The 68,997-nt window shown below is 35.3% G+C and overlaps 10 protein-coding genes and 1 long non-coding RNA gene across 15 annotated transcripts; 6 read left to right on the top strand and 5 right to left on the bottom strand.

The window, feature by feature from the left end:
* Nucleotides 1-955: 955 nt before the first annotated feature.
* On the top strand, nucleotides 956-6,413 carry LOC105176636 (chaperone protein dnaJ A7A, chloroplastic). The gene is made up of 8 exons (XM_011099507.3): nucleotides 956-1,107; nucleotides 1,985-2,094; nucleotides 2,778-2,922; nucleotides 3,136-3,193; nucleotides 4,176-4,218; nucleotides 4,848-4,896; nucleotides 5,009-5,089; nucleotides 5,213-6,413. The coding sequence occupies exons 2-8, from the start codon at nucleotides 1,988-1,990 to the stop codon at nucleotides 6,065-6,067; spliced, it is 1,338 nt and encodes a 445-aa protein (XP_011097809.1). The 5' UTR covers nucleotides 956-1,107; nucleotides 1,985-1,987; the 3' UTR covers nucleotides 6,068-6,413.
* Nucleotides 6,414-9,341: 2,928 nt separating this feature from the next.
* On the top strand, nucleotides 9,342-12,863 carry LOC105176641 (auxin transporter-like protein 3). The gene is made up of 8 exons (XM_011099511.3): nucleotides 9,342-9,602; nucleotides 9,720-9,905; nucleotides 10,007-10,119; nucleotides 10,217-10,400; nucleotides 10,522-10,619; nucleotides 11,114-11,321; nucleotides 11,429-11,686; nucleotides 12,397-12,863. Exons 1-8 carry the CDS (start codon nucleotides 9,432-9,434, stop codon nucleotides 12,589-12,591), a joined length of 1,413 nt encoding a protein of 470 aa, XP_011097813.2. The 5' UTR covers nucleotides 9,342-9,431; the 3' UTR covers nucleotides 12,592-12,863.
* Nucleotides 12,864-15,906: 3,043 nt separating this feature from the next.
* On the top strand, nucleotides 15,907-17,981 carry LOC105177740 (F-box/LRR-repeat protein At3g26922-like). Its single transcript, XM_011100987.3, has 3 exons — nucleotides 15,907-17,412; nucleotides 17,525-17,708; nucleotides 17,829-17,981. The coding sequence occupies exons 1-3, from the start codon at nucleotides 16,360-16,362 to the stop codon at nucleotides 17,873-17,875; spliced, it is 1,284 nt and encodes a 427-aa protein (XP_011099289.2). The 5' UTR covers nucleotides 15,907-16,359; the 3' UTR covers nucleotides 17,876-17,981.
* Nucleotides 17,982-18,049: 68 nt separating this feature from the next.
* LOC105176650 (uncharacterized) lies at nucleotides 18,050-19,190 on the bottom strand. Its single transcript, XM_011099522.3, has 4 exons — nucleotides 18,910-19,190; nucleotides 18,741-18,812; nucleotides 18,541-18,623; nucleotides 18,050-18,449 (listed from the first exon to the last, which is right to left on the bottom strand). Exons 1-4 carry the CDS (start codon nucleotides 19,089-19,091, stop codon nucleotides 18,148-18,150), a joined length of 639 nt encoding a protein of 212 aa, XP_011097824.1. The 5' UTR covers nucleotides 19,092-19,190; the 3' UTR covers nucleotides 18,050-18,147.
* Nucleotides 19,191-21,978: 2,788 nt separating this feature from the next.
* Nucleotides 21,979-23,836, bottom strand: LOC105176659 (uncharacterized). The gene is made up of 5 exons (XM_011099534.3): nucleotides 23,433-23,836; nucleotides 23,244-23,321; nucleotides 23,058-23,137; nucleotides 22,716-22,915; nucleotides 21,979-22,216 (listed from the first exon to the last, which is right to left on the bottom strand). The coding sequence occupies exons 1-5, from the start codon at nucleotides 23,633-23,635 to the stop codon at nucleotides 22,139-22,141; spliced, it is 639 nt and encodes a 212-aa protein (XP_011097836.1). The 5' UTR covers nucleotides 23,636-23,836; the 3' UTR covers nucleotides 21,979-22,138.
* Nucleotides 23,837-24,888: 1,052 nt separating this feature from the next.
* On the top strand, nucleotides 24,889-29,891 carry LOC105176669 (fluoride export protein 1). Of its 2 annotated transcripts, none has more exons than XM_011099546.3 (7): nucleotides 24,889-25,086; nucleotides 27,136-27,530; nucleotides 27,663-27,737; nucleotides 27,918-28,016; nucleotides 28,107-28,299; nucleotides 28,465-28,889; nucleotides 28,970-29,891. In XM_011099546.3, exons 2-7 carry the CDS (start codon nucleotides 27,168-27,170, stop codon nucleotides 29,186-29,188), a joined length of 1,374 nt encoding a protein of 457 aa, XP_011097848.1. In that variant the 5' UTR covers nucleotides 24,889-25,086; nucleotides 27,136-27,167; the 3' UTR covers nucleotides 29,189-29,891. The 2 variants fall into 2 exon arrangements, with proteins under 2 accessions (XP_011097848.1, XP_020547468.1); XM_020691809.2 differs by lacking the exon at nucleotides 24,889-25,086 and adding an exon at nucleotides 25,221-26,639.
* Nucleotides 29,892-30,746: 855 nt separating this feature from the next.
* FLS1 (flavonol synthase 1) lies at nucleotides 30,747-32,137 on the bottom strand. Its single transcript, XM_011099566.3, has 3 exons — nucleotides 31,627-32,137; nucleotides 31,219-31,546; nucleotides 30,747-31,125 (listed from the first exon to the last, which is right to left on the bottom strand). Exons 1-3 carry the CDS (start codon nucleotides 32,097-32,099, stop codon nucleotides 30,913-30,915), a joined length of 1,014 nt encoding a protein of 337 aa, XP_011097868.1. The 5' UTR covers nucleotides 32,100-32,137; the 3' UTR covers nucleotides 30,747-30,912.
* A 3,659-nt stretch (nucleotides 32,138-35,796) lies between these two features.
* Nucleotides 35,797-38,031, top strand: LOC105176688 (chaperone protein dnaJ A7A, chloroplastic). Of its 2 annotated transcripts, none has more exons than XM_011099579.3 (4): nucleotides 35,797-36,147; nucleotides 36,461-36,511; nucleotides 36,624-36,704; nucleotides 36,828-38,031. In XM_011099579.3, exons 1-4 carry the CDS (start codon nucleotides 36,127-36,129, stop codon nucleotides 37,680-37,682), a joined length of 1,008 nt encoding a protein of 335 aa, XP_011097881.2. In that variant the 5' UTR covers nucleotides 35,797-36,126; the 3' UTR covers nucleotides 37,683-38,031. The 2 variants fall into 2 exon arrangements, with proteins under 2 accessions (XP_011097881.2, XP_088733959.1); XM_088877833.1 differs by having other exon boundaries at nucleotides 35,797-36,093; nucleotides 36,463-36,511.
* Nucleotides 38,032-52,043: 14,012 nt separating this feature from the next.
* LOC148788917 (uncharacterized) lies at nucleotides 52,044-52,871 on the top strand. The gene has a single exon (XM_088877508.1). The coding sequence runs from the start codon at nucleotides 52,044-52,046 to the stop codon at nucleotides 52,869-52,871; it is 828 nt and encodes a 275-aa protein (XP_088733634.1).
* Nucleotides 52,872-59,071: 6,200 nt separating this feature from the next.
* On the bottom strand, nucleotides 59,072-59,567 carry LOC148788918 (uncharacterized). Its single transcript, XR_016062948.1, has 2 exons — nucleotides 59,306-59,567; nucleotides 59,072-59,225 (listed from the first exon to the last, which is right to left on the bottom strand). It is a non-coding gene; the product is annotated as an uncharacterized LOC148788918 (long non-coding RNA).
* Nucleotides 59,568-60,126: 559 nt separating this feature from the next.
* LOC105176696 (transcription factor TGA1) lies at nucleotides 60,127-63,824 on the bottom strand. 3 transcript variants are annotated; one of them, XM_088877851.1, is made up of 10 exons: nucleotides 63,625-63,822; nucleotides 63,284-63,444; nucleotides 62,477-62,654; nucleotides 62,327-62,398; nucleotides 62,121-62,180; nucleotides 61,949-62,026; nucleotides 61,780-61,840; nucleotides 61,225-61,496; nucleotides 60,860-61,087; nucleotides 60,127-60,475 (listed from the first exon to the last, which is right to left on the bottom strand). In XM_088877851.1, the coding sequence occupies exons 2-10, from the start codon at nucleotides 63,289-63,291 to the stop codon at nucleotides 60,290-60,292; spliced, it is 1,143 nt and encodes a 380-aa protein (XP_088733977.1). In that variant the 5' UTR covers nucleotides 63,292-63,444; nucleotides 63,625-63,822; the 3' UTR covers nucleotides 60,127-60,289. The 3 variants fall into 3 exon arrangements, with proteins under 3 accessions (XP_088733977.1, XP_011097907.1, XP_011097899.1); XM_011099605.3 differs by having other exon boundaries at nucleotides 62,477-62,644; nucleotides 63,284-63,824; XM_011099597.3 differs by having other exon boundaries at nucleotides 61,780-61,837; nucleotides 63,284-63,823.
* Between the last annotated feature and the right edge of the window lie 5,173 nt (nucleotides 63,825-68,997).

Raw genomic sequence — 68,997 nt, forward strand, 5'->3', positions numbered from 1 at the left:
AGTCCCCTAACTTCAGGCCATGCCTTCACCACATCATCTTTTTCAGCTAATCACAATGCAAACCCCAATTTAAAAAGTCACATGTCTGACATGTGATTTTTTCCGACGAGTGACTCAACTTTCCAATCAAATTTGTACCAAAATTGAGATTTTTTTAGTTTTATTGGACTAAAATGGAATCCTAATAACTTAGGGGACTAAAACGAGAATGACCTGAAATTAGGAGACGAAAGTTGCCTTTAAACCTTAAATTTTTATAGCGTGTTGATGATAATTATAAATAATGCATTAAAACATTAAAAACTATTTATTATATAAATATCGTATTGTGATAGTTAAGCAACTCATTGTTCATGTTTAGGAACCCAAATTATGTAATTGAATAAAGCATTTTCTATTTATGACGGGTTAATTTAAATACTTTAAAGGGCTTATTTTAAAACATAATTCATATACCATTAATGTGGTAATCAGTGATTAATTTTAAATTTTGACTTAAATATCATGAGTGTAATTACAACATTTTTATTGAATGGCAATAATGGACACATAATAATTAATTTAATGTTTTGCTAATAAGTTACAAAATCTTCTTAATCGATTTTCTTAATTATTATTTAAATATATTATGTTGGTTGAATTGAAAAACTATTTCATCATATAACAAATATCTGTATATGCTTTGTATTAAGAAGTACATGAAACAAAATTACTTTGGTACTGTTTTATTATTATTTTTAATTATTTCTATCTTTCCAATAAAAATTGTGATTTATTTTAATGTAAAAATAATTATAAAAATAAAATAAATTAATTCAATTGAACATCATTTTTATTTTCCATAATAATTGTTCATATTTACTTAGAACTTTCAAGTTTCTTGGGCAAAATGGGTTGGATTGGTCCATGACCCAATAACCTGAAAAATGATGACCTGTCAAACCAAGTAAACCCGACCCGACCCGACCCAAGTGTGAAAGCCCTATATATGTTGAAGCGCCTTAGCCTCTCTCTCTCTCGCTCTTCAAGCTTTCTCTCCAACCTCTTGTTAGTTCGAGACTCCAGGTTCACCTCCGGCCACCAATTTCGGGAGGGCGACCTTTAAAGGTAACAATTGACGATTATTCATCGTTAGCGTCTCCTTTCAAGAATTACACGGTCGCACACACTGTTCCGTACACTGGCCACAGAGCCAGTAGCGCAATTTTCAGAGTAAGAAGGTGAGGAGGCAAACATCTTGAAGTGGGTTTCTAGGATATAGCAGACACGAACCAGTCTGTTGGTGAACTCGTGTTAATTTTATTGACTTAAAAAAGTGTGTGTATGTTCCATGGAAAGTTGAAACAAAAGATACCCTCTAAATTTTGAAGTTTTTATTTCCGAAAAGTTATGGAGAATACTTTCGGTGATTTGTCAGCATCTTTTGTTCGTATAATTTGGCTTTACGCTGCTTTTTTGTTATCCTAATAGGTGCAGGTGACGGCTGCGGGCTGCCTAAGGTTTAACAAATTACGTTATCTACTTAGCTGCGTAGGTTATGCTGTGGCTTCTATGACTGAACGTAGAGATGTTGCTCAAATGTTCTACAACATCAACAATTCAAGCTAATTGATAAAACAGAGAATTAGAGTAAACATAATTCCTGAACATAAGCTGAAAATTGATAACAAGCAATTACCAAGCCGTTCCACAAAACGGCAATTGAAGCTAACAAAATTCCATGACAAAGTAAAACAGAAGCATTTAAACAATGTGTTGGCGGCTGAATAAATTCCGCTATCATTTCTCTCATGTAACTGCTGACGTCCAAATTTAAATTAATCATCTTGTTGCCACTTGTCGAGGTTGATTTTCCGCACAAATCCATATTTTTAAAGTGGTAATTTTACTGCGATGTCCCTGTTTCCTGACTTGGCTTAGTTAGTTAATTCTAAATTGTGGGCGCAACATCCACATTCGGCATCTTACTGCCCTGAATGTGCAGGGGATGGCAATCATACCTTTTGGAAGCACATGGGTGACCCGGTGGGGAGTTCAGCCTCAGTCTGTAATAAGGCCCTCTATCTCAAATAAAGTGTCAACCTTGCTGCATTGGTAAGCATTAAGTTTGTCATGGCTTTCATCTTTTTCTATTCTTATCTGGGTGCTTTCCTTATTTTGGTGGATGTGTAGCTACTGGCTACTGGCTACTGGCTCTTTCCTTTTCTTTTCTGTATTTTTTGGGTATAAGGCTCGTGACACTAGTATAAATCTGGTGAGCTGTTTTTTCTCCAGTGAAATGTAAAGATTTGTTTGAGAATTTTAGAAATAGGATAAGATGAATTATTTTCCATTATCGTTTTCTGTTGAGAGTAACTAAGATTTCATCTATATCATGAGATCCAGGTATGGATCAACGTGATCATTAACTACTATAAACTATGCAAATAAGTACTAAATTGATGACTTTGGAAGAAGCATATTCTTGGCTGGTATGTGTATGGAAGTATTACTTGAGGTAAACACAATCAAGCAACTTAGGTCCATTCGAGAATAACATAGTGTAAAATCTTCCAACTCATTCATTTCTGAAATAGGATCAGACTGATGGGTATCGGAACTAGTTGCCACTAAGCTACATTGTGACAAGAGATAGCAAGGCTTCTTCTTCTTTTGGTTCTCTTTCATTTTTCCCACTAATGTTTGGACCATGTTTTTATACTATGTCGCACGATTTCTTTTATCATTGTTGCTCAAAGGAAGAGTCTGCCATTCATGCAATTGGTTCTTCTGTGTAGTGCATCAAGCAGTAGGATCAGATCACTGGCATCACCAAGTTCAACCTTGTTTTCTCAAGAATCCTTGAATGCACTTTTCAGTTCAGGGTCATACAACAATCCGTGTCAGAGAAGAGGAGCACGGCTTGTTGTTAGGGCTGACAGAGTAAGATGCTTTTGGACTCTGTTTTGGTATCTCATATAACCCATTGCCCTCGACCCCCAACACACACACCCAACAAAAGATGCATGCATGCACATGGCTATCCATACAGTTAATATATATTTGTTGAGAAAACAAGTCTATAACACTTTTTCAGCCCTTTGTTGTTACCTTCCATATAGAAAAATATACTTTAACTACCTTTCACACCCACAGGATTACTATTCCGTGCTTGGTGTGTCAAAAAATGCGAGCAAGTCAGAGATCAAAAGTGGTGAGTAAATTACATTGATTCTTATTTAGCATGCGTATGACTTTATTGAAAATCTTATCTTGATTACATGGCTGAAAATCTTCAATGCTATAGCATTTCACCTCAACCAACAATGCCATTGACTATGTATTCCATCTAAATTAGAAAAATAAATAAATAATTAAAATACTATGGGTTCCTCATTCCTGATTTGGCCATCTTTTAGTCTGGTGTTCCCCATCGAGTTGCGAATCTGCAGATTTCTTTTCCTTGACCCTTTAGTCAACGTTTAACTATTGCATCAAAATATCTTTTTACATGCATTAAAGGCCTACCGCGGATTATTTCAGTCGTATATGTTTGAAGAAAGGTAGTTCCTGGTGCGTTTTCTTGGCAATAAATGTGATTTTCCACTTATGGCATCCGGTGTTTATAACTGAAGCTATTCAATGGAATCTTGCATGCTTTAGCCTCTGCCGTAATATTTCCTTTATGTGATTCTCAAATTTCCCTTTGAGAATCACCTGTGTATCTTTTGCATGCAGGATCATTTTTTTTCTTTGCTATTTTCTATTATATATTCCCATTTTTTAATGGTAATGCTCTATATTTTCTTTTACGATTTGATTGCATGCTGAATTATTTTTTATGAAAGCTGGAATTTTAGAATCTGCATATATAGTTCTGCACTTGGAAGTTATTGGTCGTTAAGTTTGAGCCCTGTTAGTGATTACATATGTGGATTTCTTTACGGGGCGTTTTCCTTTGGCCCTTGAAAAATTGGGGCTCTCTTTGCATTCTCCAAATTTATTGAGGTTCGTCTATTTGCACCTACGGGGCACCACTGGATGGAATCGTACTTTGAAATCCTTTTATAATATTCCTCCCGGCACTGTTTTGAAACTACTAACTTTATTCTTTTCGGTAACTGCAATTCCTGATGGATTAATGTGATTCAAAGGATTTGAATTTGGCTTCTCTTATGTGTTTTCTTCTTCTGCAGCATATCGGAAGCTGGCCAGAAGCTACCATCCAGATGTGAACAAGTAAGTCATACTCTTGTTTGCGTTTCAACAGCAAGGTTTGATACCTTGTCTAACTCATGTTTGAAAGAAATATTCGATCACATAGAGGTTGATGTTTATTTTGTTTTTCCATATACATGGCTTGCATTTCCAGCCTTTTTAAAGGTAGAATATAAGCACCGAGAACTACGTTAACTAGTTGCTGCTTAGTAGAAGTGAAGTGGAATATTGGAATTGGCTTCTTACATACCGACTATGTTAACTAGTTGTTGCGTGGCACTTATGTGATGGAGAAGGCCTGACACTGACTGATCTTTCTCACTGAGACCATATCTGGAGGAAATTATCATAATTTCTCTAATCATTTTCCTGTTTTGCTATCTTATGCTAAAAAGAGAATAGGAAAAACCTTATAAACCAGGTTCTTGGGTACTAGGTGTTTTCAAAGTCGTGAAACATGGCATTAGTTTTGCTGGTAATACTGCATGTAACTGCCACTCTCTCTAAATCTAGCAAAGCACCATCAGGTCACAGAGGAGTTTCATCTCTGTCTTTAAGAACATGTGAATTTTACTTTGAGCAACATGCATATCATGTGAAAGAACCACCATTTAAAATGTAGTTTTGAAAATATTTCATCTCAACTGCAGAGAAGCTGGAGCGGAAGATAAATTCAAGGAGATTAGCAATGCTTATGAGGTAGAATAGTTTGACTGCTGAAAGATGTAAATGTTTTATTACTGTTTACTGACTACCGAGCATGCTCCTTGAAGCATAGAACAGGATAAATTAATTACAAACTGTGTAACAGGTTTTATCAGATGATGAGAAACGTTCCATTTATGACAAGTATGGGGAGGCTGGACTAAAAGGCGCTGGAATGGGCATGGGGGTAAGTCTTTCTGCTAATCGGAGACTGAAAATCATAGGATGATGTGAAAGTTAAAAAGTACTGGCTCCTGAGTACCGGTTTCTTCTGTGTTGAAACTTTCTAACATCAGCTCTCCAATTACAGGATTTCAGCAACCCATTTGATCTGTTTGAGTCATTATTTGAAGGCATGGGAGGCATGGGCGGAATGGGCGGCATGGGAGGAAGAGGGTCTCGCAACCGAGCCACAGAAGGTGAAGATCAGGTCTATAATCTGGTTCTAAATTTCAAAGAAGCTGTATTTGGTGTCGAGAAAGAGATTGAAATAGCCCGTCTGGAGAGCTGCAGCACATGTGATGGATCAGGGGCAAAACCAGGAACAAAGCCATCTAGATGTAGCACATGTGGTGGTCAAGGGCAAGTCGTCTCATCAGCAAGGACTCCTTTGGGTGTCTTCCAACAAGTGATGACATGTTCCACCTGTGGGGGAACTGGAGAAATCTCCACTCCTTGCAACACATGCAGCGGCGATGGCCGAGTAAGGAAGTCAAAGCGTATTAGCTTGAAAGTTCCAGCTGGGGTGGATTCTGGGAGTCGTTTGAGGGTCCGTTCCGAAGGTAATGCGGGACGGAGAGGTGGCCCCCCAGGAGATCTTTTTGTTATCATAGATGTTCTTCCTGATCCGGTTTTGAAACGTGACGATACAAACATCCTCTACACTTGCAAGGTTTCTTATATAGATGCCATCTTAGGAACAACAATGAAGGTGCCTACAGTAGATGGGATGGTAGACCTCAAAATTCCAGCGGGTACCCAACCCGGCACAACCCTCGTTATGGCCAAAAAAGGGGTACCCCTTCTGAACAAAAGTAATATGAGGGGCGACCAGCTGGTTAAGGTGCAAGTTGAGATTCCAAAACGACTAAGCGGTGAAGAGAGGAAGCTGATTGAAGAACTTGCCAACCTAAACAAGGCCAAGGCTCCTAACAGTAGAAGATAGCTGGAGCTTACAGGTTTTCTACCCTTATGATTTACTTTTTCTGTGCATCAGTGTCTGATGATTTATCCCAAAATTTTTAGCCCTTAGAATCTACATACATTGAGACCATGGCCAATGTGCTTGAGGCTGAATGCAGCATTTGAAATTTTGAGGATTGGTTGTGTCATGTTACAATATTTATACACAAAAGTGCGTATAGGGAGATGCCTTCGTAGTATTCTTATGGAAGTAAACAGCCCATACTTCAATATTTTTTACCATTATTTATTGTGGTATCGTGTAATAACAACTGTAAGTGGCACAAAATCTTTTCTGATTGATTAAATTTCTCATTTTCCTTGCTCCACTTTTATCCTGATGCATCTCTATTTCTTTCTACTGGTTTCCACAGATGTTAAGAAATGCAAAATTTTTCAGTTTTTCAGTCTCTCCATTTCATTCTATTTTCATTTACTGTGTGTTTACGGCAATGAAAAATGGTTCGGCCCAATGGTTGTTCTGGGCCACTCTGAAATTACAAACTTCTTATGGGCCTGTTAGCAGGCCTTGAAATTGCCCAAACTGACCTTGAAGAATGAGACTGTTAGACAGCTTGTCACAAGGGCTTCGGCAGCAGAAATAATATTGCCGCTTGCTGTGCGGCTTGATTCCTACACGCCAATCAGCCTTTAGTAACACTGACATCAATAAACGCAAAAATGCAGATTTTACAGCTAAAATGTGCAAGGACATAATGAACCCTTACTAACTCTACAAAAATGTGCAAGTCTTGGCCAATTAATATGACATACATTAGGTTTGCAATCTACATCTCCAATTGTTAGGAAAACTACCAAGAAGTCGTCTAGAATTGCCCTAGCTTTCTTGGAAATAACTCTACCATGTGATAGATAGTTGTCTTGAGTAAGATAACACCTATTGCCTGCAAAATGCCTCTTATATGCCTGCCTGAATCGTCTCTTATCTCAATTTGCTGGCAATCACCAATCCTTGGCCATGCTGATAGTCGGTTGGAACCTACTGATTATGCGCACGCTGCGTTGGGCAAATCCTGTCTGCACCATCTAATGTCATGTTGAGGAACTATGCGCACGCTGTGTTGGGCAAATCCTGTATGCACCATCTAATGTCATGTTGAGGAATCCCGCATATGAGAAGCTGCCTGCTCTCACCATCTATCATCTTGGTGAGAATCCCACACAGGTGCTACTCGCACAACACCAATTCAACCCACACAATAGCGTCCACCATTTCCATGTGTGCACACCATGCATATCCATCCATTGTTTTGCACAATGCCTTGCACACTTAATCCCAAGCTGCCAAGACAACAACCAATAATGCCTACATACAGAGAACCTACTAAAGATACTCCATCCATACACCTATGGCCTATACATTCACCAGTAATCTGATATTTCCTAATAAGCGGGCATTTATGAATCACTATGTCATGTACTGCTTGGCAGCCCGTGTCATTACATCAATATCTCGTCCCAACAAAATACCATCCTGTCCTAGCATCCATAGTCAAGTCCAAGGCACGAATCTACAGCACTAGACATAACAACATCTCAAGTAGCTAACACAAGGCCACTATAGTTGGGAAGAGTTGTCTAACATGAATCGATACTATGTTAACAATGTGAGTGAACCAGTGACATCATTTTTATAATAAAAAACTAACAAATATACATGACATCATGACCTTCATAATCGTATTAGAAACATTTGATTGATATTACTTCACAAACCCACAACAAAAAAAAGAAAAATAAAAGAAACCTCCAAAATCACAACAAATCTGTAAAGATTTTAGCCAAAAATCTTATTTCAAACACCAAAAAAACTCCACAATAGAAACATAATCCATAGAATTACTGGAACGATTATTAATGAAGATACGCTTCATCACTCTTTCCAATCTTTTGTTTTTCTTTATTATTATCATAACAACCCCCCATCCTGGAGATCATGATTAGTAGAACTTAATTTGGGGGACCAAAAGCAAAAACTGAGACATAAAAAAAGGACCAAAAAGGAATTATTAGTGGATTCATCCAGTTGGCACACGTGTGCCAGTGCCACTAATCATGTTTACCACTAAACCCCTATCCCCTACCCCTACCCACACGCCATCATTCTCTCCATCTTTCCTTAATTTCTTCTTAATTTTTCTCCTCTAAATAATTAATAATAATTACAAATAAAAATCTAACCAACTTTTTTTCTTTTTCTTTTTCTTTTTATGCCTTTATGCTTTCTGCAGCTGCGTATATTCATGAGAGCATTAAAATAATTTTGGGTTTGGAAAGTGCTGTTGTGGGCCACCCCGCTCGTGGGATCATGCGGCTCAGGCCCATTACCCTTAGGCCCACAAAAGAAATAAATGGAGTTTGATTGTTGAAATTAGTTGGGATGTAGTGGTCATTCATTTTTTTTGTGGTGTATTATAATTAATCAGTTAATAATTCATATTATACACATTTCAATGGTAAACTAAAAAAGAATTGTTTCTATTGCTAAAACATCTTTAGAGTATCAATTAAAATAGGGATATAAGTGAGAGACAATTATTAAATATAATTTTTTGCGTCATTTTTATCTGTGATTAGATAATTATGGGTTCAATTTATTATATTGATACGAGGAATATGTTAGTAAATAATTTATAAATACTCTTATAAGTAATCTATTATTTCCCGGCATATCTGATCAGAGCAGAAACTTTTCAAACTTTTTGTAAATTACAACAAAAAAATAGAAATAAATTGTTAATTTTATATTATGTAATTTCCACACAATTCCAATGGCCGAGACATGCCCATTTTCTGTCTCCCTCCATCCAATTGGAAAAAAAAAAAGGGTCCCCAAGAAAGAAAAATTAGTAGCTTATTGTTAATATTCTAATACTAATAATTAATTAATTAATTAATTTACATTGCAAGAAGATAATATACTGCCACTAGATGGTGAGGTGGTATTAAGCCCACCGAATTAAATTTTTTATTTTAAATTATATTCTATTTTTTTAATTAATATATATAATAAATTTAAAATAAAAATTCAATCCGAAAATTCAAAAGCTAATGTAACTAGGTCCCTTCATGGGTGACCCAATCATTGCTCAACAAACACTACACATTGGCTTGCAACAAAGTAAGCAAAGTTAAAAGAAAAAGAAGCACACATATCATATATGCACATTCACCCTAACCTACCCCCCCCCCCCAACCCACCAAAAAAGAAAAAAAAAAAAGACCCCCTTGATTGATCATGTAGTAGTGTTATATATATATGCAGAGCAACTCCCTACAACTCTTGACAGCTTTAGTGGTAAAAATCTGGAGCAGAGGTAGCAGCAATGGCTTCAGAGAAGGTGGAGACAGTAGTTGCGGGTAACTACGTAGAAATGGAGAGGGAAGAAGATGATGAGGGGAAGTCCACCACCTCTGCTGCTAAGACCACCTTGTCAAAGATTTTCTGGAATGGTGGTTCTGTTTATGATGCATGGTTCAGCTGTGCTTCCAATCAGGTACGTTCCTGATCTCTCTCTTCCCAATATCACAAGTCACAACCTTCTCTCTCTCTCTCTCTCTATATATATATATATATACATGTACGTGGTAATGATGATGATGATGATATGTAGGTCGCCCAAGTGCTGCTGACACTACCTTATTCGTTCTCACAACTTGGGATGGTGTCTGGGATTCTATTCCAATTGTTTTATGGACTGATGGGGAGTTGGACTGCTTACCTTATCAGTGTGCTTTATGTTGAGTACAGAACTAGAAAGGAGAGGGAGAAGGTTGATTTCAGAAACCATGTCATTCAGGTATAAGTTACGTTGAACTGATGAGATGGGCTTCTTCGATCCATCGCTTAATTTCAAAATGAAATCTTGTTAATTAATTAATAGTTGAAATTAATTTGCAGTGGTTTGAAGTTCTTGATGGGCTGTTGGGGAAACACTGGAGAAACATAGGCCTCTTTTTCAACTGCACATTTCTTCTATTTGGATCTGTGATTCAGCTCATTGCATGTGCAAGGTACGTACGTACTTCCATTTACTTTTTTGTAATAATTATTGCAACATTCATTAATTTTGAATGACTTTGTGTGTGGGGGTTTGGTCATATGGTGCAGCAACATATACTACATAAATGACAATCTTGATAAGAGAACATGGACCTACATATTTGGAGCATGCTGTGCAACAACTGTGTTTATCCCTTCATTCCACAACTACAGGATTTGGTCATTTTTAGGCCTTATTATGACATCCTACACAGCTTGGTACCTAACCATAGCTTCCCTCATCCACGGACAGGTACCCACCTACCCACCCACCTCTTTTCATATTATTACATGCATATTCTTAATTAATTAATTGTGGTACGTATGTATATATTAAAGTGGAAGTTTGGCCTGATTTGAGTGTATTAATTAAGGCTGAAGGAGTGAAGCACTCAGGGCCAGCAGGATTGGTTCTCTACTTCACTGGGGCTACCAACATTCTTTACACATTTGGTGGCCATGCTGTCACTGTGTCAGTCATCTCCTCACTCCATCATCTTCTTCTATATACATATATTTCTGATACACATGTAAAGATGAAACATGCTTCCTGGAATTAAGGGTGTAAAGTTCTTTTTAGTGAAAGTAAAACACAGGCTAAATATCTCATCCGTCTCTGATTTAAAATTTTATTACTAACTTAAGAAGAAATTACTTTTCTCTAAAATTCGTCGCTAATATGTAAGATTCAGAGACGAATTATTTTCTGTCTCTAATTAATTGTCATCATATATATACACGCTCTATTTTCTTGTAGTGTAGGCGAAAGAGAATTTATTAAAAGATGGGTATATGTCTACTTCTATATAGTATTGTTATTATTATTATTTTTGGTCTCGTTTGAACGTATTAGTTGATTTGAATCAATTTTTGAAATGAAACGTATTGAATGATGTAATGAATCATATATAATAAAAATAATTACAATTATGATACGATATGATTTATTTTCTTTATTTTGTGTAGGGAAATAATGCATGCAATGTGGAAGCCACAAAAGTTCAAGCTAATATACTTGATGGCGACAATTTATGTGCTAACACTAACACTTCCATCAGCTAGTGCTGTTTACTGGGCCTTTGGAGATCTGCTCCTCAACAGATCCAACGCTTTAGCTTTGCTCCCAAGAACTGGATTTAGAGACACTGCTGTCATCCTCATGCTCATTCATCAGGTGTATATCATCATCAATTATAGTACAACTCTATATATGATTATATTTCATAATTCCCTCTTAGGATTTATCTCATAATTGAATAAAATAAATGTTGTTGTACGTAGTTCATAACATTTGGGTTCGCGTGCACGCCTTTGTACTTCGTGTGGGAAAAATTCATCGGCGTACACAAAACTAAGAGTCTGTTCAAGCGCGCCCTAGCCAGACTACCTGTGGTGATTCCCATATGGTTCCTAGCTATTATTTTCCCCTTCTTCGGGCCAATCAACTCCACCGTCGGATCACTGCTTGTTAGCTTCACCGTCTACATTATTCCGGCCATGGCACATATGATCACTTTTGCTTCCGCATCAGCCAGAGAGGTATATATTATTGGATAAAGTAGATTAGAGGGATTCTTGAGCTACCACTTTCAACATGTTAGGCAGCTCATGAAATAGACAACACCTTCTCATGTGATCATCAGGGAAATAATTAATAATAAAGCTAAACAAGAAAATGAAGGAAAAAAGTTTAGGTTTGTGATATATTGTCAATGAATGCCTTTTCCACTTAAACCTACCTAATTCTCATCATGCTTCTCATTTCACATTTTTTTTTTTTTAAAAAAAAAACTTTTCCTATTAATGAAAATAAAACTTTCATTTTTATTAAAAGCTCGAAAGAAATTACAATTTAATCCGTAAGTATGCGGGGTGACAATTTAATTAGTCCTTCATGAATCCATTTAGACATTTTTGTCTTGTAATTTAAATTTTTCATAGATTGAGGACAAAAAGTAGCGTGCATGTCATGTGAATTTTTCCGGCCTCTGTAGCATATTTCAATCGTTTTTGTCCTTAATATATAATTTTTTTAAAATTACATGATAGAATTATCAAAATAAATTCGTATAAGACTAAAACTGCCATTAATTTCTCAATATTTGCATGACTAAAATCACATTTTTCTCTTTATTTGGAGGGTAATATTAGTGTGTTTTTATTCGATAAAAAATAGCAATCTCGTGTTAAATCTAAAATGTCATACTATATATATAAACTTATATTATTTTGTATTTAAATGTTGACAGAATGCAGTGGAGAGGGCTCCAAGAATTGTTGGAGGGTGGACTGGTTTGTACGTGATGAACATATTTGTGGTGGCATGGGTGTTTATAGTTGGCTTCGGATTTGGAGGGTGGGCTAGTATGGTCAATTTCGTCCACCAAATCAACACATTTGGCCTCTTCGCCAAGTGCTATCAGTGCCCTAAGCACAAAGTTTGATTACATTATTACCTATCTACCCTCCACAGTCTTGATAAAAATTAAGGTTTAATTAGCATATCAACCTTTATATATACATATATATATATGGAGTCAATTAAGTGTGTAAAAAATTAATTAAGACTTTGATTTCTTGTCTTTGGTTTGAAGGGTTTCTTCAACATGTGTGGCCATTGATGTTGTGTTAATTAAGAAATGTAACTCCCTTTGTTTTTTTGGGATTATTATATATTCTTTTCAATTTGATCCTTAATTAATATGATGTTGCTTAATTATTTTCTCTCCTTGCACTATAGCCAATGCCTTTTGTTTTCTTTTTCCTTGTAATAATGAACTTTTAGTGATGGAATACTTAATTGCAGTAATTAAAATTTCTTGTAATAGTCGTTTATCGCCATCGATAAAAGATTAGTCGGATCTAATTATAAATTTAATTATATCATGCGACATGCATATATGACATCAAATTTTAGAATTAAAATTAAATTTTTTCTAAAAAGAGTATATATATATATATATATCATCTCCTTTTTCAATTATTTTTAAACTTAATCTGAACATGTAAAATTAAACTTTTTTCAAAGGGCTTTTGAAATAATACTTACATCCTCTTCAAAAAAATTTCGTTTATACCTGATCGGCTTCTGTTAGGGTATGAAACTACACGATTTTGCATTTGACAAATTGGTGCAGATTACGTGAATTGAACTCAATTATTTTGATGGATGGAATCGTTTTCAATCAAATTTATGAATTGATCCCATAATTAACTTGATGTCACATAATTGGATTTCTGCCTAACTAATCTGACAAGACGTGCTACACTCTATTAATCAACCACCAATTGACTGTTTACAGAATCTTTAAAAATTTTAGAAAATAAAAATAAAAAAATTGAGACATCGTTGTCTTAATAATTTTTGTTGGTATAACTTAATTAAAAAAAATTAAAGAGGTGCATGTGCCTAATTTACATCGCATGTACAAGTTATGATCAACAAGACACAATCATGATTTAAAAAGCTATCCTAAAAGCACAATAGGAAGAGGAAAAAAAAAAAAGAAAAGAAAAATCAAGAAAGGTGGCATTTAAATTAAATGACTTAGTTCACATTGATATATGGTTCAACAACTAGTTTCAATTTTGATCCTAAATTAAAAATAAATAATCGTAATAAATATTAATTGATCCCAATATGCTGATTATAATTTTATCATCAAACTGAAACTTTCATAATGACAGGAATTTTCATATTTTTCCCATCCCAAGTTACATAATTACCATGCACCATATTATTAAAACACCTAAATACCAAAAGTAGGCGAATGAGGCATTAATTTCGTACGTGATAAGGTTGATACATTATAATTAAAAAATAATGAATTCGAGTCTTATAATTATAGGTACAATATAATATACTTTTTAATAGTAATTTTCGGTTATTTAATTAGTTTTTAAATTTGATAGTATTAAATCAAATCGTACAAAGCCTAAAAATAGCTACGACAACCTTTTTTCATCATTGGAATATTAACCTAACAAGAATTGAATCGCATGTTTTGATGAAAGAATATTAAGGATTGAATTGTCATAAACCAAACAAATTAAAACTAAAGTAGAAAAGATGGGATATTCTTAATTACAATTTTTCTTTTTCCTTTTTTCGTCTTTTTGAGTAGGCCCTTCATCATACACTATATCTTCAAAGTTGGAAACCCACAACTCATGTCTTGTCAATTTTATGTATATAATTTAGGGATTCATTCCGAACTTTCCAAATCTTTCTTCAATCTGATCATGAATATCATGGATTGGATCTGCTTTGACCACTCATGAAATAATACCATCCCAATTTTTATTAGGGTTTTCTCTTCGTACTAATGATTAGAAACATTAATTAATTAATGTTTTTATTTATTATGAAATTTCATATCATTTTTTTGAATAAATTGAGAAAAGTGGCCATATTTGTGTTTCTGCTACTTATATTTCTTCCAGCTTGACGACATGTATTTTAATTTCTTAACCAACTTTAATTGGATTGAACATGAGCGGAGTTTGAATAATTTAACTATTATTTTTGAATCGATCTCGAACCAAGCTTGAAAAATTTTCGAACAACAAATTTTGTTTGAATTTAATTTCTTAAGTTTCACAAATCCATTTCCAAGGAATATGTATGAAATAGTTTAATTTATTTTTCAACCCTACCTACAGATCACACACACGGGTCATGATTGTTGCATAACAACAACAGACGACCTAATCCATTGAATGAAGCCACAATCGATTGAACCAAACCAAACCCCCATACCCCACCCCATCCCACCCCCAACTCCCCAGAAAAAGAGAAGGAAAATTGAAGAAAAGAAAACTCCATTAGTGGTTGGAATTATTCACATTGTAAGCATATGAATTGAGGACCAAATCTTGATCAGGGCCGTGCAATCCCCATAACAGTGAAGATAAAGTCACACATGGGGTGGGGGATTTGGGCCCTTTTCGCCTGTTTTTTTCCACAAATTTACACGCATCAGAGTCAGAAATTTTTTCATGTGATGTGAGACCAACCATGCATTTTTACGTCAAGAATCAGTACAAGGACAACACAATGCGGACACAGATTTGTGTTTGGGGGAAGTTTGCATTTGTTTCCTAGTATTATTTTTTGATCCACTAATGGGGTTTAATGAAATTTATCTATATGATATTGTAAATGAGCAGATTATTTTTCTATAAAAAGAAATTGTAATTTACCCCTGTGTTTTTTTTAAAATGAAGCAATTTACCTCCATATCTATGGGGGTAAATTGCTTTATTTTTAAAAAATACAAGATGGTAAATTACTGCATTTTAAAAAATACGAGGTAAATTGCTAAGTTTTTTTTTCATAGGGGGATAATTTGCTCATTTACATATCACAGGGGGTTGCTTGCATTTTTTTCCTAATGGGGGCATGTATAAACTAATCAAATATTTCTTCTCTCCCACTCTTTTTCCACTCAAATTTGAGTTTATTGTCATTTATTTTATTATCTTTGAATATCAATATATCCGTTAATTTATCAAGATATTGATGCAATAACATAATTAATGTTTCGATAAATTGACGGTCACAATGGATTTATAACAACAAGATTCTAGATGGGCCCAAGTGGAAAGATCCGACCCATTTGAAGAAGAACTTAGTTATGCCAAATCCAGGTTGGGCCCGGAAAGATGATGGGTTGGAGTTGCATACCTGAAAAGTTTAAGGTACTATCAGTATCAAGAATGTGTAGACACACTATAACATTATCAATGGCTACTTTCTGTGTTTTTTGCTTCTTTATTGGCTGTGTTATTGACTTTGTACCTACTTCCCTTTTCGCATTTTCTCCTTTCAGCCTTTATATCAACTGCAGCATTTGCATGTGGGAATCGGCAGAGTCCAGAGTTGTTGATCATTATAGACATAAAGGTCACAGTGCTCTGCACCAGAAAGTGAACCAAACACGGCCTTAGCAGACTCTGAATTGTCTTTTTCAAGAAAACTCAGCCTGATAAGAACTGGGAGAAAGCCCAGAATGTTTGCTTATGAAAACAAGTTTCTTCCTGGACTCTAATTTCAGGCCTATTATCTGGACTAATCCTGCTTGCTCGCTCACTTTAGGGTAGTCTTGAAGTTGGGTTCTGGGCCTAATTCCTCCCCATCGAATGTGATCTAACACGTACAATAACTACAAACATTATACAGTAGACTTGAAAGTCAGCGCAATGCTTGCGTTATGCAAAAGAGCAAAACCAGTAATAGAAGAAAGTTGAATCAGTCAAAGAGAAATAAAGAAAACTTGCATATATACATAGGTAAGAAGTTTGATCGAACGCATCAAAAAGAGGAAATGGCAGAAGACAGAATCAGCAAATTACCCGATGCAATTCTCCAACACATCCTCTCCTGGATCGACCTCAAACAGGCTGTTCAGACAAGCATTCTATCCAAAAGATGGAAAAGCCTCTGGACTTCCCTACCTAATCTCGACTTCAACTTCAGACGCCTGGCCGTCCAAAGTGGCGTGGACTTGGCCTGGTCACATCACAACCAAAGCTTCATGCCTCGTTTCATGCATTTCGTGACTCAATTCCTTTCTCAACGCGATCACAGCTCCAATGTTGCCAAATTCAAACTGTCGTCTAGCCACATGGCTGGCACAGATTCAGCATTTGTTGAGAAATGCCTGGATTACGCAATCAATCACGGTGTTCAACACCTTGATATCGATGCATATTGTTATTCTCCGCCTGTCAAGTTCCCTAACGGCCTTTTCGCTAGTAAATCGCTAAAGGAACTCAGGCTGAGGCAGTATATTGACAGTATTGTTATACCAAAGTCGTTTGAGTTACCAAACCTCAAGACCCTTTGTCTCGAAACTTTCAGCTTCAATGATGATCTTTATAGTTTTTCAAGGGAGCCCTTTTCGAGCTTTCCTGGTTTGGAGAAGTTGACTCTGCATCGGTGTCAGGTGTCTGGGCTAATCATCTCTGCTCCAAAGCTCAGGATTTTGGAAATATCGTTTCTAGATCCGTTTTTTTCACGGGAACTACAGATGGAACTGATCTCAAGTCCGAGTCTAACTTCATTCAGGTATGAAGGTTATGTTTCCTTGGTGTGCCCAAAGATGGATTTTCCTTGCTTGGAGGAGGTGTACTTTGATAATTTTGCGGTTCTTGAACCACCGTATACAGATGATATCAAGACAAAGATGCCCTTGAATTTGATTAGGATGCTTCAACAACTCGGAAATGCAAAATTTGTTACATTAACCTTGGACACAATAGAGGTAATTCAATTACGTCTACAGGTCCTGTCAGTGAAGTTACTGAGAATTTGCATTATACAATGATGTTCGGTCAGCATAATGAACTTGTGCTGTTTTGTTTGTGGAAATTAAGGTTCTTGCAATGGATCCTCGTCTCCTCGAGCAAAGTCCATCTCCATTTCCCTATATCAAGTGTCTGAAGTTGACAAAAAGGCATAATATAATTCATCCAATGAAGGCTGTTCCACAGACCGTGATCAACTACTTGACCAAGGAATCTTCTTACAGCGACTCACTGGTGGTGAAGTTCCCAGATGGTAATTAACTCATTTCATATCAATCAACTGGTTCCCATCAATGATGTAAAATCCTTGCATTACTTGCTCTGCTATTCATACGTCGGACTCCGATCAACGTTTTTGTGCTTTGTGTTTCAGGGATAAAAGGGGGAAGACCCTTCAACAGCACTGACGGATATATATGAGCTTGAACTGCTGTCCCTCCATTTCTTTTCATTTGATTAAGAAAACGCTGTGCGCCTTTGATGATGTAATTTTCCCTTAGTTTCAAATCTTGTTCTTCATCTGTTATTACACTGAAAAGTCTGAAATCTTCAGACACACCAAATTGATTGTTTTTCATTGTACCCAAGCCGTGATTAAATTGTTGTCCAACTACCAGAAGAAGAGCTTCATAAAGACAAGTTGCATTTACAAAAAGTGGAAAAGAAGCATATGAATCAAATACTAATTAAATTCAAACTGTCTGTTTCTGAATATCTGCAACTTTGGGGGTCTGTTCTTCCTCACCATCAAGAGAATCCACAATTGACTCCAACTTTTCACCTGCCTCCTGAACCTTATCAATAATATCTCCGATTGAATCAGCAGTATCAGCGGTTTTTTCCGCCATGTCTTCAACAAAGTCAAGAAGTTCTTTGAGTTTGCCTTCAGGAAGATCATCGGTGATATCCTCCGTCACTTTGTCCACCTGCTCCGCCACCTTCTCCACCACATTCACAATCTGCTCCACCGTCTCCACTGTACTCTCAATTTTATCTACACATGACACCAATTACTCGAACGTCAGCTAATTATTGCAAACAATTGACTGTTCATCTATTGAGTTTTACTCTCGCATGAGTCTTACTTTTGAAGATCCAAAATGGCCCCAATTTGCTGCTCAGGAATGGGACAACAATTGTCGTTAGTACTCCCAGGATCTGATTTATGCTGCAAGAAGGACCCATTTCACAGCATTAGATCATGACTGTCTGAAGGATCTCTTCCAAGAATCAGTTCAAGTATACAAAAAATTCAGAATTATATATACACGAAACTTAAACATACAACGAATTGGAAGATGGTTCAGAAGGCAACGGAGCTTCGGGTGGAACATTGCTGCAGTAAACCACAAATCTCCTAAAATTCAAAGAATATCTGTTCGTAAGTAGTCCAAAAAATGGATGTATTATAACATCAGTCGATGGTGACAGTAATACTGCAGCATACAGATTACCTTTTACCAACGTTGCTCCATTGCAGCCGAAGATTGTTGCCTTGAAAATGTGTTTGATTCCTATGTTTTGAGGTAACGGCGTTTTGCAAGGGACTGAAAGAGAGGGTGGTCGGAGGCGGAGGCGTACAATAACGAGCTGGGAAGTTGAAGTTACAGTTGCACCTGGCTGAAGAAGTTGCCATGCTCTGTAGTCTGTGCAACTGATCAGGCAAACTGAGATGATTTTTGTGAATATTCTTGCAGGAGCTTCTGATGTATTGTAGAACGTGGTCCGGGCCAGGGGTTTCACTTTATAGACATACATGCGACAACCTACTGCTCGTGGGAAAGGTAATTACGGGAAATTTCAATCTATATTGAATTTAGTCGAATTTAAATTAATTATACGATAAATACAATATACTTATCGTGTAATTAGTATACAGTTTGAATAAAGTGATTAATCATATGATACTGACTCCGTGATTGATAATTCATTATAACCTATCTAATTTAGATAAGAATTTATCTGTAATTATGATGTTGGAAATAATAGTAAAATGTTTGCATAAGAAGCATGTGCGTATATAAGTATAGAAATGGTACAATTATGGTCCATTATTGTTCATGCATTCGCAGCATTACCAATAATGCAATTCTGGACTCACATGCACTAGTACTTGCTCATGGATCTAATCAATACATATCTTTCCGCTAAATATCACTAGATATTAATTAGGTAAAATAATACAATTCACATTTTAAAAAACTTTATTATAATTAATTAAAGGGTGATATATTGATTAGACAATTTATAATTTAAATTTTTGCCACGAAAACCAACAAAGTTGTTGGGATCAAGAAGTGTGATACTTATATAATATTTAATTTATGAAGACTAAAAGTTGTTCATTTTTTCAGCAACGTTAACGTTAGTGGTCCTTCTGCACAACTTTTTAGGATATTGTAATGGCTGGATTATATATGATTGATTAATGACAGTTTTAATGGATTATCCTAATTGTGTTAATTATATATTTTGTAATTTTAATATTAGTTAGGTGCTGAAATATCATCTGCTATTAAGAAAGGAAAAACACATTGATTGAAGTGGTCAAATCTGGCAACTTGGTACATATATATATGGCCCCATTGTTTCGACTCAGGGGAATCATCCAAGTAAGAGTTACTTTCACATCTTTCTCGTATTCTTCTCCACCACCACCATTGCCGTGTCCCCCCCCCCCCCGAAAGAATACTTTTCGTCACAGTATACTTATGGAGGCAAAAATCACATCAAGGTAGAAAAGTCATTTCATTACCACTAAAGAATGAGACCACATGTCTTTTTAATAAACTTGTAGTTACTATATTAATTAACCTTAACAGACCACATGTACGTAGATGGTTGGTGGAGAGGTACAACTGAATAACATCATCATCTTTTATATCGGCTGTGTCTTGTCTCCTCCGCCTGCTACAGTTTGAATCTTGTGATGAGTAGGTGTGCCTAACCTCAAAGCTCAAACCCCTTATCTTAAGTGCCCACAGTGGTCCCTTTCTCCATTTTTGGGTGAAAAATGTAACAATTTGGTAACTATTGATATATACCACCACTCTAAGATTCCACTAATATTATTGCCGTAGACAACAAAGATTGATTGGTTGAATGCACATTATGATTTTACATATTACGTTTGATGTTGCAAACAATGGTTTCTTAAGAAATTTGGTAATATTCAAATTATCGACTACAACTGTACCTTTTGATTTTATTATTGCAATCGAACTCTTATTCGCATTAACGTTGGATCTAGCCACCATGCAACATGTTAATTTTGTATATAACTATTAATTTCAGTGATGAAAACAGTGAAGAAATTAATAAGTTAGAAAGCCCTAAGAAATATTGTGTGCCTCGATTTTTGGATTCCTTCACAAGAGTATGGGAAATTGTTAGAAAATTTTTATTCCAATTAAGTTTGATCGAATCAAATCAATTTAAAATAGATGTGATATACTTATTACGGTGGTGCTAGAAGGCTCGCAGCAAGGAATTATCCTTTCTATCAATAAAAGAAAATAATTCGTAATTTTTTAGCCGTAATTAAAATCGTTTGTTAGCTGTAATTTTTACGAGTGTAGCTAAAATATTTGTCATAATTAACTTTTCATTTGCATGGTTCATAACCATGGAAAAATGTATTTTCTACGGTGAATAAATTAAATTATTGTATCGATTTTATCTAACTATAGCTAACAATAAATATTTATCACAAATTTTAATTTTTAACCATTAAAAGTATAGACAAAAGTAACATTTTCCCCAAGTGTGAACGGTGAATACAGTGAAAGGGGACAACATGCGAGTACTCCCACTGGGGTTTGCTCTACCTAACGGCATGTTCTTGGCTGCATGTTGAGAATTATCAATAATTCATCATGCATTCTTCATCACAATTATCATTACTGATCATGTTTATTAATTATTTTTCAAATTCTAGAGAATTTCTTAACTGTGCATTTCATTTTTATTTATTTGATCACTAATTATTATAGGCCACAAAGTCAAGTAATGCATCAATTTCGTTTTATTTTTCTCTTGTGTTAGTTTACATTTTTGGACCAATTATATATATAGAGTTTGTCCAAGGTTTTATTTAAAAATATATATCTCTAGTTAATTATGAGGAAAAAAAAGTGCCAAAAAATTAATCATGACGGATAATTGTTAAAATTTGAGGTGTGGGGAACAGAGTATATTCATGGCAATAAATTATAGAAGGAAAAACTAGACTTCATTCATCCAAAAAACTTAAGTACTTTATTCATCTAAACTCTCTCGTTCTTTATTCGTCTAAACTCCCTCGTTCGTTCTAAAGGTACAAAGATATGAGACTATATATAAAGAATAGAGTCCTAACTAAAGAAGAAAACTAACTCATTTTGAACTCTAGTTGGTAAACAAACTCAATAAAAATTAAATACTGGAATACTAATAAAAAACAAATACTGAGAACAAAAGGATAAGTACGAGCAGAACTTGATAAATACAACCAAAACTTTCAACAATAATAATTAACAAAACAATTAAATTATGAAACCAAAATTTTATTGCATTTATATACAAATTGTAACTGGGAAACCACTAATACCAATTATTCTATCTACTACATGAATTAAAACATTAGAATATTTTCGAACGAATAAAATAATCGTGGTGATTATAATTTGTGAATATTTTGCTTAATTATTTCTTAGACGAAGTTGTGGCTTCTTTAACTGCACACTCCACAATGTGCTCCACCTGATCTTCAGCTTCCTGTACCTGCACCCACCCATTTACAATTTTATTATGATTAATTATAATATAAATATATGCTTCAAATCTGCTAATATTCGATTTTAATTATATATACACCTCTTATGGATCACAGCTAGCTAGAGGTACGTACGTTACTGAATTTATAATGATAATTTGTAGCAGAATTGCACATGATCATCATCAACTTGCTGCATGCTAATTCACATACCTAGACGACTTAATTGATTAATTAGATTATCATCTACTTATCTTGGATGAGTCAAATAATTATTTCAAAATGAAGGTCATGATGCAAGTAATTAAATGGAGAAATTCTGTTTTCACATTGGACCAAGACAACGGATCGATGAGTTCATCAGAACAGCCGCCACGGCGTACGTACATTTTAAATATTAATTAATCAAGACTTTTTTTATAAAAGTCGTTTGTGTTTAGACGGGATTACAATTAATTAATAAGGACGTCGACTAAATTAATTGTAATTAGGTGTAGTGGTACGTACCTTGTCGATGATATTGTCAAGAGAATCGGCAGTCTTAGCTGTTTTTTCAGCCATATCTTCGACAAAATCCACAAGATCTTTGAGTTTTCCTTGGGGAAGATCGTCGGCGATGTCTTCTGCAATCTTGTCTACCTCCCCCGCCACTTTCTCCACGGCCTCAACCATGTTTTCTACTGTCTGAACTGCCGTATCAATTCTGTCTGCACATCATTCATTCATTCAACCTTTTAATCTATGTATGTAGTTACAACATTAATTATTCTAATTATCGTTGACGAAAAATAGGAAAAGTTATTGCATGTAATTAATAATATATGTTGAAGCTGGCGTGCGTGCGCTTACTTTTTATAACCCACAATGGCCCCCATTTGTTGGTGAAAAAGGGTAGAATAAATGACACCACAAATCCCAGAATCCAACTCCTGTAATTCCATGTTTTTTTACCAAAAGGCTTAATGATTAGCATTGATCTCAAGGAATAATATACTGTCTTAAATTGATGAGTACGTACGATGAAATTCAACTTACATGGATTTGGAAGGTGGTGGTCCGGAAGGCAATGGAGCTCCCGGCACACTGTTGGCATACACGACGAACAAACGGTTCCTGAAAAGTAAAAACATTAGCAAATTTTACTTAATAAACGCGCGTGTATCATACTAGTGCGTTTGTGTATAATGAACACAAGAATTGTACATAGGTTGAGTCGGAAGATACCTTTTCATTTTGTTATCAGACATCACTCTTGTTTTGTCTCCCCAGGAACAGTTTTCATCAACTCTGCACTTGGAGATCATACCCAACGTTGAAATCGGATTCCAACACAAAACCTGCTGCTGAGTCCTGGCGTAGGGTTTTGTCGGGATCAGGGCAGTCGATTTGTGCCCAAAGATAATAGAACTCGCCATGGACGACGACATAAGTAACTAACTTCTGAAAACCAATGTTTCTGTGTCTCTAGCAACAAATTAAAATCAGTTGGAAGGACGTAATTCTAATGCTTGATACAGCACCTTATATTAAAATCCCTGGTGATCAAGAATATATATGATGAAGTTGACGAAATGGTTGTAAGGAGTTGTAGTCGTAGACAATAAGGTCTTTATTTATAGGTGTGATAAGGTCGGAAGTCTTGCATTATTGTCCACTACAGGGCTATACCTATACTTAAATACAAGGAGGATGATTTTAATAATAATGTCTAGTAATAATTAATATATAGTGTGGTTGTTAGAACGTCAAGTGGTTATATATGAAAGATTATTTTTAAGCTTTGAAGTGTACAACACAAGTTAAACGAGGTCGTATTATTTAATAGTGAACCTAATAAATTAAAGCACATGAGCATGAAACAGTCAAATCCGCCAACCTGCTCCACATGCTCATCTTACAACTCACCTTTATCTACTTTGTTTGATCTGTTGTATTGGATTCTGGTTCGAAGAAACATCGTGGGAATTATCCAAGAAACCCTGTACCTTGACTGCAATAATGGAAGACTTGGTCATCTCATGGCGTTTAAGGTGGTCTGCTTAATGGGCTTACAAACCCATCAACGATCCTTTTTCCTAACTTAGCCGATGTCAGCCGACTCTATGGCCCACTCTAGGGTTCCAACACAAGCCCAATAGGGTTCGGGCCTGCTTTACAGGCCATATGAGTTGACAAATTTTGAATGAGACGGAGTATAATTGACCCAAAAAAATAAAGGAAATTTTTTTGTCATAGTAGATTTTTTTTTTTAATTTAAATTGAGCTTGCACAAATTTAGATTATTAAATGTGATAGTCTTGTGGTGTAATTTTGGAATATAATTTAAAGAAATTTAGTTAATTAAATGATAAATATATTATATTTATTTTGTGATTTATTCAGTTGAGCCGAAATTAATTTGAATAATTTTTTTTAATACAGTGTATGCAAGAGCCGCATGGAACAACTCACTCAACTCTCTCTCTCTCTCTCACATCAATGAATGGTAAATGGGACAACTCACTTAGTCAACTCTCTCTCTCTCATCAATGAATGATAAATGGGACAACTCAGTTAGTCAACTCTCTCTCTCATCAATGAATGATAAATCTAACAAAACGTCAAACTATCCGGAGGCAAGTCATATACAAGTGATTGCCATTCATTCTACGTCAACAATAACAACCCCCCGTTTTTGCATATTCTGACCCCTCCCCCCCCGCCCCTCTGCATTCACAATTTCAATGCCCACACATTTCGTACACAAGCTTCGTATTCCTAATCCCAGGTTTAAAACCCCACTACCCCCCTCTGGTTCTCCTTCTCCAGAGAGGATAGCTGTTCGGTCTTTGTGTCTTTTTAATTCTAGTCCCGTTCTCAAGAAGTCGTCTTCTTCAAGGTACACTCTCTCTACTTTCTTGTTCTCTTTATGCGTATGTACTTTTTTTCTTTCTTTGGATTCTTTGTGAGAACTCTTGAAATGATTACATATAGCTGAACTGGGGGCCTATTAGTTTTAGTGCAGCCCAACGTGGGACGTTCTCTTTTTTCCATAATTACGTTTTGAGGTTATTGAAAATGAAAAGGTCTGTGAAAAAGAGAGCTTTTTGATGTGATTCTTGAGGGTCCTTTGAGTTTCTATGTTTCTTTATTTATTAGCTTTAATCTTTATGCATGAAGACAGATACTTGACTGGTTGTGTGGTTTCCCACATAAAGTTCAAAGTGGTGGAAGACATGACTCTCTCACTCTAATTTGAAAATGTTCATAAGTCTCTTTCAGAAAACACCTTTTCACCTCTATAAATGGACTTTGTGATATCTTGCATTTATTTTCTTGATGTTGTTTGTGTACTTATTCCTTGTTTTCAGTTTCCTGCTCTTCTTTACTTTTCAAAAGCCATCACGGACGCACTGTTTTCAGTGGCCCGCGATTATTTAATTCTATTTCCAGATTTCCAAGGTTATCGTTGTGCTTACCAAGAAACTCTACTGCTTCTTTATAGAACAGAAATTCAGATTTGTTTTTGGCTCTTTCCTTCTTCTGGTCCTGTGCAACAATTTTCTAAATCAATCCGAGAAACTGTTTTAAACACCGTGATAGCATTTAACTCAATATGGTATTAGTTGTTTATCAAACAATTATCAACCTGTTTGATTGTTTCTTTATCATTTGGAATATATCTTGGAATGACTAATCAGATGTTGGTTTAATCTTTCTGTCTAGCACTCAAGCTTCTTGGATAGTAATTTTTTTTTCTTTAACAGAAAATAAATAAGCCTTCTGTTAATGGAACAAAAAGTCTAGTAGACAAGGGTTTTGATGTGCCCCAACTGTAAAAATTTCACAAGAAAAAGGAGGTTGATGTGGTGTTGACCTGTGGAGATTTGTTTCAAAAACCAATCGACTAAAGCATTTGTAGAATTTCTTACTCAAGCTATGCAGTGGCTCCAAGATACATAAGTATGGTATTCTAGACAGAACAATTTCTATTGGAGAATTCAGGCTCTTCCACAGACATGATCTTGTAACCTATGTGCAGGCTTGACAGTATAATTTTTACTCTGTAAATTGTAAAACGTCTGTGCATTGACAAACCTAATTGTCGTTGGTCTAGTATTATGCATAACCAGAAGTGACTCTGGTATACTGGCTCCACATGCAACATTATTAGTATAAATTGGAAGTTTATGCCATATGTTGTTCTGGAGACCATACAGAATAATTTCACATGGCAAGATATCGGTATTACATTTCTGCCAATACAGTATTAAATCATTAGGCCATTCTGTGTTATTGCCTTCTGGTGGGCTTGTTAAGGAAGTTATAACTAACAGTCTAAAAGTATAGATTTGCAGGAGTACGGGATGTTTGAGTCTAAAGGACTCTTGATTTTTCACTTGCATGGTTCTACACATAATGTCGAAAGAGAATGATACCCAGAGCTCATAGGTTGATAGCCACTTTTTATTCATAAATGGGCTATTGATTCTTGCTTTTATAACTGAACATTAAGCTATAAATTTGATAGATACTATATTTTTGCACCTTCCTGCAATAATTTGTCAGATCACATGGTTGATTTGTAATAATTATTATTTGGTTGCTTTGTTGTCTTGTTTTGTTTTTTAGTATTCTGTCGAAGGACTTGTCTCTTTCATATATTCTGTTTTTTTAGTTCAATAACTCAATTATTTTTGCTTTCCTCTAGCGCCAAATTTTCCTAACCATGTTACAGATAAGTATTATTGACGTTCTTTTACAAATTTATTATTTTTGCTTTGGCATCTTGTAACAAATTCAACAACGACATTCTTTTGGAGCCTTGGTTTCAGATTGGAAAAATGGAGTAGTTAGCTACGGCTTATAGTTGGACATATGTGCTTGCATCATAGTGATTAATAATTAGAATACAGTCAATTGAAATGAAATTTCTCTATCTTGCCAGCTCAAGTCTCCGATTTCAACCAGAAAAGAATTATGGATCATCAATATCAGGAATTAGAATCTAGAAGAAGTGGTTCCTTTGGTCGTTTGAGTCATGCCAGTTCTTCAAGGAGGCGCTCTTTCAGTATATCATTTACTTCGTCCGCACAAAATGATGATGCCGTTGAAAGTGAGTCTGTCTCTGAAGCTGGGGATATCGGGGATAGGGCACTTCACAGCAACAGAATCAGTGAAAGTGGGAGGAGTATTTTCTCCTTGGATAATGTGGCAGAAAATGGAATTGTCGTTCCTATTCCAGAGGACACTAATACTTCTTTCCCAGTGACTCCATCAGCTTTGGAAAACATATCTCCCCTTTCTCTTGATGCAATTATTCAATCTGGAGAAAAAAAGAAAGTGTGTTTTTTCTTTTGCCCTCTACCGTGCATCGGTTTTTCGAATTTAGTGCTATTGCAGGACTTATTGCAAAGTTTTTTAACTTTTCGTATGTTGATCAGGTGATTTACATTCTTTCTGGCTTCTTTGCAGGATGAGAAAGAAGTTCCTTGGTTGTTGGAGTACATTACATGTCTGCTTTCTCTTGCTGTATTTGGAATTCTAGGGGTAATCTACTAAACCCCGTTCTGTATATGGATGGTTCCTAGAATTGGTGGCTTACATCACCCTTACTAAATAATACAGTTAATATCTGCAGATGGATATACGAATTCTGAATGATCATACGTCTCTTTCAGTGTGTTTTGTACCATTGTAAGTTTCTTTTCCTTATGATATCTCGGTCAGGTTCTAGCTAGATATGGCCTCCAGAAACTGTTTGGACCTGAGGTAGTTGGTGCAACAAGTGATGGGAGCTACATGTATCTTGATCTCCCTTCGAATATGGTTGCCCTCTAGCTCCTATATGCTCCATGTTTCTGTATGGTGATTCTGTTGATACTGTGCTGTATTTGATGCTAATGTCTACTCTTGCAGGTTGGTTCATTTCTGATGGGATGGTTAGGAGTTGTTTTCAAAGGAGACCTTTTGAAAATTTCAGATCAGTTAGCTATTGGTTTGACAACTGGTTTCCTTGGAAGCCTTACAACTTTCAGTGGTTGGAACCAAAAGATGCTTGACCTCAGCGTTGAAGGTCGATGGGTCTTTGCTGTGCTTGGCATTCTTATAGGTAATTATACTTCAAAAGTATTAAGGGAAGAATTTTTCAAGCTCATATGATACAAGACTGGTTCCTTATTGATCTTTTCATAATGGAAAGCCGTGCACACGTTCTTTGTTCTTGTTATGGTTGACATGTTTTAATCTTGTCATTGAACTTTTTGCATCTTTCCAGGCTTGTTTCTGGTTGCCTATTCCATCGTTTTTGGGATTGAGACTGCCAAGGGGTTCAAATGGGTTTACAGACAATCAAATATGAGATCCTTCTGTGCCATTAGTAATTGCTTTCGTGCTTGTATTTCAAATACGTACCGCTGTGTCTTGACATTTATGGTGATGCTTTTGTTGATGCTGGGCCTCTTATGGGGTATATTTGGAAGTCTAGAGAAGGATGAGTTTAACACTGGTAGCAGTGAGGCTCAGTTGTTCTTAGCTTGCATGGTTGGACCTTTTGGTGTCTGGATTAGGTGGTTCTTGGCTCGTCTTAATGGGCGTGGCCTAGGAAAAAACGGCATGGTAAAATGGATGCCCTTTGGGACTCTTGCTGCCAATGTTCTTGCAGCCTGTGTTATGGCTGCACTCGCCACACTGAAGAAAGCGGTAAGGATCGAGTATAATGGGAATTAGCACCAAAGTAACATAATATTTATTGCGTTAACACTGAGTCTTTTTCTTCGCAGGTTAAATCTACGAACTGTAACACTGTTGCATCCGGGATCCAATTCGGACTACTTGGTTGTCTAAGTACGGTTTCAACTTTCATTGCTGAATTCCATGCGATGAGAGAAAGCACACATCCATGGAGGGCTTATGCTTATGCATCAATTACATTTTCAATCTCATTTGCACTGGGAACTCTTATGTACTCTGTGCCCGTCTGGGCCAGGGGCTACAATTAGACAAGATCACCAGGCTTCACTGTCTTTCTAAGTCGCTGCAAGCAAAGATCTTGTGTGACAGTGGCATCACTATTGTCGGTCAGTCCGACTCAGTCATTAACAAGATTGGTGCCAGCTTCACTGCAGTAAACCATACTGAACTTGAAGTTGCAACTAAACCAGCAGCTGGCATTACAAGATGCGGATAAATCTTGTTGCAGGAAATGCCCTTGTTCGTATAAATTCCGTGGGGAATAGCTGCACCCGATATATTGGCATTTACAGAACATAGTCTTCTGTCCCTAGGACATAACATACTTCTTACAAGGCCTTATTCCCTCCTCCAGTTTATGAAAAGGGCGGTTTCAACTTCCATATGGAGTACTGCACCACGGTTGTTCTTCCTTGTCCCTGTTCATAGTGTTGAATGATTTTCAACCCAAGTACTTCTTGGTTTTGTTCAGGATCTGTGAACTCTGCACTAGTAAAATATACTCTTGTCGCATTGTGTCGGAATTGTTTTTCTAAGGTTAAATACAATTTATCTCCATATGATATGTAAATGAGCATAAAAATTTCATGTAAATCAATAGTTTAGATAGAGTGTAATTTGCTTAATTTTCAAAACACAGGAAAAAATTTGTTAATTTTTTTTTCAGAAATTTTTGTACTCGTTTCTCGTATTCTAGAAAGTTAAATTGCATAGTTCCCGTTTTTTTATAAATAGTACTAAATATTATCATTTTTGTTTTAAGATTCATGTGGTAATCAAATTAATTTTTCTAGATATGTAATGCTTCTTTGAGACAAGCATATGTTTATGAATATTATCAAACTTTAATTTCTTTAAAGGAAAAGTTTCGTTTTTGTTTTTTTTATATTTTTATCCATAACAGAAATTAATTTAGTTAAATAAAAAAAATTAAAGAAATTTTTAAATGAATTCATATTTTTATATATACTAGAATAATATTAAATTCACCAAAACCCTGTCGGTGGAGTTAAATATAAGACGGAACAAACTTATATATAATTTTTGATCTGACGGGGATGTATTTGCTTATGTCAAACCTCTGGGGATGTTGATGTAATTTATCCTATATATAAATATACAATATAGATACAAATATTATAGATATAGATCTAGATGTAAAGTACCTTTTTTGCCCTTGTACCAATGCGATTGTCAACTTAAATAGATTTTATAAGCTTCTCAATATCCAAATAAAAAAAAACAAATAAGCTTCTCAATATGATACCATAGTTTCCAGATTTACAATACATAATACCCAAATTAAAACCACCACCACAGCGCATAATTTATAAGAGCAATATATATTCAGTAGCCTATAATATATTCTTGATACATCTAGAGCAAAATTGCATTCTGTGTCTTATAAGTGATTAGCTTCTTTGTGATTTAATTTGGTTCAATTGTTTTTTAAATCACTGCATTGTCTTATGTAACTCCAAAAAAATTTCAATTTTAGTCCTAAAAACTTTAATTCCGTTAAATTTCTCATAGAAATAACATGGTCACGATATAAGGTCCGATAATTAAGTTTTGAGAAGATTAAGGTTGTTTTCATAAGAAATTTAATGGAATCAAAGCTTTGGACTAAAATTACAGAATTTTTGCAATTACAATTCGATGTGGTCAGTTCAAAGACAATGAGACGAGGATAGCAAAAACAACTAATTGTGGTACGTAAAATGCAATTTTCGTACGTCCAGGTTTTGTAGGATCACTGGGGAAGCTTGTTGAGCTTACAGTAAACATATTCTTTATATTTCTTGGTCTTATATTTTGTCGGGCTTTGTTCGCTCACAAGCTTTGCAATAGGGCCGATTTCAAGCTCTGTAGGTGGCTCCAGAAACACTGGCCATGACATCCTGGTGCAGTTCTTGTTCACAGTAGTTCTGTGGAACACAGCCTTGTAGTTTCCATTACTCAGTATCTGTCGATAGGAAGAGCCAGCGTGCATGAACCGATATTTAACCCGGCAAAATCATCTTGAAATCATGACAAAAAGCTAAGTGAGCAGACGTACCTCAATCTGGTCTCCTATGTGCACGATGAGGGCATTGGGAATGTACCTGACATCATACCAGTGACCATCTCTAAAAACTTGGAGCCCCTGAACTTGGTTAGGCACGAGGATGGTGAGACCCGACATGTCGGTGTGAGCCACCACTCCGAGGGCCAGGTCGGGCCGGGGACACGGCGGATAGTAGTTTATCTTCATTAGAAATACGGTGTCTTCTCCCCCCATAGCCACCTTCATTTCTTGCTCTTCCAGCCCTAGCCCTAGTGACAGCCACTTTATCAACTTATCATACACCTCTCTCAGCCTCTCACAGTACGCTTCATTTGCTTCTCTGCCATATAATCATCATGTTTTCTTACCAATTCCCAAATCTTTAAGGAAAAATACTTTAGTACTGAATCAACCACTGACCTGTAAGAAGGTGGATTCTTGGGCCAAAACCTGTAGTTGATAGCAGCAGGTGGCCATATCTTGTGAAACAAATGATCCACCCAACCCTTCTTGCCCTCCACCTCTTTCTGCAGGGTAGTTCCATAGCCTTCAATTCCGGACTCAGGAGTCTTGGCGATCAACTCTCTTTCTGCTCTCGGTAGCTCAAAGAACTCTTGCCCGACTCGTTGCAAATTGGATATGGTTTGATCAGGGATACCATGGTTCACCACCTGGAATATCCCCCAATCCCTACTCGCTTCGCTTATTAGTTCAACAATCATTTTTTCATTGGAATCATCGGTAAGGCCTATGTCGATGACTGGCACCTCTAGAACCACTCCATGCAAGGTGGTGGTGGCCGGCTGCTCGTTTTTTGACCTAATGAATTCAGAAGGAATGGTGTGTGTGTTCTTAGAGAGGGAAGCAATGGATTGCACTCTCTGCACCTCCATTGTTTACTTTGTTTTGTGTTATTGTTGATGTTTTCGGTGTTCCCCTTATAGTAGCAACATATGTATGTTCATAGGTAGGTAGTTGGCATAAATTCTTGCAGGCGTGGTAGATGTGGTCCTAGGACAATACTTGGCAAAAATTCAATTCTCATACTTTAAATTGACAAGATATTATTTTCATTTCTCCTTCACGTACACATAATGTGTATGAAATCAAGTTTTGGACACGTAATGTATATGTACTTGTTATAAGTGAATGTAAGACGGTACCAATTTTCAGGAGTTGAAGTGATGGCGATAGAGGGAGCTAGACGTGGTCCTAGGGACATACATCAACTAGCAGTTAATTCCAACTGATGTAGTTGGGGGTATTTAATGTCATTTTTACAGGGTTAAATACAGTTATCACTTTTAAAGTATTCAGCTCATATTAATTATCTCTATAAAGTATTCAAAACTTTAAAAAAAAAAAACCCTCAATTTTTAATTTTTAAGTTTGAAAAGTTCATTTTACCTCTATAAAAATTACTTTTTGAAACAAAATAAAGTAAGAGGTTTCTAAAATACCAAAATCATCCTTTTTCGATTTTTTTTCTAATTCTAATTTCACTTATTTATCTAACTCTTTGATTTATTTTAGTTTCCCAAAATAAATTTATACATGAATATATATATTTAATTAAAATAATATACAATTTCAAAAGGGCTGATGAACTAATAAAAAATACAATCAATATATATTTATATATGGTAATTATATGTATGTATAAATTTATTTTACTTGGTTTGACAAATAAATAAAATTAAAAGAAAATGAACCCCAGGTACTTTAGGATTACAAAAATAAAAAGAATTCGATCAACAAATAAAACTAGAATTAGACAAAGCTTCGACAAATTATGATTTTGGCATTTTAGATATTTTTTTCACAAAGCAATTTTTATAAGGTAACTTTCAAACTTAAAAATTAAAGATCGGGGTTTTGTTTGAAGGTTTTAATATTTTAAGTAGATAATTGATATGGAGTTGATACTTTAAGAATGATAACTGTATTTAATCCATTTTTATATTATATTTTTACATTTTGATATCTTAGTACTTTACTTTTTGAGGTAGTAAACAAATCTTGTAAGTTTTTAATTTTTTGTTATTTTGATCTTTTAATTCCAAGCTTAATTTTGTTGTCATTAATCAATTTAATTGGTCAAAATCGCGAAAAAATAAAATGTAGGATCTATTTTGCTACCCTAGAAAGATAAAAAAACTAAAACGTCATAATGCAAAAAGGATAGGACAAAAAATTTACTTCCATGCTAATAGAAATTGGCCATTGGGAACAAAAGCTCTAAAATTTAGAAAAACACATGCTTTTTTTTCTTGCAATATTTGCAAACTTCGGCGACTAAAAGGCCAAAATCACAAAAAAAATTAAAGTTGCATGACTTATTTTGCTATCCTAAAAAGATAAAAAACTAAACATCAAAATACAAAAAATATATAATGAAAATTGCATTTAAGCTGTAGTTGGGGCATATATAGGAGACCTTATATTTCAAATTTATATGTTATATTTTATACTTTACTCTATATACACATTATGAGTTTAAGTTTCACGTCAGACGTATATTTAAAAAATAATTATATTTATATTCCTCGATTTATGATTTATTTCCACAAATCATCCTTGTTTTTTACATAATAATTAGAAAAACAAATTCTAACACGCAAAAGATAAGGGTATTTTATGCCACGCTCAATTCCTACCTAATTCTAGAAACGTAATCTTGGGAAACGTTGTATGTGTGTGCGTAATTCGTTTATTTAATTCAATGAGAGAGAAATAAGTAAAATGATCAATAATTTATCAAAATTATTGATAAAATCAAAAGGTCATACATAAAAAGTATGAATTTGTGGAAATAATCAAATATATTTTTATCAATAATTCAATAACATATTTTATCAATTAAATAAATTATTTTAAAATCCTTACACTCAATGAATATTATATAGATACATATATATATATATATATATATTCTGAATAAATAACATATAAAGTAGTTGGGATTGAAAAGACTGCACTTTATGATATGGGATGTCCCATTTCCCAATGTTGTCGGACGATGAGAAGTTGTTCCGAGCTAACTTGTTTGTTCGGATCATTTAAGACTGGTAGTTGGAGTTTCAAACCCATTTATTTTAATTTTGCAAATATTTACGATTTCTAATTTTTTACCTCAAAAGTTGGAAAAGAACAAAAAATGCAGTAAAAAAAAATAAAAACTACATAGACCGAATCAAATACAATGTGATGGTAATTTTAACAAAAGGATGAAATAAAAATTTTATCTATGAGAGGTCAAAATTATGACCAAGTAAAAGTTTATAGTTTATGAGAGGATTTTTCAGTGTGTATGAGAGGTCAAAATTACTGAATAGTAACTTTGTGTAAAAAATAATATTTTGAGTATTTACAGTGGTGTTAGAAATTATGTAGTGTGGTGGGTGTATGTATAATATATAAAATTACTTTTTTGCCCTTATGAATAGAAGGTGCAATACCAATATCTACATCAAAATACATAACTACAAATGTAATATACTTATTATGTGTTATTGTACAGTTTAAGAAGAATAATCGATCGCATGATAAATATAGTATACTTAAAATGTAATTGATTGGGTTCAACCAGACTTAGTTTGTGAAAACATAATTTCTCTTACGTAACAAACAAATTAACCTTTTAACTTTCTAAACTATCAGAACTTAAATATACAATTAATTTATAAAAAAAAAATAAAACACGAAAAACGTACATCTAGTCCACACTACTATAAGCCTACAGTGGTGGTCCTAATATATATATTAGATACATAAAATAAACAAAAAATATGAACTTAATTAATTAATCACTGGGGAAGATTGTTGAGCTTGCAATTAACATAATCACTAAATTTCTTGGTCTTATATTTGGGTGGATTTTGTTCAGAAATAAGGTTAGGATGTGGTCCGATTTCAAGATGTGGTGGTGGCTCCATGAACACCGGCCAAGACATCCTCGTCTTCTCCTTGTTCACTGCTGACCTGTGAAACACCGCCTTGTATTTTCCATTGCTCAGTATCTACCACCAAAATTAATTACCCTTTCATTAATTATTAATACACACATCATTCATTAATTAATTATCTAACTAGTGTACTAATTAATGACAATGTTAATGGTGTGAATTGATTAATTACTAATTACCTAACTAGTGTACTAATTAATGATAATGTTAATGGTGTGAATAATTAATTAATTAATTAAAGACATTGATTATCAACATGTACTTCTTCTAAGGGTGTCCGTATTTTGATCAATCGAATCGAAATCAAGACTTCATTCTCCAAATAGGGAAATTGAGTATGAATTTGTTTCACGAGATATAAAATTTATTGTTGTATATTGAGATACTTTTTAGCCTATTGGAATTGTTTTTTTTGTTGCAAACTGTTTTTCGTTTTCTACTATGTTGTATCTTCTACTCTATTCAATCTGTACATGCCACGTGTATAAAATCTTTCTCTAAATAAAATACATGATGTCATCTTTATACACGTGACATATATATGTTGAATAGAGTAGGAGATGAAATACGATTTGCAATAGAAAATCCAATGCATACAAATAAGGAGATTGTAAGAAAATTAATACATTAGAAATGTGAGATGTAAAAAACATAACTCAATTTGGTCCCCAATGTGGATGATTAGGGCATTAGGAATATAGGCAACATCGTACCAATTTTCATCTTGAAAGACTTGGAGTCCCTGAACTTGGTTTGGTACTAAGATAGTGATGGCGCAGAGGTCAGTGTGGGCAGGAACCCCGAGAGCCAAGTCCGGGCGGGGGCACGGCGGATAGTAGTTTATCTTCATGTTGTAGTTCAACTCCTCCCCTCCTATGGTCGTCTTCAGATCCTCCGCCGCCAGCCCCACTCCCACTGACAGGCATCTCAACAGCTTGTTCACTACTTCGTGCAGATGTTTTGCATACTCTTCTGGAGGAAATTATCATAATTTCTCTAATCATTTTCCTGTTTTGCTATCTTATGCTAAAAAGAGAATAGGAAAAACCTTATAAACCAGGTTCTTGGGTACTAGGTGTTTTCAAAGTCGTGAAACATGGCATTAGTTTTGCTGATAATACTGCATGTAACTGCTACTCTCTCTAAATCTAGCAAAGCACCATCAGGTCACAGAGGAGTTTCATCTCTGTCTTTAAGAACATGTGAATTTTACTTTGACCAACATGCATATCATGTGAAAGAACCACCATTTAAAATGCTAGTTTTGAAAATATTTCATCTCAAACTGCAGAGAAACTGGAGCGGAAGAAAAATTTAAGGAGATTAGCAATGCTTATGAGGTAGAATAGTTTGACTGCTGAAAGATGTAAATGTTTTATTACTGTTTACTGACTACCGAGCATGCTACTTGAAGCATAGAACGGGATAAATTAATTACAAACTGTGTAACAGGTTTTATCAGATGATGAGAAACGTTCCATTTATGACAAGTATGGGGAGGCTGGACTAAAAGGCGCTGGAATGGGCATGGGGGTAAGTCTTTCTGCTAATCGGAGACTGAAAATCATAGGATGATGTGAAATTTAAAAAGTACTGGCTCCTGAGTACCGGTTACTTCTGTGTTGAAACTTTCTAACATCAGCTCTCCAATTACAGGATTTCAGCAACCCATTTGATCTGTTTGAGTCATTATTTGAAGGCATGGGAGGCATGGGCGGAATGGGCGGCATGGGAGGAAGAGGGTCTCGCAACCGAGCAACAGAAGGTGAAGATCAGGTCTATAATCTGGTTCTAAATTTCAAAGAAGCTGTATTTGGTGTCGAGAAAGAGATTGAAATAGCCCGTCTGGAGAGCTGCAGCACATGTGATGGATCAGGGGCAAAACCAGGAACAAAGCCATCTAGATGTAGCACATGTGGTGGTCAAGGGCAAGTCGTCTCATCAGCAAGGACTCCTTTGGGTGTCTTCCAACAAGTGATGACATGTTCCACCTGTGGGGGAACTGGAGAAATCTCCACTCCTTGCAACCCATGCAGCGGCGATGGCCGAGTAAGGAAGTCAAAGCGTATTAGCTTGAAAGTTCCAGCTGGGGTGGATTCTGGGAGTCGTTTGAGGGTCCGTTCCGAAGGTAATGCGGGACGGAGAGGTGGCCCCCCAGGAGATCTTTTTGTTATCATAGATGTTCTTCCTGATCCGGTTTTGAAACGTGACGATACAAACATCCTCTACACTTGCAAGGTTTCTTATATAGATGCCATCTTAGGAACAACAATGAAGGTGCCTACAGTAGATGGGATGGTAGACCTCAAAATTCCAGCGGGTACCCAACCCGGCACAACCCTCGTTATGGCCAAAAAAGGGGTACCCCTTCTGAACAAAAGTAATATGAGGGGCGACCAGCTGGTTAAGGTGCAAGTTGAGATTCCAAAACGACTAAGCGGTGAAGAGAGAAAGCTGATTGAAGAACTTGCCAACCTAAACAAGGCCAAGGCTCCTAACAGTAGAAGATAGCTGGAGCTTACAGGTTTTCTACCCTTATGATTTACTTTTTCTGTGCATCAGTGTCTGATGATTTATCCCAAAATTTGTAGCCCTTAGAGTCTACATTGAGACCATGGCCAATGTGCTCGAGGCTGAATGCAGCATTTGAAATTTTGAGGATTGGTTTGTGTCATATTACAATATTTATACAGAAAAGTGAGTATAGGGAGATGCCTTCGTAGTATTCTTATGGAAGTAAACAGTCCATACTTCAATATTTTTGACCATTATTTAATTGTGGTATCATGTAATAACAACTGTAAGTGGCACAAAATCTTTTCTGATTGATTAAATTTCTCATTTCCTTGCTCCACTTTTATCCTGATGCATCACTATTTCTTTCTACTGGTTTCCACAGATGTTAAGAAATGCAAAATTTTTCAGTTTTTCAGTCTCTCCATTTCATTCTATTTTCATTTACTGTGTGTTTACGGCAATGAAAAATGGTTCGGCCCAATGGTTGTTCTGGGCCACTCTGAAATTACAAACTTCTTATGGGCCTGTTAGCAGGCCTTGAAATTGCCCAAACTGACCTTGAAGAATGAGACTGTTAGACAGCTTGTCACAAGGGCTTCCGCAGCAGAAATAATATTGCCGCTTGCTGTGCGGATTGATTCCTACACGCCAATCAGCCTTTAGTAACACTGACATCAATAAACGCAAAAATGCAGATTTTACAGCTAAAACGTCCAAATTTGCATTTCAATGCAAGGACATAGTGAACCCTTACTAACTCTACAAAAATGTGCAAGTCTTGGCCAATTAATATGAGATACATTAGGTTTGCAATCTACATCTCCAATTGTTAGGAAAACTACCAAGAAGTCGTCTAGAATTGCCCTAGCTTTCTTGGAAATAACTCCCAGGCTGGTTCACTTCTATTAACCTAGGAGAACCGACCTGTTTTTTATGAGCTAAGGGCATATGGGAGGTCGCTGATAGGCTGTTAGATGATCTACTAGAAGAACTATCAGATGAACTAAAACTACCTAACTTAGAATCTAAAGGCATAATTGAAAAGAGGAGGTCGCAAGGAAGTACCTGGGTTTGAACTCAAGTAGATCAGATCGCTAGTAGAGGGAAGAGGTTGCACTCAGAGAGGTTGAGATCACGAGTGAAGGGCGAATTTATAGTCAAACTCCTCTCTATTTATAGGGGTAAACTCATGGAGATTCGCACCAGGATCAACGGTCGGATGCTGAGGTAGCAGGAATGATCTAAAGGCTGAGTCGAGAGTCTCTTGCTCTACACACTAAGAGAAGTAGGGGAATAATGATGTGGGTAAAACCCTAAATTATCACAAAAGGATAATTTTGCCCCTGAGACTGACAAAATTACAAGTTTACCGATAAGATCTACCCGACCCGACCCGGCAACTCGAGACACGTGGAAGACACACAATGGACCGACCAGACTGTTAGGAAATGGATCGGGTTAAGATGGATAACAGGTGGAATATGAAGGCGATAAAAGACACACGAATTTGTTAGCCCAGTTTGGATATAAATCCTACGTCTGGGGGCGATACCAAGCCAGGAGAAAACACTCAAAGAGGAGAAAAATTGAGGAGTACAACACACACACACTTGTATGCAAGTCTTCACCACACGTGAAAGACAACACTCACCCTCGTCTCAACTCTTTCTTTTCTCTCTACTCTATTCTACTCTACTCTACAAAACAATGCTAATAAGAGTAGTATATATATAGCCATGACTTATCATTTTTCCAACTCAACTTGGGATTTCTAAGTTGAATCGGGTTATCCTTCTCCAACTCAACTTTGAATCGGGTTATCCTTCTCCAACTCAACTTGGAATTTCTAAGTTGAATCAGGTTATCCTTTTCTTTTTCAAATCAATCTTCACAACTTAACAATCTCCCACTTGAAGATTGATTAGCTTTTCTCCACTTCTTTCTTGGTACCGCTGGGTTTGTCCACTCTAGTCATCAATGCCAGTCGAAGCCGTACACAGCTTCAACTTCTCCATCGCAACCGCCTTGGTCAGCATGTCCGAAAGATTCTTTTCTCCTTGGATCTTCTCCAGCTGCAGTGCCTTCTTCTCCAGAAGTTGTCGGATAAAATGGTACTTGATCTCGATGTGCTTTGTCCGCGAATGGAACGCGGGATTCTTTGCTAGATGAATCGCACTCTGGCTATCGCTATAAAGAATCACATCTGCCTGAGGTTTCCCTAATTCACCCAAGAAGTGTTGCAGCCAAATGAGCTCCTTAGCCGCCTCAGTAACTGCCGCGTACTCAGCTTCCGTCGTGGACAGTGTGACAACCTTCTGCAGCTTTGAGACCCAGGATACGGCTGTACCGCCATATGTGAACACGTAGCCTGTAGTGCTCCTCCTTTTGTCATAGTCACTCCCTGCAAAATCAGCGTCAACAAACCCAAACAAGGTAAGCTTGCCCTTACCAAACACCAATGCTCGGTCCTTAGTACCCCTTTAGGTACCTAAGAATCCATTTCACAGCTTCCCAGTGCATCACTCCTGGATTGCTCATAAAACGGCTAACTACTCCCACTGCATGTGCTATATCCGGTCGAGTACAGATCATAGCATACATCAGGCTCCCAATTGCTGAGGCATATGGTGTGACTCTCATCTTTGCACATTCGGAGTCAGTCTGGGGCGAATCACTGTTGGATAGTTTGAACTGATTTCCCAATGGCGTTCCAACCGGTTTTGCATTTTCCATCTTGAATCTGCATAATACCTTCTCAGTATAATCAGATTGAGATAACCATAATTTACCAATACCTTTGTCCCTTGTGATTTTCATGCCCAATATCTGCCTTGCTTCGCCAAGATCTTTCATGTCAAACTTCCTCAATAACTGATCCTTGAGCCTATTGATCTCCTTGACATTTGATCCTGCTATCAACATATCATCAACATACAGGAGTGAATGATAAAAAACTCATCGAACCTCTTCATGTAGCAACAATGATCAGCATTGCATCTAGAGAAACCTATCTCTAGCATGAAGTTGTCAAACTTCCTGTACCACTGCCGCGGAGCCTGTTTCAATCCATACAAGTTTTTCTTCAGGCGACACACCTGCTGATCATCTCCATTATACCCCTCTGGTTGTACCATGTATATTTCCTCCTCAAGATCCCCGTGTAGGAAGGCTGTCTTCACATCCATCTGTTGTAACTCCAAGTTCTCTACCGCTACCATGCTCAACATAAGACGAATAGTAGTTAACTTGACAACAGGTGTAAAAACATCAGTAAAGTCAATACCATATCTTTGTTGGAATCCCTTTACTACGAGTCTTGCCTTGTACCGCTTCTTCCCGTCTGATTCTTCCTTAACCCGATAGACCCATCTGTTCTGTAGGGCCTTCTTTCCTTTTGGGAGTTGACACAATTCCCATGTGTTGTTTTTCTTCAACGAGTTCATCTCGTCGTTCATCGCAAGCTCCCACTTGCTCTTATGGACATCATTGACTGCCTCTGCGTAACATTCGGGTTCTCCACAATCAGACAAAAGCAAGTAATAAAGAGAGGGGGAGTACCTATCTGGGGCCCTTCTCAGCCTCGGTTCTCGACCCAGTGCCAAGGGTGTGCTGCTTTCAGTAATCGGTTCCTCCAATACTGGTTCTGGCTCTATCTCCGTCTGTTCGGTTTCGTCCGTCTGAACTCCCACTGAATCCGTATCTGCTGGTCTCATGATCCCGGAATTTGAAATGTCGAGATCAACAAATTCCCTTTCCTTCTTGTCATCGTCCGGGCTTACCTTCCTGTCGTTGTACATTACATCCTCATTGAATATAACATTCATGCTACGAATTATTTTTCGGTTTTGATCATCCCAGAATCTATACCCAAATTCGTCAGTCCCATACCCAATGAATGTACATTTAATGGACTTAGCATCCAGCTTAGTCCGATCATCGTTCAAAATATAGGCTGAACAACCAAACGTGCGTAAGAAAGAAAGATCCACTTTCTTACCACTCCATACCTCTTCTGGTATCCTGTTGTTCAACGGGACAGAAGGCCCTCGATTGATCAAGAAAGCAGCTGTGTTGACTGCATCTGCCCAAAACATCTTTGGTAGTCCGCTCTTCAATCGCATGCATCTCGCACGCTCATTCAGTGTTCTGTTCATCCTCTCAGCAACGCCATTTTGCTGAGGTGTCCTCGGGATTGTTTTCTGCATTCGGATTCCATGGTCGGCGCAGTAATTCTTGATACCTTCACTGCTGTACTCGCCACCGTTATCCGATTTGAGACATTTCACTTGTAGACCTGTCTCATTTTCCACTAGTGCCCTCCATCTCCTGAATGTATCAAAGGCATCAGATTTTCTTTTTAAGAAATACACCCATACCTTTCTAGTGGAGTCATCGACGAATGTCATGTAGTACGTTGATCCACCAAGAGATGACACTGGTGCTGGCCCCCACAAATCGGTGTGAACAAGCTCCAACTTTTCTTTCCTCGGAGTTCTTCCTGTGGTCAAGAAGCTCACCCGCTTCTGCTTTCCGAACACGCAGTGTTCACAATGACTCACCTCCACCGATTTTAACTCGGGCAACCGTCCTTTCGACTTCAGCACGTTCATTCCTTTCTCGCTCATGTGGCCCAAGCGATTGTGCCACAGGTTAGCCTGCGATACAGTTTCTGCAAAGGGGATGTTTGAACTGGATCCTCCCGCCATGTAGAGCGTTCCCGATTTTAGTCCTCGTGCCAAAGTCATTGCTTCCCGACTGATCTTCCACTTCGCGTCTCCAAACGTCGTGTGGAATCCATCACTATCCAGCTGTCCTACTGAGATCAAGTTCCTCTTCAGTCCTGGTATGTGTCTCACATCATGTAGGGTCCAGCATGACCCATTCGTTGATTTAATCCGCACATCTCCCTTTCCTACAATCTTGAGGGGTTTGTTATCTGCAAGATAAACTAAGCCAAAATCACCTGAGGTGTATGGCTCCATGATGTCTTTGTTGCTGAATGAGTGGAATGAGGCCCCTGAATCCACAATCCAATCATCGGAAGAACTGCTCACACTCAACAAGAGTGCATCCGTGATCTCTTCCGTCGCGGCATTCGCTGTCCGGCCCTCCTTTTCCTTCTTTGGTGCCCAACATTCGCTTTTCATGTGTCCGGGCTTCTCGCAGTTCCAGCACACCATCTCCTTCTTGCCCTTGTTCTTCCCCCTGGACCTTGACCTTCCACGGTATTTACCTCGTGTGTCAGGTCTCCCTCTGGACTTTGTATGTAGTGCAGAGCCAGATGATCCACCCGTTTGCTTTCTACGGGTTTCCTCGTTCAACATCATGTCCCTGATGTTGTCGAACTTCATCTTCTCCTTCCCAGACGAAGTGCTCACCGAAGTAACAACCACATCCCAACTGTCAGGTAAAGATGAAAGCAAAATTAACGCTTTTACCTCATCGTCAAACACGATATCCATAGACGCCAGCTGTGTCGTGAGTTGGTTGAAGTCATTGAGGTGATCGGCCACCGACTTCCTCTCCTCCATCTGCAACCTGAATAGTTTTTTCATCAGCATTACCTTATTCATTGCTGAGGGTTTCTCGTACATATCGGCAAGAGTCTGTAGGACTTCCTTCGTGCTCTTTGCTCCCTTCACATGATAGGCGACATTCCGAGAGAGCGACAGGATTATTGCGCTCATCACCTTTCGATCGAGCACCTTCCATTCTTCATCACTCTTCTTCTCGGACTTCTCTGCAAGTGGTTCGTACAGGTCCTTCCCATACAGGTAGGCCTCCATCTGCATACGCCAAAACCCAAAGTCGGAACCATTGAACCGTTCGACTGGAAACTTTCCCTCCATCTTAACTCCTTGAACCAGGCTCTTGATACCAGTTGTTAGAAAATGGATCGGGTTAAGATGGATAACAGGTGGAATATGAAGGCGATAAAAGACACACGAATTTGTTAACCCAGTTTGGATATAAATCCTACGTCTGGGGGCGATACCAAGCCAGGAGAAAACACTCAAAGAGGAGGAAAATTGAGGAGTACAACACACACACACACTTGTATGCAAGTCTTCACCACACGTGAAAGACAATACTCACCCTCGTCTCAACTCTTTCTTTTCTCTCTACTCTATTCTACTCTACTCTACAAAACAATGCTAATAAGAGTAGTATATATATAGCCATGACTTATCCTTTTTCCAACTCAACTTGGGATTTCTAAGTTGAATCGGGTTATCCTTCTCCAACTCAACTTTGAATCGGGTTATCCTTCTCCAACTCAACTTGGGATTTCTAAGTTGAATCAGATTATCCTTTTCTTCTTCAAATCAATCTTCACAACTTAACACAGACCCCAGCTTCTCTCTATAAATACTCCATAGTCAGTGTAGTAATGGTACGTTCACTTCACCACTTTTTACTTTCTGGTCGCTTCAGCTCTCCAATTCGCAAAGCGACCTACTTTCACGACCTCAAAACCAAACACTGACTTAAGTATCGAAAGGTCTTAGTTGGGGGACCACCCTAGCAAGCTTAATGATTTGCTTCTTTTCTCAGGACCCAGTCACTACTCTGGGAGAGGGGGGGTAGAAAAAACAGGGGGAAAATGGAAAAAGAAACCGTGGCTGACCTCTAGTGGGGTTTACGGCGGCTTTACGGAGGGGAACGGCGGCAGGGAGATCAAGAGTCGATCCGGCTGAGAGAGTGAGGGAGAGAAAGGGAGGAGGAAAGAAAAAAATCTGCTAATATACTATGTATATATATATATATATATATATGATATGAGGTTTTCGAACGGACTTTGGAACAGGCATTTTGAACAAAAATCGTTCCAAATAACGAAGACGACATCATTTCAGTTAACAATAACTATTCCTATTTTAAAGACATTCCTAAAAATCATTCTTTAAAACAAAAATGATGTCACTTAGTCCAAAAACGACGTCATTTTTTAACATTTTTAAAGAAATTATTTCTATTTTTTTAAAAAATTATTCGTAATTGTGTCTCAAAATTATTTTCTAAAAAATCAGATTGTTAATAATAAATATAGAAAAAACTGTCCCGGACATGTTAATGATGAGAAAAAAGTAAACATCAATTAATTAAGGCCATTGGTAACATATAATTCTGTGAATTAAATTAATACATGTTCTGAAGATCAAGTATATTTTTATATATAAGTTTGTTAGTCTTACAAAGACGTAAGTAGCATCTTATATTATTATATTGGATCGCCTAATTAGACTGTTAGAATTTTAATCAGATTGTTGAATATTATTAAATTGACAAAATACTACACTCCATGAAGTTTTGGATATTTTTGTTGTACGTATGCTGAGATATCGTATCTAAAACACAATTAACGAGGTTAATAACGATGCAACTGTCCATCAGACCATGTGATTTTAGATCAGACGACTAGATACGTTCACATATAGAAAGAGTTTGTTACGTGTTTAATGTTTGGAATTGATCAGGATTCCGGATGTTGAGATATCGTAACCAGGAAGTGAATGGGAATATGTGGACATATTTAAGAATAATTTTGGATCATTTAGGAAGGATTTTTGTTAATCATTTTAGGAACGGATATATTATACATTTAGGAATGGTTTTAGTTAAATTCATCGTAGGAATGGTCAAATATTTAAAACCATTCCCAAAATTTGATTTTTCCTTCACTTGTAAATTGGCGCAAAATTAAAATTTTTGGAACTGATTTTGGGACGGTCAAAATAAATTGACCGTTCCTAAATTTTGATTTTTTCTTCTTTTTATTTTTTTTAGAATATTGTAATGTATTTAGGAATGATATTTTTTTTAAAGTCAGTTCAAAGTTGAAACGGTGTTTGGAACGATTTTTTAATTTTTGGACAATTCCCAAACAGGAAAGTTTGTTCTTTGTTTTAAAAAATAATTTTATTTGTGTGAGAACATTATTTTGCAAATTGTCCGTATAATTTGCTGCAAAAACCGTTCAAATTTGTGGCGGATTTTGGAACGATTTTTGAAACACATTACTTCTTAAGTAAAACTCATAAGTTGGATAGTTTTTTGGTATTATTGATTAAGTGTGTACTCAAATCGTTCCAAATTGTACCACATTTTAGAATATATTTTCTAACTGTTATCTTTTGGACATTCATTGTCACACATATAGGAACAGTCATTGAAATCGTCTCTAATTCTAAAAATGTTTTCAAACAGAGTTCCAAATATTAACCATTAGTATTTTGGAGTGGTCTTTGGAATGAATTTTGTAATTGTTAGTTTGGAAACCATTCCACAATTATAACGCAATAAAAATATAAATTATGACGTCATCTATCAATATTCGTTCCTCATGTATTCCAAAGCCGGTTTCAATATAGAATGGGATTTGGAACGGTTGCCTTGCCGTGCCAAATCCCGCATTTTTCTTTTGTAGTGGTATATACAAATGAGTACGGTACCATAAAAGAAAAAAAATCAGGGAAGACCTTCCATACGGAAGGAAAAATCTATATGTTTTCATTCAAAGGGAAAAATGATCAATAATTAGGCCTAAGGATCGAAACTGTTAATATTTTAAAAAGTTTAAGGACTAAAATAAAATTTCAATATGTTTAGCGACTGAAAATGAATTAGCAACAATATATGATGACCAAAACGGTAATTATCCCAAAAGAATAAGTAGCAATGTGTGGGGAGCAAAAGTGAAATTTTCCTGACTTTTTTATAGTTGTAATACTGATATAAGAAAGGGTAAATTATAACCACTTCTTTTAATAGTTGGCATAACTATAAATATATTGTCATTGTTGGAAAAATTATAAATACCCCTTGATTTTAACACGCATCTAACAACGAGTCCATTCCATTAGCGCTTTTTAGGTTCCCATCCAGTTTTTTGTGCTGAATCAACAAAAATATCTTGGGGTACTAGTAATTCACCCGATAAAAAAATACAAAAAAGAGTATTATATCCTTAAAAGGAAATACATGTAAACTACATTTTGAATAATTAAACAACTTAAAAAAATAAGTGTTCAGACATAAAAAGACACGTTGTGATTAAGGAAGAGAAAGTCTTGTGACTCATAAGCTTCTGGTCTTGAATTGATATAAAACAAATGCGGGAATTATAAGAAAATGTATTTAGAATGCCCACTATTGCAGAAACTGTAATTATGAGAAAACATATATGACATCTGACAAACTGTAATTATGAGAAAATATATATGACATCTCACATGTATGTGTAACTTAGAATTTTATTCTCTTCTCCAGAATATGTGAATAAGGCACTACTTTACCATACGGAATTAATTTTAAACAACTAAAGATAAAGAAAACAAAAGCCATGCAAGCATGCATGCATGCTGCTTGTTGCTTATTCATATGTAGTAAGTAGTAGGGTATGTAATAGGAGCAGACTGAACTGGAGAAGCATGCTCCATCAACAGGACTTGAAATGACAATTACACCATCAAATTGATAAATCCATTGAGGGTTGTGTTTAGAAGGATCCCTGATGTGGTGTTAACCACAATGCCGACAGTTTGGAGGGTCGAGGTAAGTATGCCGGTGGTGGTGGAAAGCACAGGGCAGATGGTGGCGTTCAACGGAAGTTGAACAGTGACAACACAAGGAATTCTGGGCAAGCCGAGTAAGAGCCCAAGTATACGAGGAACGGTAATGTTGAACGATCCGGTGGTATTAGTGGTGGATTGGCCGACGGTGGTGCTGACACCCAGAAGATTGGTGCAATTCAGCTTAACAACAGTCCCATTAACGCCTTGGCCAGGGCAGTTTCCAGTGGATGTGCAACAAAGTCGGCCATTAACAACCAGGCCGGGCAAGAGCTGGCTCTGGCCGTGGCCGCGGGTGGTGAAGAGGAGGAGAGCCACGATGAAAAGGGTGGAAGTGCAAGTAGAAGCCATTCGGAGCTTTGAGGTTTATGTGTTGTAGTACTTCTTTACTTCTCTACTTTGTTGTGTTTGAATGCAAGGATTGAAGTCCTATTTATACAATTTTATCGAGTTTCTAGCTCAGATTAAATTTAACTAAATATGAACCAATCACATAAATAGTGTACCACAATTGAATTTTTTTTCTTTTTTTTCATGCAGAATGGTTTTAGCAAGTTGAAGTAGGAGTTTGGGTTGCTCTATGTGTACTACTCCTTTATTACTATACATGTCAACTTGTTTGTTCTTGTTGAATAGTATTTTATAGATGTTCTTATATATCTTCAAAATCTAGGGATAGATATAGTTAAGAGTTCAGACATAATGAATTAGGGAATTCTGAAAGTTTTACATTTTACAAGACTTTTGCAATTATGAAGTTTAATTATCTTTAATTATTTAGATTAAATATGGCAATGGAAATATAATTAATGTTTTATTTTAATTTATAATATCAAAGTTAATATATAAAACTCACAAGGTAGTGGAATTATGTAATTTCGTTTTTTTTTTTTTTGTCAAATTCGAGTTTGAATTGCTTTTATGCCCTTTTTTTTTCTTTAAACATATTGACAGAAAATATTTGACGATTAAGATATAAAAATAAATTAAATTATTCGATATTTAATTGAAAGCTATTAAAATTTGAAATAGATATATTTGACTTGTTTCCGTAGTTGAAAACATTCTACTTGCAAGCTTTCCCTATTCTATATCTATATATCTATGGAAGTACAAACCACTCTTAAAGTTTCTTTCATTTACTCGTTTATTTTAATTAATCTTATAATAATATTTTTTAGGAATATTCATGTAGCAAAATTGACTTATTAGATCAGATTAATTGTTTGTTTTTTTGTAATTTTTTTTGATGTTTTTTCGAATATTTTTTTAAAAGTTGAGTTATCATACAACAATGGAGCTATGTCATATAGGTAACTGACACCTTAAAATATATTATAGTAAAAAAATCTCCGATTAACTCCAAGAGACTCGACTGGAATTGATTCTTCAGTTAGCAAGTAATTATCTTCCTAGATACGCTTGCATACTGCGCAATACTTTTATTGTTATGATTCATAATTCATTGATATTGTATTGACATGTTTTATCCTATTGATACATAACAATACTTTTAAAAGCACAAATAAGATCTAAACATTTATGTAGAAAAACATAATGATAAATATGTATTAAAATAAAATTTTATACATATTTAATCTTTGGAAAAATGTAAATTAAGTCTTGGTCATGTAATTTTATAATTTTGATAATTCTAGGAATTTTTTAGTAAATTTTGGATCGAAAAATTATGTGTGATTTGTACATGACGCAATTAAATTAAAATTTTTTAGTCTTCTAATTCAATTTTGTACAAGACTAAAATTACCAACTTCCATATTACAGGACTAAACACTACAAGAAAATGACTCAATGACTACAAAAGATTTATTTCTAGAATCGACGTCGAACTTATTAGCAATTTTTCATCCAAATTAGCCAAAAAAGAATAAAAATTGCTAAACTTTTAAAATTATAGGACTAAATTGTAAAAATTAATTTGTGCTTTGATTTTAGTTGATAAGAACTCGAATTTCACATGATTTCAAATTTATTGTTTGACTTTTTTTGGAATATTATATTTTTAGTCATCAAACAATACCATTTATTTATTTTTATCCCTAAATATAAGCTCGTTCCAATATTGATCTTCAAACATACAGTTTTTTTACATTTTTCGTCCCTGACCTCTACTTTTTGTCAAAATTGGCAGAATGAGCCACGTGTGACTCACGTGAGGTGGATGGGAGGCTGAAGATAATAGTCAAGACTAGGTTTTCACTTTACTTATACACAAAAAATTTTGCTTTTTTTCTCACCCAATTCCAAATCCCTAGCCCGATTCTCTTTCTCCTTCGATCGAATCCTCAATATTGATTAAAATTTTGTGGTTGTCGACACTCATTTTGGAGCTTTTTTCTTATTCTGGAGAGAAAAGAATATTAAGAAAGTATATATACTACAAAAAGAAAATGGGATTTGGAGCCGATTTAGGAATGGCTTTTTTTTTCTTTAATACAGTTTGCAGGACACAAAACTTATTTGGACCGATTTTTGGAATGATTGAAAATCCATCCTTACAAATGGTGCTACAAAATTGTAGGAACGGTTCGAGCAAGACCGTTCCTATTTGAGACGGGAACTATAATACTCTATGAAAACCGTTCATAATATTGAATTTTTTATAAAAAAATTATTTTTTTAATTGGAATGATTTTAGGAACGGTCAGTCTTATATAGGACACATATATAAAACTGTTTTAGTAATGGTGTTAAAAACGATCTTCCTGAGTTTGTAACACATACTTAAAACTGAAATAGCAATGATATTAGGAACGGTCAGCCACTATTTAGGAACACTTATTTAAAATGGTTTTAGCAATGGTATTTGAAACGATCAATGTAGTTTAGGAATACGTGTTTAGAATTATTTTAGTAATGGTATTTGGAATAGTCATTTATTTAGATTTGTAAATATTTCTTTACCATTACTAAAACCGTTCCTAATTTTTTAATTTTATATTTTTTTTATATTTTATAATTTATTTATATATTTAATAAATTATAATAAATAAATAAATTTATATATTTTAAGAAATTTTAATATATAATTAAATTAATTTAATAAATTTCTAATTAATTATATTTATAAATTTTATTAATTAAATAAATATGAAATAATAGAATGTAATAAACATTATGAAACATGAATAATTAAGAAAAAATGTTATATTGATATTAAAAATTATCTAATTACAAAAATAAAAGAAAAATTTAAAAATCTAATCTAACCCCTCCTCATTAGCGACGTCCATATCGTCCTGGTTCGAGGTCGTGGGGTCTTTGGAAGGCCTCCTACAAAATAAATAAAATTATTAGTTCTTTTAATCAAGAATTAATTTTTTTTAAACAAATAATACTAATAATCTACTTACTGCCACCTCAACCGCCCTTTAGTCCCGCTCTAGCTACCGTCCTCTTTTTTCTTGTAGCACCTTTCAATAACTCCATCTGCTTGTACGGTTGACCGAGCTCTGCCTCTATAAGAAAAAAATAGTTAGCATTTTATTTATAACATTGTCTTTTGTTGACTGATGAAGATGGATAAACCTAAATAGTTCTATGGGCAAAATTCACTTGATGGGGCTAAACAAGTTTAAAGACATGTGTATTCTGTTTGTATGTGGTTACAAAGGAACTATACATTTTTAAATAATTATTATTTATTGAAAATATTGTCCTTAATTTGTTTTCAATTTCTAATGATTATGTAATTGTATTTTAATATGAAATATTACCTTAATATTGTATTATTGACATTATTTGAAAATAATATTATTTTATTGATATTATTTGAAAATAATATTATTATTGGGAATATTAGCTTAATTTTTGTGATTATAGACATTGTTATGTAAATAATGTATTGGGAATATTAGCCTAATCTTTGTGATTATTGATATTGTTATGTAAATAATATTATTATTGAGAATATTGGTCTAATTTTTGTGATTATTGACATTATTATCTAAAAATATTATTATTGGGAACCAAACACTGACTTAAGTATGAGAGGGTCTTAGCTGGAGGCTACCCCAGCAAGCCTAACGATCTGCTTCTTTTCTCAGGGCCCAATCACTAGTCTGGGAGTGGTAGCGATCTCGAACCACTTGGAGGACCAGCTCGCCCGACCAAGGAAGTCGTGTGGATTTCGACCCGGATCAGTTAGCTCCATCTGTGGGAATCCTGAGAAGAATTCCTTTGATTTGGTCTTGAGGTGGTTGAAGGACTCAGATACCCAGTAGGAGAATTCGCAATGTCCGAATTATCAAGGCACAAGCAAGAGGGAAGGTTGCATCTAAGGAACGAAGAGAAGCAACAGATGATTGAGATAGCAAGTAGGAATGTTATGGTGGAGCATGAAAGGAGACTGGTTTCATCGGCTGTTGGGAAACCATCAAAGAGAAGGCTGATGGGAGAGTAGAGGAAAGCAATCGTGGATAATCATGTGGATGGAAATGATCGCATGAGGAGGAATATGGAACAAATGCCAGGAACCAGCCGAGTAAGAGAGAGATCAGTCACCGCATCTAGCAACATCAGGATGAGGGAACCAACGATCTCTAGAGTTGAAGTGGAAAGCGTTGGAAGGCAGATAGAAAAACTGAAGCAACAAATAGATGACTTCAAGAAGCGAGGCGACCTGGTGAAGCAGAATAGGAACTCGCCTTTCGCCAACAAAATTTTGACCAAAGTCGTGGTTCCAAATTTTTGATTACCCAACCTACCCAAATACGATGGGTCGAAGGACTCACGGGAGTACATCTCGACTTTCGAATTGGTAATGAATTTATATGGGCAAACGGATTCTATTAATGCAAAGTTGTTTGTGACTACTTTGACAGGGAAGGCACAAGAATGGTTTACCAGCTTGCCGAGTGGAACCATTGGATCATATGGGCAACTGGTACAGAAGTTCGCTCTTCACTTTGCCAGCAAAAGGAAGTCAAAAAGATCAGCAAACCACTTGTTCATGATCCGACAAGGAAGCGACAAATTCCTTAAAAATTTTATAGGAAGATTTAATAACGAGACTTTAGAGGTGCAGAATTTGCGGATCGATATGATGACGAGCATATTGATACATGGATTGCAGCAGGGACCATTCGCATCGGCGTTAGCAAGAGATCCTCCTGGAAATGTAGAACAACTGATGCACTTAGCCCGTAAGTATATCGACGAGAAGGAAATGAATGCGATCAAGGACAAAGAATGGGAAGGAGGTCGAGATCGAGATAGGCAAAGGCTAGATGAAGAGAAACCAGTCCAACTGAAATACCACAAGTACACGCCGTTGATCACCTCCAGAAAACAAGCGATGATGATGGTTGAAGGGGCGGTCTGCTGCAATAGCCTAGTAGAACTAGAACATCAGGAGGAAAGGATCCCGAGAAATACTGCAAGTTCCACAGAGAAAAGAGGACACGACTTGGAGGATTATTACCAGTTGAAGGACGAGATTGAAAGATTAATCTGGCAAGGGTATTTCAGAGAGATCGTGTACGAGGCAGGAAGTCGAGATCGAAGATCTCCAAGTAGATCGCGAGCTGGGTCATCAAGTAAGGAGAAATTGGAGCTTGATAGAACAAAGGGAGGACGACGATTTCAGTGAAGAGGGTATCAACCCGAAAATGTGGGTACGCCTGTATCTCTATTGTTTTCATTGCGGATGTTAGTTTTTGCAGGAATATTATTACTTTGTTTACATTATAAATTATGGGATTATGTATAATAACTGCAATATTTTGGATTATTTGCATCTATGTGAGTGTTTGCGTGAAATAAATAGCGCTTTTGGGTAACTTACATTACAATGAAATATTATGTGACCTGCAAAAAGTGTGACCCGGTGTCTTGAAAAGACCAAACAAATGCGACTTGAGAAAGGTGAAACCATATGTCTGAAAAAGACCATGGAACACGACCTGAAAAAGGTGCGATCTGGCGTTTGGAAAAGACCACTAATATGCGATCTGAGAAAGAAGGAAAAAGAGGGAGCAAAAGAAGAAAAATGGTGGGGAGGGGGGGTCACAAAAACAAGGGAAAATGAAAAAAAAAAACCGTGGCTTACCTCTAGTGGCGTTTTACGGCGGCTTTACGAAGGGGAACGGCGGTAGGGAGATGAAGAGTCGATCCGACAGAGAGAGTGAGGGAGAGAAAGAGAGGAAAGAAAAAAATCAGCTAAGTATTGTATATATTTATATATATATATATATTAAGTTTTGGAATGGGCTTTGGAACAAGCAGTTTTAACAAAAACCATTTCAAAAATCATTCCAAATAACCAAGACGACGTCGTTTCAGTTAACAATAACTATTCCTATTTTAAAGACGTTCCTAAAAATTATTCCTAAAACCAAAAATGATGTCGCTTAGTCCAAAAACGACGTCATTTTTTAACATTTTTAAAGAAATCATTTCGTTTTTTTAAAAAAATTGTTCCTAATTGTGTCTCAAAATTATTTTCTAAAAAATCAGAAAAATAATAAATATAAAAAAAACTATCCTGGACATGTTAGTGATCAGAAAAAAGTAGACATAAATTAATTAAGGCCATTGGTAACATATAATTCTTTGAATTAAATTGATACATGTTCAGAAGATCGAGTATATATTTGTATATATAAGTTTGTTAGTCTTACAAAGATGTAAGTAGCATCTTATAATGTTGTATTGGATTGCCTAATAAGATCGTTAGAATTTTAATCAGATCGTTGAATATTATTAAATTGACAAAATACTACACTCCATGAAGTTTTGGATATTTTTGTTATACGTATGCTTAGATATCGTATCTGATACACAATCAACGAGGTTAAAAACGATGCAACTGTCCATCAGACAACTAGATATGTTCACATATGGAAAGAATTGTTACGTGTTTAAGTTTGGAATTAATCAAGATCCCGGATGTTGAGATATTGTAACCAGGAAGTGAATGGGAATCTGTGGACATAATTAAGAACAATTTTGGAACTCATTTAGGAATGATTTTTGTTAATCATTTTAGGAATGGATATATTATACATTTAGGAACGGTTTTAGTTAAATTCATCTTAGGAATGGTCAGATACTTAAAACCATTCCTATGTTTGATTTTCCCTTCACTCATCATTTGGCACGAAATTAAAATTTTTGGAACTGATTTTGGAACGGTCAAAATAGATTGACCATTCCTAAAATTGTAATGTATTTAGGAACGATATTTTTTTTTAAAGTCCGTTCAAAGTTGAAACGGTGTTAGGAACAATTTTTTTATTTTTGGATCATTCCCAAACAGGAAAATATGTTCTTTATTTAAAAAATAATTTTATTTGTGTGAGAACATTATTTTGCAAGTTGTCCATAAAATTTGCTCCAAAAACCGTTTCAATTTGTGGCGGATTTTGGAATGATTTTTGAAACACATTACTTCTTAAGTAAAACTCATAATTTGGAAAGATTTTTGGCATAATTGATTAGGTGTGTACTCAAACCGTTCCATATTGTACCACATTTCAGAATACGTTTTCTAACTTTATCTTTTGGACATTTATTGTCACACATATAGGAACAGTCATTGAAACCGTCCCTAATTCTAAAAATGTTTTTCAAACAGAGTTCCCAATATTAACCATTAGTATTTTGGAGCGGTCTTTGGTACGGATTTGTAATTGTTAGTTTGGAAACCATTCCACAATTATAACCCAATAAAAATATAAATCATGACGTCATCTATCAATATTCATTCCTCATGTATTCCAAAGCCCGTTCCAATATGGAATGGGATTTAGAACAGTTGCCTTGCCGTGCCAAATCCCTCCTTTTTATGTAGTGGTATATAGAAATGAGTACAGTACCATAAAAGATAAAAAAACAGGGAAGACCTTCAATACGGAAGGAAAAATCTATATGTTTTCATTCAAAGGGAAAAATGATCAATAATTAGGCCTAAGGACGGAAACTGTTAATATTTTAAAAAGTTTAAGGACTAAAATAAAATTTCAATATATTTAGAGACTGAAAATGAATTAGCAACAATATATGAGGACCAAAACGGTAATTATCCCAAAAGAATAAGTAGCAATGTGTGGGGAGCAAAAGTGAAATTTTCCTGAATTTTTTATAGTTGTAATACTGATATAAGAAAGGGTAAATTATAACCACTTCTTTTAATAGTTGGCATAACTATAAATATATTGTCATTGTTGGAAAAATTATAAATACCCCTTGATTTTAACACGCATCTAACAACGAGTCCATTCCATTAGCGCTTTTTAGGTTCCCATCCAGTTTTTTATGCTGAATCAACAAAAATATCTTGGGGTACTAGTAATTCACCCGATAAAAAAATACAAAAAAGAGTATTATATCCTTAAAAGGAAATACATGTAAACTACATTTTGAATAATTAAACAACTTAAAAAAATAAGTGTTCAGACATAAAAAGACACGTTGCGATTAAGGAAGAGAAAGTCTTGTGACTCATAAGCTTCTGGTCTTGAATTGATATAAAACAAATGCGGGAATTATAAGAAAATGTATTTAGAATGCCCACTATTGCAGAAACTGTAATTATGAGAAAACATATATGACATCTGACAAACTGTAATTATGAGAAAATATATATGACATCTCACATGTATGTGTAACTTAGAATTTTATTCTCTTTTCCAGAATATGTGAATGAGGCACTACTTTACCATACATAATTAATTTTAAACAACTAAAGATAAAGGAAACAAAAGCCATGCAAGCATGCACTCATGCTGCTTGTTGCTTATTCATATGTAGTAAGTAGCAGTGTATGTAATAGGAGCAGAATGAACTGGAGAAGCATGCTCCATCAACAGGACTTGAAATGACAATTAGACCGTCAAATTGATAAATCCAGTGAGGGTTGTGTTTAGAAGGATCCCTGATGTGGCGTTAACCACAGTGCCGACAGTTTGGAGGGTCGAGGTAAGTACGCCGGTGGTGGTGGAAAGCACAGGGCAGATGGTGGTGTTCAACGGAAGTTGAACAGTGACAACACAAGGAATTCTGGGCAAGCCGAGTAAGAGCCCAAGTAGACGAGGAACGGTAATGCTGAACGATCCGGTCGTATTGGTGGTGGATTGGCCGACGGTGGTGCTGACACCCAGAAGATTGGTACAATTCAGCTTAACAACAGTCCCATTAACGCCTTGGCCAGGGCAGTTTCCAGTGGATGTGCAACAAAGTTGGCCATTGACAACCAGGCCGGGCAAGAGCTGGCCCTGGCCGTGGCCGCGGGTGGTCAAGAGGAGGAGAGCCACGATGAAAACGGCGGAAGTACAAGTAGAAGCCATTCGGAGCTTTGAGGTTTATGTGTTGTAGTATTTCTTTACTTCTCTACTTTGTTGTGTTTGAATGCAAGGATTGAAGTCCTATTTATACAATTTTATCGAGTTTCTAGCTCAGATTAAATTTAACTAAATATGAACCAATCACATAAAAAGTGTACCACAATTGAATTTTTTTTCTTTTTCTCCATGCAGAATGTTTTTAGCAAGTTGAAGTAGGAGTTGGAGTTTGGGTTGCTCTATGTGTACTACTCCTTTATTATTGTACATGTCAACTTGTTTGTTCTTGTTGAATAGTATTTTATAGATGTTCTGATATCTCTACAAAATCTAGGGATAGATACAGTTAAGAGCTCAGACATAATGAATTAGGGAATTCTGAAAGTTTTACATTTTACAAGACTTTTGCAATTATGAAGTTTAATTATCTTTAATTAATTAGATTAAATATGGCAATGGAAATATCATTAATGTTTTATTTTAATTTATAATATCAAAGTTAATATATAAAACTCACAAGGTAGTGGAATTATGTAATTTTTTTTTTTTTTGTCAAATTCGAGTTTGAATTGCTTTTATGCCCTTTTTTTTCTTTAAACATATTGGCAGAAAAAATCTGACGATTAAAATATAAAAATAAATTAAATTATTCGATATTAATTAAAATCAATTGAGAAAGCTATTAAAATTTGAAATAGATATATTTGACTTGGTTCCATAATTGAAAACATTCTACTTGCAGCTTTTCCCACTTATAGTTAATAAAATATTACCATTTATAGATTCCCTATTCAATATCTATATATCTATGGAAGTACAAATCCCTCTTAAAGTTTATTTCATTTACTGGTTTATTTTAATTAATCTTATAATAATATTTTTTAGGAATATTCATGTAGCACAATTGACTTATTAGATCAGATTAATTGTTTGTTTTTTTGTAATTTATATTTGATGTTTTTTAGAATAATTTTTTTCAAGTTGAGTTATCATACAACAAAGGAGTTATGTCATATAGGTGACTGGACCTTAAAATATATTATAGTAAAAAAATCTCCGATTAACTCTAAGAGACTCGACTGGAATTGATTCTTCAGTTAGCAAGTAACTGTCTTCCTAGATACACTCGTATACTTATTTGAATTTTAGGCAATGGAAATATCATTAATGTTTTATTTTAATTTATCCTATTTGATACATAACAATACTTTTAGAAGCACAAATAAGATCTAAACATTTATGTAGAAAAACATAATGATAAATATGTATTAAAATAAATTTTTATACATATTTAATCTTTGAAAAAAATGTAATTTAAGTCTAGTAATTTAGGAAGGGTAGCCTTTTTGGTCATGTAATTTTATAATTTTGATAATTTTAGGTTTTTCTTTTTTTTTGTACAGATAACCTCGTTCCAATATTGATCCTCAAACATACACTTTTTGTACATTTTTTGTCCCTGACCTCTACTTTTTGTCAAAATTGGCAGAATGAGCCACGTGTGACTCACGTGAGGTGGATCGGAGGCTGAAGATAATAGTCAAGACTAGGTTTTCACTTTACTTATACACAAAAATTTTTGCTTTTTTTCTCACCCAATTCCAAATCCCTAGCCCGATTCTCTTTCTCCTTCGATCGAATCCTCAATATTGATTAAAATTTTGTGGTTGTCTACACTCATTTTGGAGCTTTTTTCTTATCCTGGAGAGAAAAGAATATTAAGAAACTATATATACTACAAAAAAAAAAAATAGGATTTGGAGCTAATTTATTCGGCTTCTCTTTTTTTTTCTTTTTTTTTTGTCTTTGGAACAGTTTGCAGGACACGAAATTTATTTGAAGCGATTTTTGGAATGGTTGGAAATCTGTCCTTACAGTTGGTGCTACAAAATTGTAGGAACGGTTCAAGCAAGAGAGTTCCTATTTGGGATGGGAACTATAATACTCTATGAAAATTGTTCATAATATTGAATTTTTTATAAAAAAAAATATTTTTTTAATTGGAATGATTTTAGGAACGGTCAATCTTATGTAGGACACATAAATAAAACTGTTTTAGTAATGGTATTAGAAACGATCTTTCTGAGTTTGGAATACATACTTAAAATTGAAATAGCAATGGTATTAGAAATGGTCAGTCACTATTTAGGAACACTTATTTAAAATGGTTTTAGCAATAGTATTTGAAACGATCAATGTAGTTTAGGAATACGTGTTTAGAACTATTTTAGTAATGGTATTTGGAATAGTCATTTATTTAGATTTGTAAATATTTCTTTACCATTACTAAAATCGTTCCTAATTTTTTAATTTTATAATTTTTTTATATTTTATAATTTATTTATATATTTAATAAATTATAATAAATAAATAAATTTATATATTTTAAGAAATTTTAATATATATTTAAATTAATTTAATAAATTTCTAATTAATTATATTCATAAATTTAATTAATTAAATAAATATGAAATAATAGAATGTAATAAACATTATGAAACATGAATAATTAAGAAAAAATGTTATATTGATATGAAAAATTATCTAATTACAAAAATAAAAGAAAAATTTAAAAACCTAATCTAACCCCTCCTCATCAGCGACGTCTATATCGTCCTGGTTCGAGGTCGTGGGGTCTTTTGGAGGCAGTTTTGGAACGTTTCCTGCAAAACAAATAAAATTATTAGTACTTTTAACCAAGAATTAATTTTTTTTAAACAAATAATATTAATAATCTACTTACTGCCACCTCAACCGCCCTTTAGGCCCGCTCCAGCCACTGTCCTCCTTTTTCTAGTAGCACCTTTCAAATAACTCCATCTGCTTGGACGGCTGACCAAGCTCTGCCTCCTGTAAAAGAAAAAAAACAGTTAGCATCTTATTTATAACATTGTCTTTTGTTGACTGATGAAGATGGATAAACCTAAATAGTTTTACTGGCAAAATTCACTTGATGGGGCTAAACAAGTTTAAAGACATGCGTACTCTATTTGTATGTGATTACAAAGGAACTATACATTTTTAAATAATTATTATTTATTGAAAAATATTGTCCTTAATATGTTTTCAATTTCTAATGATTATGTAATTGTATTTTAATATGAAATATTACCTTAATATTGTATTATTGACATTATTTGAAAATAATATTACTATTATTGATATTATTTGAAAATAATATTATTATTGGGAATATTAGCTTAACTTTTGTGATTATTGACATTGTTATGTAAATAATGATTGGGAATATTAGCCTAATTTTTGTGATTATTGATATTGTTATGTAAATAATATTATTATTGGGAATATTGGTCTAATTTTTGTGATTATTGACATTATTATGTAAAAATATTATTGTCGAGAATATTGGTCTAATTTTTGTGACTATTTACATCATTATTATTATTATTTAAAAAATAATGACAAAAATCAAGATTGTATTTGGATGATTTTAGTAGTTCTCTAGTAAATTGTTAACATTATTGCCTCAATTATAATGGCAGTTTTCATGTCTGCAATTCAAGAACTACAGCTTTTCAAGAACAACTCAGAGTAACCAAGTCATTAACAAACTTATGAACTATATACAACTAGAACAATAATACACACAGTCCATACTTCAATAGCAGCATCTGTAGTGCAGTTGCATTATAAATCAGTACTGTCCGAGCAAAATTAATGGTTGTTTTATGTACAGAAATGTTGACCGGTCCACGGTAAACTACTACTACCTAATGCTGTTCGCATCGTTTTGTAGATTAGCCAGGTTCTCGATAGAACGAGCGGACCAGAGCGAGCTGAGTGCACGTAGGCGCTGAAAATACTCCCCAAAAGCAAGCAACCCTTTTGCTGCTTGACGTGTTGTCAATATACGGGACATTTGGTGCAGCGTTTGCTCTCGAAGATGATCAGCCTGCGCCAAGAATGTGTTGGGCATCAAATTTAGTCTGACTGTTGAATGTATGTAGAAAATACACAAGAAAAAGTAATTGGAAGACACAAAATTATGTGGGACGGAGAATTCTCCTACGTTCACAGTTAGTCACTCATCAACTACTTCTAGTAGGGTGTGAGTAAAGCATTATAAAATTATAATTTTACACTGGATGTAAATGTTCGGGTAGACTCCACACGTTTCAGCAAAACGAGCATCAAACATAACATTTACATACCATTGCTACACTTAGAAAAATCACATTCATCTTTTCCGAACTGAATGGAGAGTGAAACAGAAAAACCAGCAAGGGAAACGGGAGCGACTAGGAAAACAAGATGATGAGAGGGAAAATTAACATACCTGGTTTATGAAGCTTTCGAGAGATTCTAATTTCTCCAAAGCGGCGGCCGTCTGGGAGCTGTAGTTTCCAGCTCCTGCAGCAAGAAACGTTAAGCTTTGTGCCAGTGTCTGCTGAAGCTTCTCCATTCCTTGTGAGAGGGCGTCCTCGGCTTGTACACAAGAATGTCTTAAGTTGTTGACGCTAGCAATTTGCTCCTCTGTCAATGGCTCAAGTTGAGGCATTACAACCTTTCAATGAAATCACTGTTAGTTTTATTATTGGAGAGCGAAGCCTGACTCAATATCACAATTTAAGTGAAAACTATTACATCTAGGTAAAATTTGCCGTATTAGTCTAAGAATGAGACCATGTAAAGAATTCTCACGTTTATGAGCTCTGACGGCCGGAAACCCCCAATCCAAAGGAAAAACCGCTCGACTGACGTCCTCCACATGCCGGATTCCAAGTAGAAGGCATCTGCTCTGGCAGCGTCTCTTTTCATGCGAAATAGATTGCAGTAATGGTTCAACACATTCTCGACCACCATACGGAGCTCCGCATCACCGATAGGGGACTGCAGAAGATTCCTAAGCTCAGATATTTTCCGTTCTTGCTCGTCTATCCAGTGCCTGTATTCCATCTCAAATGCAGCAATTCCTGCACGAGGATCACAGTGGCATTAATTCATCTTGACAAGTCCCTGAGCCACCTAAATACACATGCATCAAGATTAAATAGATGTAACGGATGGAACGATGTCTTGAGTTTGAATAACAGAACTATTTACATGTGAATAGATGATTGATGCGCTTCAAATAAACAAATGACGAGGAGTTACCACAAGAGTTTCCAAAGTCATGCAAATATTCAAGATTATTAACAGGAGTTTACACCTCAAAGTCACATGCTTCGACAATATAGTAAGGAGGAAACTAAGTACCCGGATTTATAGTTCCACATATTCCCACATTAGCAGTCGCACTGGCAATAAGCAAGCCCTGCTGTCGAGAAGAAACTTAAATTTCAGATGGTAGCAATATTATGACACTCAGTAATGTATTACATGATTTAGAAGGGCATAAAAAGACAGAATAAATCATCTTCTTCACCTGTTGTCTTGCTCTCTCCAGTTCGAGCTCAAGTTGTGCCAGTTTCATCCGGCTTGTCTCCAATTGCTGAACATAAGCCTGTAAAATGATGCAGGTAAAATATTAAACAAAAAAAGCTCAATACATCACCAACCACTAAAAAACACTTAATGGGAATCGGCATGTCCAAAACCTTCTTGCGTAAACGGCTTTTCCTAGCAGCTTCACGGTTTTGCGCCAAGCGTCTTTGTATCTGTCAAAAATCGAGAAACAACTCCTCAACATAAAATCAAAGAATTAAGCCATCTAACTCTATCGGACATTTTTCTTCCTTGTTCAAGATTTCAGGGTCAAACACATGCACGTGCAAGCACGCTAAGCAGAGTTATGCACGCTCACCTTCTCGGAAATGCTCTTTGATGCTTGACTATCTTCAGCATGCTCAAGTGATTTATCAGAAGCATATTCAGTCTGGAATCCAAATTAGACGACTGTCAGTCCAAAGACAGCGGCCAAAAAATGTTTTCAATGCAAAGGATATATGCTCACCTTGTCGTCTAGCTTTGCCTCCGTCTCCATGATTATACACACACCAGTTCCAGCACTGATATTATCGTCAAATGTGTCCTCCCACATCCCAATTTGGCGGAGGGGTTCATATATACCGATCCTGCTTGGAGGGGCGAATTGAGTTGTCGGAGAAGTCATATCAGGAACCTGGAAATCACTGAACAAGAGGCAGGATTACTGAAACAGGTGCTAGAGCATAAAAACGGATTGATACGAGCAAATAAGGCTCCGGAACTTCACTAAACAAAGCTATATTAATGAATTTATCTGGTAGCTATATAACAGACAAATATATAGCAATAAATCAACATGATCCAATCGCGAAAATACAGGAAAAACCAAGAATAACGTTAAACATTCAGCGATCATACTGACCATCAGCTTCTATTAATAGAACAAAACGAATAGTTCTTTTTTGCACAATGAACAAATAGTCTTTTGATCAGGGCAGTGCTGAGTACATTTGGCACAGAAATTGAAAGGATCTTCTTATATCTTTCAACTTAGATCAGCTGATACGTCCTCATTTTATACACCTCAAAAGCTGTTTACATCATCACACAGAGCTCTCAAATAATCCACACTGTGATTAACCAGAAATTTATGCCAACAACCATTCCAAGAATCATAGTGAAAACAATTAGAAGGCTGTCAGACTGCCCATCCACCTACATACTCAACAATTTCATAATTCAAGAAAAAACCGTGACCATCTCAAAAGCCAAAAAACACACAGAACAAAAGGTGATGGGCAAGAAGCCCAGATAGAGCATGGAGAAAACCAACCTGTACATAAACTGTAAAACTTCAAAATCGTGCCTTTATCACCCACAGAAGCCAACGTGAAGAAATTCAGAAACTCATCAGAATCTTGATCATATCCCCCACTAGCATATTTTCAAAGGTCCAAGAACCATTCAACCGCAGCTTTACCACTCACACAGGCGCTGGATTCAGGCGAAAGTGATAAAATAAAAGGGATGAGAGAACCCCAACTCTTGATATAAAAACTGTAAAGCAAAAAGGAGGTATTTTTTTGCTAAACCCACTCACTATTACTATAATATTGGCATGCAGATCCTCACAAATAATCAAAACAAAAAAAGAAAAGAACCCCTTTACTCAACTGAGTCTGAAAACAACCCAAACAATCCCACACAGCAAGAACAAACAGATTGGGCACTGCCCCAACTCAGTTGATAAGCTTAAAATTTTACTTTGCAAGAAAGCAGCTTTCCAGAGCCAAAATTTTTCAATCACACGCAAAGATTCACTCCTATTTATAAATGGTCTGTGAACATGACAGGCATTTCCTGTTTTTGCTTTTGTATTGACTGACCAACCAAGGTACAAGCATCATAAGCAAGTGTACTAGCATATATAGTGCTATAATTGTTCCTGTGTGATGGGTCCACGAGGGCCACAGGTGACACCAGTCCACAAATGATCGACACGTTTGATCAAGTGTACCCCGCACCCTCCCCAATCTTTCAGGAGGAACTTATCAGAGAGTGCCAGCATTGCCAAGTGGGACAGCAGACGCTAGAAATTCAAAAGCGAAAAGGGTTTGTAAAGTAGAAGAGTAGTCTATCGTGCCACGCATTGTTGAAAATGGTGAACTAGTACTCAATAAATAAGGAAAAAAATTTCAATAATTAATTGAGAGTGAAGCTTCAAGAGGTTAATAAACTTAGGACCAATTCTAACGTAATCTCATAAAATTTATCATAATTATAAATATTTTTTTTATTTTTAAAAAAGTTGCGATCTTAACTGTCATCTAACAAATACCATATTTATAATAGTCATTGTTAGGAGTATTTGTTAGAGGGGTATATTTGTAATTTAAAAAAAAATAATTTGTAAATATGAAAAATTTTAGAAAAACCCATTATAATTTACGTAAATTTTAAGTTGGGTTGTGATAGGAGTTATCGAGTTGAATATGTCGATCGTATTAGTGCAAGCAGATCAGTTTGATCTTTGTTCTCTAAAATCCCAATCTAATATGTTCAAGTCTTGCTTATTTTTTCAAGGTAGATTTATATTAGCTTTCTTCAAGTTTGATACACTTGCAAATACTTTTCGTTATTTGAGAAAATTTATCAATATTTTTTAATATGTGACATAATTATATAGCTCTTGAAAGGTATACGGTGAAAATGCCAACTTTACCCTGGATGAAATTTTATTTTTTTAAAACAGATGATGAAATATAAAAAGTAATCTGATCTTGGATAAACATTATTACAAGTAAATAATGTATAAATATGATGTTAGACGGACATTATTATAAAAACATATATACAAATTTGGAAAAACATGTAAAATTATAATTTTGAGTTCAAAAAGACATTTTGAGTAATTCGGAATAAAATTTGGATGAAACTCTAATAAAAATTAAAAGAATGAGTTAATTGCTGGGTGGATGTTATTATTAAGGAAGTATCAATAATTTTTTTTTAAATAATAAAGAGATATTTATCATTATATTAAATTTTATAAAAAATCGACATAAGTTATCCTTAAATTTATGTTAACAAACATTGTTACGAATCACTAGGGAAAGTCGAGTAAGACCTTGTAACGATTAAGTCAATGGGATCAGGAAAAGAAAGAGAGATACAGAGTTGAAGAGAGTCAAATAATAGTAAAACACATAGTTTAAGACATTTTGATACTACAGAAATTTGTCCTAAAGGGACAAACCAGTACAAATTCAGTTATGCTTGTCCTATTGTGAGAGTTCCTGTGCTTCTACATCAGATGCTTTCCACACTCTATTAAGGTGTTTCGGTCATATTGTCAATGTTTGCAGAAAAATTATTGAAAAGAAATAAAGTTGCCTAAAGTAAGATTTATGTAGTTCGAAAAATTTACTTATGTGTTCAAAATTTATTTCTTTTCAGATTGTTTTTCGTTAATTACAATAAAATGTGTGTTGGTGTAACGTTCGGTTAGATTCGATACTCCAACACACTCTGTATTAGGAATCGTTTCAGATATATCATGAACGTGTGCATAATACATAAAAAGGAAAGTAAGTATAAGATACGATACTTACATGGTTTGAAAAATTCTCCAGCGTTTAGAGTCACTTAAGGTTGGTTTCTTACTAAAAATAATTATGTGGAAATCGCAATAAAAGTCACGTGTTAAACATTTATAATAGGGCGCCTTTAAAGCATCGCAACATTATAATTTTGTCCTTGACAAAATAGTTGAATCTCTAGAGGGAAAATCCCATTTTGGTCCCACATGTAAAGTCTTTTTTAATTTAGTCCCATTTGTTATGATTTTTTTATATTGCATCTCATAAGTCAAAAAATTTCTTAAATCTAGTACTCACGTGCATTTTTCGTCCAGTAATTATAGAAAATGCACGTGAAGCTACTAACAACTTTGTTAATTACAGATAAAAAATGCAAATAAGGACTAAAATTGGGAAAAAAATTTCAACTTATGGGATGGAAACTTAAAAAAAAATTGGTCCTATATGTTATAATTCCAATTTATGAGTGCATATAACGCATCACAAAATTATAATTTTATCCTTGATAAAATAGTTAAATCTGTGGAGGAAAATTGCATTTTGATCCCATGTGTTAAAGTCTTTTCCAAATTAGTCCCACTTGTTATGATTTTTTTACATTACATCCTATAAATTGAAAATTTTCTTAAATTTAGTACTCCCAAGCATCTTTCGTCCAGTAACTAATGAAAAATGCATGTGAACACACTAACAACTTTGTTAACTATGGATAAAAAAAATATAAATGAGAACTAAAATTGAAAAGAATTTCAATTTATGGAATGCAAAATTTAAAAAAAAAAAAACAACTCTAACATATAGAACCAAAATAAAATTTCCCAAACTGTGAATCATTAGCCTTGAATACAAAATACAGATTCCATACCCCAAAACTCTAGTCTTAGCTAAGCAGGGAATGAATAAATCATATTTCCACTTTTATCCTTGGGTGGGTATAGATTCTTCGAGAGTTCCACTTCCTTGAAAGGAGAAGTTTTTAATATACGTTTGAGGATGCTGGTTTAAATCTAATGTTTTTGTTATAGATTCTTCACATTGTGTGCTTGACTAGTCCAAACATAATATTTTAGGTACCAAGATACAAAAGGAAAAAACGAGAATCATTGTAGGGAAAAAATATCCCCTTGGGAGATTCTTCCAAAGCACTAATAACTATTACGATAATGATGGGTATACAATCCTTAATATTACAGTCAATATATATATAATACAGATCTTAAATAAATTACACATCTTAAATAAAATCACAAAATAATAAATAAATATTGCACAAGGTTCAAAGAGCTAGATCCAGGCGAAAAAAGGGGTTCGCGGTCACTAAGCACCAACACCCTTAATCTCACGGTTGCTCACAAAAAAGCCAACCACCAACAAATCTTAGCCACCAAGATCCACTACGAAAACTTTCACAAGTTCACAAAAAACTTTTCACAGTAAAAATGTACGAGGAAGAAAAAGTAGAAGAATGTTAGTCAATGTTAATGGCCAAAGGCCAAGACTGCCCTTTAAAAGGCCAAAACATTAAAGAGGCTCAGAAGAAGAGGAAGCGGTGGAATGGTTTCAAAACCATTGGAAAAAGAAGGGGGAGAAAACCAGGCGACATAGAGAGAACAGAGGAGGAGAGCAATCAGAGAGAGAAGAGAGGGAGACGGAAGAAAATGAGGGAATAAGGTTAGGGTTAGTAATTATAGGATAGAACCTGGGTCGGGTCATGGACCGGATGGTGGGTCGGGTAATGGGCCAAAGTGGTGGGTAGCAATTAGAGCCATCCAAGTGAGATTGAGGTGTTGGGCCTTTGGGCTGGGCCTACCAGAAAATGGGTCATGAGTCATTTTATTTTACATGCTCTACCTTGGATTAAGACCCATAAAGGATCAAGGACCAAAGCACTGAATCTAGTATTTCATCATAGTCATGAATTTTTGCATGCAAAAGAGATGTTAGTAACAACATTCAAAAGATAATATCACAAGCACTAAGCAGTACACAAAACATACCACACAATAATTAGCACTAAGCATATATAACATTTGCACACAACAAATAACACTAAGTCATTTTTCAAATAATAACTATGCTATAGCCATAGCCACCGAGGCAAAGTACAATAGCCACCTAGGCACAGATCACAAAGACATACAACCACAAAGACCCTCAGTCACCGAGGCTAAGTCACAAAGACTAACAGATACAAAGGCTAAACCGCCACCAAGGCAAAGTCATAAAGACTAACAACATTCACGAAGGAACATTATTAATGCACTTAGCATACAATTGCGCACAGCATTCACGAAGCGATAAAAGTTATGGTTTGATACAAAATCAATAAACCATAAATGCTTCTTCAGAAGTTTTCTCAAAGGCTATGTTCGCTCCTTCCTTATTTTTATCATATCTTTTCGGCTTCGTACAATCTTTAATGAAATGACCCTTTTTACTATAATTATAGCACCTCTTAGCCTTTTGTTTTTTATCCCTCGTTCTCTCATTTTCATTAGATTCAGAACTACTATGACTTTTATTCCTTTCTTTACTGTTTCTTGTTTTATCAAAGTTTTTGTATCTTGTTCTTCCTCTAACAAAATTTATCTCATTTTGTTCCTCATATGACTTATTAGTCTTTAGGTCTATTTTCTTACTCTTTAAACCGTTAACAACAGTATTAAGACTAATATTATTAATACCATATTTAATTGCAGTTTTAATAATCATCAGGAATGACATTTAACAAAACAATGGCAGAACAATTATTTATATTCTTATCACTTGTTAGTTTTATGTCTTGAATCAATTTTATCAAATCATCCAAATTTTCATCAATATTTTTAGACGAATCCAATTTATAATGGAAAAGCTTTTCGAGCGAATTTACTTGGTAAAGATGCTTCTGTATATAGTTCCTCTAACTTTTTCCACAAATCTTTTGCTGAAACTTGTTTTCTAACTTTTCTCAAAACAGTATTTAAAAAATTTAAAATTATTGAAGAATAGGCATACTCATCATTTTTAATTTTCTTTTCATCAGAAATATTTTTTATGTATTTTCCATCTATAGCCTTAAAAATTTTTTGTTGTATCAAACTACCTTTCAATTTTTTATTTTTTTTTTGTCAAATACTAAAATCAGATTTTCCATCAGAAGGTTGCAAATTATAGCCAACCATTATAACAAAGATATTTGTGACAAAAAAACAACAATTTTCAAAGGAATTCAACAGTTAACAGGGGCAGAAGATGACAAAAAATATACAAATAACAGCAGTTTAAGGAATAGCCCAAAAATCACAATTTCACAATTATGTAACTGAAGCCTCCCAGGCTAAATTTCGATCGGATACCCGACGACCTCAGGGGTCCGGCAAGGTGAGGGATTAGCATGGAAAAAGCTGTGGTTTAAATATTAATAGAGGAATAAAAAGTTTCAACAGAAATATAATGTCAACAGTAT

Source organism: Sesamum indicum, linkage group LG2, assembly GCF_026168435.1.
Source record: "Sesamum indicum cultivar Baizhima isolate 11 linkage group LG2, ASM2616843v1, whole genome shotgun sequence".
Lineage (NCBI taxonomy): Eukaryota > Viridiplantae > Streptophyta > Magnoliopsida > Lamiales > Pedaliaceae > Sesamum > Sesamum indicum.

Coding starts and splice junctions, on each gene's coding strand:
- LOC105177740 (XM_011100987.3), top strand. CDS start 16,360: ATGCAAAAGAGCAAAACCAGTAATAGAAGAAAGTTGAATCAGTCAAAG. Junction 17,413..17,524: donor TAACCTTGGACACAATAGAG/GTAATTCAATTA, acceptor GTGGAAATTAAG/GTTCTTGCAATGGATCCTCG. Junction 17,709..17,828: donor GGTGGTGAAGTTCCCAGATG/GTAATTAACTCA, acceptor TTTGTGTTTCAG/GGATAAAAGGGGGAAGACCC.
- LOC105176688 (XM_088877833.1), top strand. CDS start 36,047: ATGGTCGTCTTCAGATCCTCCGCCGCCAGCCCCACTCCCACTGACAG. Junction 36,094..36,462: donor AGCCCCACTCCCACTGACAG/GCATCTCAACAG, acceptor CTCAAACTGCAG/AGAAACTGGAGCGGAAGAAA. Junction 36,705..36,827: donor GCGCTGGAATGGGCATGGGG/GTAAGTCTTTCT, acceptor CTCCAATTACAG/GATTTCAGCAACCCATTTGA.
- LOC105176641 (XM_011099511.3), top strand. CDS start 9,432: ATGGCTTCAGAGAAGGTGGAGACAGTAGTTGCGGGTAACTACGTAGAA. Junction 9,906..10,006: donor TCAGAAACCATGTCATTCAG/GTATAAGTTACG, acceptor ATTAATTTGCAG/TGGTTTGAAGTTCTTGATGG. Junction 10,620..11,113: donor GGTGGCCATGCTGTCACTGT/GTCAGTCATCTC, acceptor TATTTTGTGTAG/GGAAATAATGCATGCAATGT.
- LOC105176650 (XM_011099522.3), bottom strand. CDS start 19,091: ATGGCAACTTCTTCAGCCAGGTGCAACTGTAACTTCAACTTCCCAGCT. Junction 18,624..18,740: donor GAACCATCTTCCAATTCGTT/GTATGTTTAAGT, acceptor TCCTTCTTGCAG/CATAAATCAGATCCTGGGAG. Junction 18,450..18,540: donor GCCATTTTGGATCTTCAAAA/GTAAGACTCATG, acceptor TGTCATGTGTAG/ATAAAATTGAGAGTACAGTG.
- LOC105176659 (XM_011099534.3), bottom strand. CDS start 23,635: ATGTCGTCGTCCATGGCGAGTTCTATTATCTTTGGGCACAAATCGACT. Junction 23,138..23,243: donor CCACCACCTTCCAAATCCAT/GTAAGTTGAATT, acceptor ATGGAATTACAG/GAGTTGGATTCTGGGATTTG. Junction 22,916..23,057: donor GCCATTGTGGGTTATAAAAA/GTAAGCGCACGC, acceptor AATGATGTGCAG/ACAGAATTGATACGGCAGTT.
- LOC105176696 (XM_088877851.1), bottom strand. Junction 62,181..62,326: donor CAAAGAGCATTTCCGAGAAG/GTGAGCGTGCAT, acceptor GATTTTTGACAG/ATACAAAGACGCTTGGCGCA. Junction 60,476..60,859: donor TCGAAAGCTTCATAAACCAG/GTATGTTAATTT, acceptor TTCTTGGCGCAG/GCTGATCATCTTCGAGAGCA.
- LOC105176669 (XM_011099546.3), top strand. CDS start 27,168: ATGGATCATCAATATCAGGAATTAGAATCTAGAAGAAGTGGTTCCTTT. Junction 27,531..27,662: donor AATCTGGAGAAAAAAAGAAA/GTGTGTTTTTTC, acceptor GCTTCTTTGCAG/GATGAGAAAGAAGTTCCTTG. Junction 28,300..28,464: donor TGTGCTTGGCATTCTTATAG/GTAATTATACTT, acceptor GCATCTTTCCAG/GCTTGTTTCTGGTTGCCTAT.
- FLS1 (XM_011099566.3), bottom strand. CDS start 32,099: ATGGAGGTGCAGAGAGTGCAATCCATTGCTTCCCTCTCTAAGAACACA. Junction 31,547..31,626: donor AAGAATCCACCTTCTTACAG/GTCAGTGGTTGA, acceptor ATTATATGGCAG/AGAAGCAAATGAAGCGTACT. Junction 31,126..31,218: donor ACATAGGAGACCAGATTGAG/GTACGTCTGCTC, acceptor TCCTATCGACAG/ATACTGAGTAATGGAAACTA.
- LOC148788917 (XM_088877508.1), top strand. CDS start 52,044: ATGAATTTATATGGGCAAACGGATTCTATTAATGCAAAGTTGTTTGTG.
- LOC105176636 (XM_011099507.3), top strand. CDS start 1,988: ATGGCAATCATACCTTTTGGAAGCACATGGGTGACCCGGTGGGGAGTT. Junction 2,095..2,777: donor GTGTCAACCTTGCTGCATTG/GTAAGCATTAAG, acceptor TCTTCTGTGTAG/TGCATCAAGCAGTAGGATCA. Junction 5,090..5,212: donor GCGCTGGAATGGGCATGGGG/GTAAGTCTTTCT, acceptor CTCCAATTACAG/GATTTCAGCAACCCATTTGA.